This window comes from Petromyzon marinus, chromosome 37, assembly GCF_048934315.1.
Source record: "Petromyzon marinus isolate PM22_M1 ecotype Great Lakes invasive population chromosome 37, UKy_Petmar_22M1.pri1.0, whole genome shotgun sequence".
NCBI lineage: Eukaryota > Metazoa > Chordata > Hyperoartia > Petromyzontiformes > Petromyzontidae > Petromyzon > Petromyzon marinus.
The window spans coordinates 11,515,825-11,587,913 of record NC_133703.1 but is presented as its reverse complement, the minus strand read 5'-3'; the positions used below and the strand labels follow the sequence as shown (position 1 = coordinate 11,587,913).

The 72,089-nt window shown below is 45.3% G+C and overlaps 1 protein-coding gene and 1 long non-coding RNA gene across 2 annotated transcripts; both read left to right on the top strand.

Moving 5' to 3' along the window:
• The first annotated feature begins 24,228 nt into the window (after window positions 1-24,228).
• LOC142930141 (uncharacterized) lies at window positions 24,229-28,187 on the top strand. Its single transcript, XR_012946103.1, has 3 exons — window positions 24,229-25,394; window positions 26,918-26,973; window positions 27,386-28,187. It is a non-coding gene; the product is annotated as an uncharacterized LOC142930141 (long non-coding RNA).
• A 12,636-nt stretch (window positions 28,188-40,823) lies between these two features.
• Window positions 40,824-68,893, top strand: LOC142930114 (uncharacterized). Its single transcript, XM_076072178.1, has 10 exons — window positions 40,824-40,968; window positions 41,139-41,270; window positions 46,671-46,773; window positions 47,480-47,637; window positions 59,494-59,612; window positions 62,267-62,343; window positions 63,321-63,394; window positions 64,796-64,868; window positions 67,027-67,090; window positions 67,754-68,893. The coding sequence occupies exons 1-10, from the start codon at window positions 40,824-40,826 to the stop codon at window positions 67,799-67,801; spliced, it is 993 nt and encodes a 330-aa protein (XP_075928293.1). The 3' UTR covers window positions 67,802-68,893.
• The last annotated feature ends 3,196 nt before the right edge of the window (window positions 68,894-72,089 follow it).

Sequence of the window (72,089 nt, the reverse complement as noted above, 5' to 3'; positions counted from 1 at the left end):
TGCAGTACTGTACAATGTCACGCATCTGACTCGCTTTGGGACCGGTGGATGTGCGAAAAAGTCGGATAAGTGAACGTCTGTAGAAAATAACAAGTGCACCACCGTGCACGAATACTGCACTGCGTGTGGGCTGTTACTCGGTCAGGGAGGATATTCGACATTCAGATATGTGATGGTCTGATATGGAACATTGTGCTGTAGAACCCATGGAAGGGATTTTTAAGACCATCAAAACGATCGTCATAGAAACAGGAATCACAGCTGCGTGTAGGCGACTCGCGTCATTCAGTCTTTTTGTTTCTTATTGTGTTGTGGCTCATGATCGTTTTCAGCTGACGGCACTCCATCAGAATAAAAGTATGTTACCTATTTGTCACCCCAGATTGTGGAAAATAGCTCGTGTCGACAACGGTCCTGTCCTATTCATGGGCAAGAAGTATGCTGGATATAAAATACCAGATTAGAAAAAGATGCGGGCCCACTCTTACAGAACATACGTTCATGTTCAGTGAGCTCTAAAGCCACATGTTCACACACACGCTCATGCTGTTATTTATTATCCATGCTAGAAATTCAAGATGCTTTGCGACCGATTAGAGCTGGCTGGATGATCTTAAACAAAGTTTTTGGGTTGTGGCCGGGTTGCTCAGAGGTCAGAGTGCTGAGCTGGCACTGTTCAAAACTTGGGTTCTAATCCAAGTTTCAGCCACCTGTGATTAAACCAAAACTCAAAGCATTTGCAAATGATAACAGCCCTTCTTCACACGTTTAAACCAGGTACTTAAGCGCAGCAAGTTAATGGTCTTAGCCTGGTCACCAATGACTACACAAAAACAAATCCCATCAAATTTGTTCTGTAATTTAATTTAGCTGAATTCCAGCTCTAAAAAAATGAAAACGTCGGTGTGATTGTCATGCGGTCGTTACACTCATGTGCAGAGTGTGTGGGGAAGCAATTCCCTCTGTTGTCTGTAGACCAAAGGTCACTTGAATGGAATTTTAGAGGTAGCTCTGTGAAAAATGCTACTGCGGGCCGTTCCCAAACGCGAGGGTTACACTGCTCTGCGAGCGATGAAAATTGATGATTTGTAACATGCCGCCAATACAAGAAATTATGGAGAAATTACAATAAAAAATTGCCTTTTGAATTCGCTTGTCATTTTCCAGCTCTGATAAATGAAATTAGTTGGCTTGATTGATGTGCAAAGAACACTAATCTGGGGGATATCTAAACATTGTGCACCTTAAATTTTGATTTAAAGCTTTCGTGACTGCAGTAATTCATATTCTTAGCTCTTTCGGTAAAGTCTCCCTTCAACGTGACTTTACCGAAAGAGCTAAGGATATTGTGCACCTTGTTCATATACAGAGGCTCGTGGATAAACCAGAAGCCCTCTTAACGGCGGTAATTGGTTCCACGAAACCGGTCGTTAAATTATTTGGTCATTAAGCGAGTATAGGAAATACACTTTAAAGGCTTAAATCGTTCCCATTAAACAGTGGATATTAATACATAAAGATACTAGCAACAATATAAACACATACTATTAAAAGCATGGTTAAACAATGAATTGATTAATATTTACTTTACCTACAACAGCCCGTCGTTAACAGGGGAATGATTTTGATTTAAAGCTTTCGTGACTGCAGGGATTCATATTCTTGGTTCTTTCGGTAAAGTCACGTTGAAGGGAAACAATAAAATAATAAAAATATTAAACAATGAAATTCTCAATAAAATTCACACGACGTTTCGAATGCAACACAAGCAATCATCATCAGGTGTGAAAATCACAGCAAGAAATTTTGAAAAAAGTGGCTTTTCTTTTTTAACGTTAGCACCACGGCAGTCCATCTATGTTCGGAAAAGAGGAGGGGGGAGACGAAAATAATTAATGCGGTCTGAAAGTCACCGTAAGCGTGAACAATCAATCATTGGAAGGATTTGATAAACCATTTCGGGTCTTAATTGATGGTTCACGTTTACGGTGGCTTTCAGACCGCATCCATTATTTTCGTCTCCCCCCTCCTCTTTTCCGAAGATAGATGGATTCGTCCATCTGAATAACCTGCCAAATCGCTCTCCGTGGTGCTAACGTTAAAAACAAAGGCCACTTTTTTCAAACTTTCTTGCTGTGGTTTTCACACCTGATGATGATTGCTTGTGTTGCAGCCGAAACGTCGTGAGAATTTCATTGTTTAATATTTTTATTATTTTATTGTTTCCCTTCTACGTGACTTTACCGAAAGAACCAAGAATAGGGGAATGATTGGTAAGCGAACACATTGGGCTCTATTGAGGCCCGTCGTTAAGGGATTAGTCGCAAACAGGGGGGGTCATTAAGATGGGTTTTACTCTACACTACTATACACTACACTACTATATACACTACACTATGCACTACGCACTGGGCTCTATGGAGGCCAGTCGTTAAGCGATTAGTCACTAACAAGGGGTTATCGTTAAGAGGGGCTCAATTCAGAGGCAGTCACGTGATATCATTTTACACGGCCGTTCTTGAACATGCGGTGTTGCACTGCTGCGAGGATTCTGAATGGAAGATGTTTCGTCTCACGACGCACCACGTGTAGCACAAATGGAATATAATTAGGGGGGGGTGGAATTGGAAATAAGAAAACTACCTTCGAGAACCATTACACATACATGGATCCCATAGCTGTCAACCCATACGATTTACCCGTATTCTTGTAAAGGGAAATTGAGTGTTCAGGTACGTACGGCGTACAGCCATTTTAATAATGGTATAATTTTTTTGTATATTTGTCTGTGTTTCTCCCTTGTGATGGGACTTTGTAGGATGAACGTTGACATTTATAAGAGCGCAGAGTGACCAATAAGGTCTGAATTGGTTTGTAATAAGGTTGGCAATGATAAGGGGTTGACAGCCATGGGATCCAAGTACGTTGGTTGATGCCTGCGATGGCGTGGACTCACAATTCGGATCGCATGAGTAAGAGAATGACGTGCTTCCAACATCCACCTATAGAGAAAGGAGATCATCCTTCAGGACGCAGTACAGCAAATAGATTTCTGTTGACAGCCTGTTCCCTAATACTCGATGGGTTCTCTCTCGGCATTGTGAAAAAGCAACTGGGCCAAAAATGCCAAGTGGAACCCTCCATAAAACTCTCAAGAATAATACATGCATGTTAAAATAGGGTAAATTGTTTACTCACACCACTGTACTTTATCACACAGGACCCGCCAACTAATTAATTGTAGTGTGCCCATTTAGACTGCTGGGTGAACAGAGGCGGGAGGGAGAGTTTTAATTATCATGGCGGGAGATCAAACTGGTGGCCTTTGGATTGCAAGGCCATTATTCTAACCCTTTGGTCTTTCTGGACCCACGGACTCTCACTGTCAACCCTCACACAATTTTCGTGGACGACCATGAACCAAGAACATATTTTTCAAAATTAAAAACGACCCTCAATCGTAATGTCTGCAACAGTTTCCTGGACCACTTTCCCACAGTCTAGCGGACCACCAGCAATGTGCTCCCATAAAAAAAAAACGTAACATTTTAGCTCGGTACAATGTAAGCATCGATGCTATTTACTGACTTTAAAGTCCCACGCAAAAAAAAAGCGTGCGTGACTGCCGCGTGTTCCCTTCCGTAATCATTTCACGAGGCCGTTGTCCGTCTCAATGTGTCAGTATCTCTCTATCACGCTCGGAAGGATCTGCCCATTGATCGACTGCAAGGCTCCGTGACCTGCATTGGTATCTCCGGCTATCGGGCTGGGCGTGCGAGCAAGGCGTGTGGTCTACAAGGACGCAGCTGTCACAACACTCGAGCTTCTTTGGGACAAAATAAAAATTTTAACGGCACAAAAAATAACAACACCACCAACACCAACAACAGCCAGAATTGTCTCCTGTGTTCAATTTTTAGATGATCTCGATGGAAAAATCAGATTTTAATGAGGGGTTGGCGTTTTAATGTGTCCGAGGTCTTTTAGGAGGCGTCTTCGGATATTTGGTTTGGAGAAGCAAGGAAAAAAATGTTTATCAAGGCAACATTCACCGTGTCAAGAGGTTTTTTTTATTTATTTCTGACAACAGTCATGATCGCATCCGATGGGGGCACTGATCTACAATAAATATTACTTAATGAAGATGGCTGCAACGTGACGTTCAAGATAAAAGTTGTGCAAAAGTTTGATAATCGACTGGAAATATCCTCTACGCAGAGGGACACAACTGTAAAACACAATAGACAATGTTGTTCCTTGGGATAGTTATTGCAGATTGAATGGGATTAAAATAAAAACAAGATAAAGAGACGGACGAGAAGTGGATTTGTGGAAGATGCAATTGAAAAGCAACAGGGCACAACGTTTAATCCGTGCCGTACTTTGCCTGCTATATGACACGTGGATCAGAAACGTGGGCAATGACAAATAAAATGTGACAAAAGTTGAGCATATTCTTAGTTTTTTCGGTAAAGTCACGTTGAAGAGAAACAACAAAATAACAAAATATATATAAAACAATAAAAAATTCTCACGACGTTTCGACCATAACTCAAACGGTCATCATCAGGTGTGTTGGTTTGCATACATTTATTTTTAAACGGCACATTTATTTATTTATAAAAAACGTTGGCGTCACGCGCAGCGATTTGGCAGTTTGCCCAGGACTAGTCCATCTATTTTTTTGAAAAGAGGAGGGGGGAGACGAAATTTTTTATAATGTATGCTGTCTGAAAGCCACTGTAAGCGTGAACAATCAATTAAGAACTGAAATGGTTTATCAAATCTTTCCAATGATTGCTAAGATAGAATCCATCTTCTCGGTTGAAATTGTCTCTGTGCTTGTATATGTGGATAGCCTCATGAACGAATCTCTCATGGAAGCCAGATGGCTTACAAAGAACCTCCGTCTTGGAAAAGTCAATGGCATGTGAGCCTACTGAATTAGAACAATGATCTGCTACGGCCGAGGTGTTGGTCCTACCGTGTTTAAGGTCTGCTTTATGTTCACGAATGCGGTCCGAGACATGGCGTTTGGTTTCTCCAATGTAACTACTACCACAGAGGCAACTTAGTTTGTAGACACCAGGGTATTGTATGTCCGGAATCACATCTTTTACAGACGGAACCAGATCACGGATTTTATGTAATGTGTTGAAACGGACCTGGATCTTGTGTTTATTCAAGATTTTGGAGATCTTTTTTGTGATCCCAGCAATGTAGGGTAAAGTGATGGTTTTGAAAGGCTCCTCAAGAGGGTTCTTCTTCATGGTTTGAGTGATAGCTTTGCGGATTGTATAGTCGGAGTAACCATTAGCCCTAAGAGCTTGGTGTGCGTGCTTTAGTTCACTGCTTATGTGTTCCTGGTCGGATATGCATTGGGCTCTATGATACAGAGTCTTGATGAGATAATTCTTCTGTGATGGATGGTGGTGGGAATCCGGTTTCAGATAAGCATCCGTATGGGTAGCTTTCCTGTAGACAGAGTGGCTCATTGAACCATCAGGTCTCTTTTTAATTAGGACATCCAAAAAAGGTATCTTGCCATCTATTTCGACTTCCATGGTAAATCTGATGGCTGGGTGTATGGAATTGATGTGGTCGAAGAATTGGTCTAGAGCAGGCCGGCCATGTGGCCAGATGACAAAAGTGTCATCCACGTACCTCTTCCATAAGGTTGGGCGCAGAGTGGCAGTCTGGATGGCGTCAGTCTCAAATTTCTCCATGAAAATGTTAGCTATAACTGGAGAGAGGGGGGAGCCCATTGGGGTGCCCTCAGTTTGTTTGTAGAAAGTTCCATTCCAAGTGAAGCATGTATTGGTTAAACAGTGTCTCACCAGGGGGGGTACCTCAGTGTTTAGTCCTTGATGAACCAAGTCTTCAATGATTGCAATGGTGTCAGGTACAGGAACCTTGGTGAATAAGGAAACTACATCAAAATTGACAAGCAGGTCGTCTGGGGACAGGGAAATACCCTTGATTGTCGATACCAGGTGAGTAGAATTTTGTACCGCAGAGGTGGTCTTTCCAGTGAAAGGACGCAGGATTTCAGACAAAAAACGAGCTAGTTTGTAGGTGGGGGAGCTGATAGTAGAGACTATGGGACGAAGAGGTGTATCAACTTTATGTATTTTTGGTAAGCCGTATAATCTTGGTGGCCTGGCAGCAGAAGGTTTCAACGAAAACTGTTTAGATTGATCAATTAATGCGGTTGAATCAGAAATTATTTTGTTGGTTTGTGTGACGAGGCTGTTGGTGGGATCTCTTTTTATTTTTGTATAACTACCATCGTCGAGTAATTCTTTAATTTTGTTGTTGTATTCTATTTTATCCATGATGACAGTAGCATTGCCTTTGTCAGCTGAGAGGACTACAATATCATTCCTCTTTTTTAATTTATATAATTCAAAACGCTCATCTTTGCTGAGGTTGCTAGCTGGCATCTTAGCGTTTTTGAGGGTTGCAGCGATTTCAGATCTTGCTACGTCTGCAGCGATGTGACCCAGGCCCCTGAGAGCAACGTCTACTTGGGCAATTATATCATTAACTGGTATGTGTTTAGGTGTGACTGCAAAGTTTAGACCTTTAGCTAAAACGGATTTCAGACCATCGGAAATAGAACTGTTACTGCGATTAATTACGACTTTATTAACGTCTAACTTTTTGGTGTGTGGGTCCGGTCTTTTGTTGAAGAGGAGGTTAAATTTGGAAATCAGGTTTTCCTTACATTTGGTCGACATAGTAGCAGCTGAAGAGGCAGTCATATTGTCTACATGTTCCCAATCCGATGTGGACATTATTGCCGTCAATGATAAGTGTGATTTGTAGAGTGTCTTGTCTAACTGATCTAGTTCTGTGCGTAGACAAGACAAAGCTATCACTCAAACCATGAAGAAGAACCCTCTTGAGGAGCCTTTCAAAACCATCACTTTACCCTACATTGCTGGGATCACAAAAAAGATCTCCAAAATCTTGAATAAACACAAGATCCAGGTCCGTTTCAACACATTACATAAAATCCGTGATCTGGTTCCGTCTGTAAAAGATGTGATTCCGGACATACAATACCCTGGTGTCTACAAACTAAGTTGCCTCTGTGGTAGTAGTTACATTGGAGAAACCAAACGCCATGTCTCGGACCGCATTCGTGAACATAAAGCAGACCTTAAACACGGTAGGACCAACACCTCAGCCGTAGCAGATCATTGTTCTAATTCAGTAGGCTCACATGCCATTGACTTTTCCAAGACGGAGGTTCTTTGTAAGCCATCTGGCTTCCATGAGAGATTCGTTCATGAGGCTATCCACATATACAAGCCCAGAGACAATTTCAACCGAGAAGATGGATTCTATCTTAGCAATCATTGGAAAGATTTGATAAACCATTTCAGTTCTTAATTGATTGTTCACGCTTACAGTGGCTTTCAGACAGCATACATTATAAAAAAAATTCGTCTCCCCCCTCCTCTTTTAAAAAAAAATAGATGGACTAGTCCTGGGCAAACTGCCAAATCGCTGCGCGTGACGCCAACGTTTTTTTATAAATAAATAAATGTGCCGTTTAAAAATAAATGTATGCAAACCAACACACCTGATGATGACCGTTTGAGTTATGGTCGAAACGTCGTGAGAATTTTTTTTATTGTTTTATATATATTTTGTTATTTTGTTGTTTCTCTTCAACGTGACTTTACCGAAAAAACTAAGAATATGAATTACTGCAGTCACGAAAGCTTTAAATCAAAATTTAAAAGTTGAGCAGTGTACAAAGCAGTATTGGAAGACTGCACACTTGGAATCATACCGAGACACGAGGATAAACACATGGATTTCAGAACATGCTGCCAATGAAAGCAGTGAAGCTTGGACGGGACACGGCGTAGCTGGAATATTTGATTGTCAATTCATCGAGACCAGGGGTCGGCAACCTGCGGTTCCGGAGCCGCATGCGGCTAATTAAGAACTGCTTCGTGGTTTCATTTATGAAAGACCGCCATCTCGTATTCACCACAGTGCATTGCGGTTCTTTAAACACAGAGGGGGTGTTTTTTACCGAATTCGAAAAAAATTCCTCTTCTTGTTGTTTCTGTTGCCGACCCATTGATCGAGAATAACGCATGAGTGGTGAGATGTTAACTACCTTGCCTGGTATACAGGGGGTCGTGGATTCTATCCCAACCTTGATGCCTGTATAATTGGAGTTTACATATCCTCCCCGTGGTCGCGTGGATTATTCTCCAGGTCCTCCGGTATTTTTCCCTCCACGTTTAGAATCAACAACATCACGCTTTTAGAGCGGGGTTCGGCAACCAAAATCAGAAGAGCCATTTTTTTCGAATTCTGTAAAAAAAAAGCTAAACATTTCAAGTGCCGCAATGCACGTAAATACAAGACGGTTCTGAATAAATGACGTCACGAAGCAGTCCTTATAGCACAGCACGCGGCTCCGGAGCCGCTGATTACCAACCCCCCTTTGGTTTAGAGGATTTGGCTGCAATACATGTCCAGATTATAGGCCACTTTCGTTCAGCTATAATTTGTGGCCAGGTCGCTTCTGAAAAATAGCTATATAGCAGATCAGTGGGTCTTACCTGGTCAAGCAGAAATAGTTTGTTAGTTTTACATAAACTGGGCCAATACTCACCCAGTTATTTAGTAGATGCTTTGTGGAAAAGGCTGAACAACCCTCATAAATATATATTATATACCTATAATATATATTTATACGAATTGGCATTTTTGGAAAGTGTTACGCGTGCGGTGAACAAATGCTGCGGACCAGCGGGGGCGGCCGTTATCTGGGAGGTGCGAGGGCGGGCCGGCGGGAAGCACGCACGGGCGGCACGGATTCCGCCTGTTAACGGCGTGACGCCTGGGCCCCCCTCCCCAAGGGACGGCCGCGAGGAGACGGAGGCGTCTGCCCGGAACCGAGGGCTCCGTCTCCTGATCCCTATCGCGGCCGTCGATGGGCGACCGTCGCCGCTGCACGAAAAAGCGACATCCTGCGGAGTCGCCACGTGTGCTGAGCGGAACGGGCAGGTGCTCGCGCTGAATAATACTTCACAACAACAAGCCTCCGCTGTCTTTCTTGACAAAACTAAAAACCGATGAAAACAAGATTACGGTCTTCTGTGGAACTTTTTTTTTTACACGTGATATTATGTTAAATGTTTGCAATGTTGCTGAAAGAATGACAATTGCAGGGCCGTGAGAAATGGTGATGTCGTGGGGGAGCCCTTCATCAAGCAGTTTGAACAAACGGGCTGTAAATGGTAATTTACAGCTATTACTGCTGTGTCTCGTGCAATTCAACACGGATCCTCAAGCCCAAGGTGACTAACAGGAGACCGTACTGCCGCAAATCCGCTTGAACTGGATCCGCAATATCGACCACAACAATTAAACTGTTAAAGATTTCAGGATTTACCCGTGGTGGAGCTCAGACTTTGGCCCAGGCAAAGCATCCACCCTGTATTTTTTTTCTTTTGGGCAATTCCCCCCCTTTTAAATTGCGCAATTAATAACATAACAGGACGGTGCAGTAATGAGGAACTGGCGAGCAGATCTGTGGGCTGCGTCGCGCGTGAGAACAGCGCCATAGAGGCCACCGCACGTTGACAAAGTTGGTAGGCAGTGCCCTCTCCGGCTGCTGGTTTAGCGCACCCACTCATGTACCCTGGGCCCCCTCGCAAACCAGGTGGTCCATCTCAATGGGCCCCAACATTCTCTACGCTCTCTCCTTATTTATCTCTCCGTCTCTCTCTCAACATCTGCGTCCCTCTGTACAGTTCTCTCTCATTCTGCTTTCTGTCTCACCAAATGTCTCTCTCTCCCCGTCTTTCTGTGCAGGTCTCTTCACGTATCTATCTGTCTCGCTCGATGTCTCTCTCTGCGTGTCTCAGGCAATTGTCACCGAGTTGGTGTTGAGGGCCATGCTGGCGCGGGGTGGCCAACAGGTCAAGCTGGGGCCCTCGTCCGTCTCTTCCTTGGGCGCTTCGACCGCCTCGATGGGTTGAGGCTCCAGGCACTTGGGCGCTGCGGTGAGAAATCAAACCCCAGAGAAAGCGTGGTCACAATCAGCAGGGTCCTGGACGAGAGGAGGGGAGATCAAGAGATCACGCAGCTGAGGGACAGAATTATTGAGCCTTTGGAAAGCGGTTATAAAAGTGGATTGTCAAGCGCTTGAATTGTTACTATTTGCTAAGAATCGGATTAAATTGCTGACGGGCAACTGAACACCTCTTGTAGATGTCTTAGCTCGGCGTATTTAGGGGTTGAAATGCACTCTTGTTGTCACCGTCTGCTGGCCCAGGTCTCCCTCGTCAGGGAGACTTCGTCTCAATTGAGTTCTCACCTGGCGAAATAGAGTCGACCAATCGTAAGCAGCCTCGGAAGGAATTTCACGGAGCTGGCTCGGGACCACCAATGGATACGGTCGCATCTCGAACCTCGCTCGGTCGCGTTGGCGAGATGTTAACTCCCTCGCCTGGTATGCAGGAGGTTGTGGGTTTGATTCCAGCCATGACTCCTGTAGTTTTCGAGTTTGGATTTTTTCTGCGAGGTTGTGTGGATTTTTCTCCGGGTCGTCCGGTATTTCCCTCCACATGTATAAATATGCGTTGAGTATTTGGCTACTATAAATTTCCACGTGATAAACCACTTTGTTAAGCTATCATTTGTGTCCAGGTCGCTTCTGAAAATCAGAATATTTTTTTGAAACTGAAAGAATCCGATGAGCTATAAAGCTCGTTTTCACAGATGTCCAGTAGGCGCAGGTCAGAACGTTACAACAACAAACAATAAAACACTACGATAGAAGTGCAAAGTATGGGTAAGGTGAGGAAATCACTAAAAAACGATACGATTTAAACTAAACTATATTATTTTCCCAGCTGAAGCTCATTTAACTTATTTTTAGAAGCGACCCGAATACAAATTATAGCTCAACGAAGTGGCTTATTACGTGGAATTTTATAGGTAGGCAAATAATCGAAATGCATGCTTCTAAATGTGAAGGGAGAGGCTGGAGAAGCTGGAGCAAAAATTCACGCGACCACGGGGAGAACACGCAAATTATAAATATATACAGGCGTTCAGGATCGGTATCGATCCTGGGCCTCCTGGAAACCAGGGGAGGAAGATATTAGCCCAAGGGGCCTTAACTGTTAAAATAAATAAGATAGCCGTCAACACATGCGGTTTACCCGTTATCCTTGCACAGGGAAATTGAGTTTTCCGGTCCATACGGCGTAAAGCCATTTCAATACGGGTAAAAGAAAATCAACACGAGTGTGAGCATCTACTTATCAAGCAAGCAGCAGCATCAGCATGCAAGATCAGAGACAGTAGCAGAGGTCCCATCATTGACACCAATTATCCAAATTAATACATAAACAGTTTTTCTTTAGTAACATAATTTGTGTCTATTTGTTTGTGTTTCTCCCCTTGTGATGGCACTTTGTATGACGAACGTTGAGATTTATAAGGGCACGGGATGATCAATAAAGTCTGAATTGGTCTGTAATAAGCTCGGCCCTGATAAGGGGTTGACAGATATGAAATAATCGAGCAGACAGACACGGGCCTGACTTCATCCACAGATGCCTTGTTGAGTCTCTAATTTTTAGGATTCTGCTTGGGACGTCTTGCCAATTCCTCACCAAATAATGTGTACTTGTGAGTAACCAGACCTACTTGAGATCTCACGCCTCGTAGAGAGCCAAAATAAATATCGTACGTTTATAGATTGCTCGGTAACCTCCGTTCCATGCTGCCATTGACTGGCCAAGAATGTGGCCTGTAGATGCTGCCATCTGCTGGCCACTGATGTAGATGGCAGCATGGAAGGTGGTGAATTGCGGTCGTTGAGATGAGTTTTGATTGGTGAGATGAGTGAGGTTGGTGCAGTGGATGAGATGGGTGCAGTCAGTATGGTGACTGAGTGGTTGGTGTGGTGAATGTAGTGGTTGGTGTGGTGAATGTAGTGGTTGGTGTGGTGAACACCAGATCTTATTTATTCACGATGTACTTACAAAAAAATCCGCAGACTACCTGCTGGATCTCCTCTCTGTTTCAAAGAACAAATTTGACCTCAGGTCTTCGCTCATTTACCAGCTTCACATTCCATATTGCCGTTGCAAAAAACGGAGGAAGGGCCTTTGCTATTGATGCCCCCAGGGTCTGGAATGTTATTGCTAATAAACTGCAACTTGAATCACTACCTATGAGATCTGCACTCAAAACTGCTCTAGAGGAGTTGTACACCCCTAGCTGCCCCCTAGCTGCCACTGCTATTTAGTGGCCTAAAATCAAATAAAATATTTCGCTCCGGATGACCGCTGCAAAGTATTAACTGTATTTTGATTTAGTGTGCTATCTTAAAGGTGCATTGAAAAATTTGATACTCCGACTGATGCTCCTGTTTGTGGAGTGACTCATGCAGCCAGCTGTGGCTCTAGGGTTTGGTGTTACATGCTATTTATGAAGTTTATTGTTAAAAATTCGGTTACAGTTCCTATGATCACTGTTACATTGCGTTTATGGCTTTATTTTGGTTATTTCTAAAAGTTTTTTGGTTTGGCCATGTTTTTGTTTATTGTAGTACGGAGTTAGACTGATGGCCTTAATCTAAGTTTTCTTGTTGTTGTTGACTTGCATCCCACTGGGATTTTTGCACACAGCGTTGGTGTACGGTGCTATTTCAGGAATATTTTGATGTTTTTTCCGGGATTTTCTGTTTGCACAGTCACAAAGTCACTTTAAGATCTTTTCTTGTTCGTGTTTTAGTTTTTTTGTTTGTTGTGGTTGCACCCGATTCAAGAGCCGAATGGCTCACAGGGCTATACCACATAAATGAAATGAAAACTAAATGAATGTAGTGGTTGGTGTGGTGAATGTAGTGGTTGGTGTGGTGAATGTGGTTGTTGGTGTGGTGACTGTGTGGTTGGTGTGGTGAATGTAGTGGTTGGTGTGGTGAATGTAGTGGTTGGTGTGGTGAATGTAGTGGTTGGTGTGGTGAATGTGGTGGTTGGTGTGGTGAATGTAGTGGTTGGTGTGGTGAATGTGGTGGTTGGTGTGGTGAATGTAGTGATTGGTGTGGTGAATGTAGTGGTTGGTGTAGTGAATGTAGTGGTTGGTGTGGTGAATGTAGTGGGTGAGATGAGTGTAGTAGGTGTGATGAATGCCATTTGTGCGGTGAGTTGAGTTGGTGTTTGGTGAGTGAGGTGAGTGTGGTGGGGTAGTGATTATATAACGATTTAAAGCTTTCGTGACTGGAGGGATTCATATTATTGGTTCGTTCGGTAAAGTCACGTAGAAGGGAAATAATAAAATAATAAAATACCTTTTAAAATTATTTCCCTTCTACGTGACTTTACCGAAAGAACCAAGACTATAGTAGTGATTATAGTTAGTGCGGTAAGTGCGGTTGGTGCAGTGAGTGCGATTGGTGAGGTGTCATTAGGGTGGTGAGGTTGGTGAGGTGTGATTGGTGAGGTGAGGTTGATGAGGTGTGGTTGGTGAGGTGAGATTGTTGAAGTGAGGTTGGTGAGGTGTAATTGGTGAGGTAAGGTTGGTGAGGTGTGATTGGTGAGGTGGGTGAGGTGAGGTTGGTGAGGTGTAATTGGTGAGGTGAGGTTGGTGAGGTGTAATTGGTGAGGTGAGGTTGGTGAGGTGTGATTGGTGAGGTAAGGTTGGTGAGGTGTTATTGGTGAGGTGTAATTGGTGAGGTGTAATTGGTGAGGTGAGGTTGGTGAGGTGTAATTGGGGTGGTGAGGTTGGTGAGGTGTGATTGGTGAGGTGAGGTTGGTGAGGTGTAATTGGTGAGGTGAGGTTGGTGAGGTGAGGTTGGTGAGGTGTAATTGGTGAGGTAAAGTTGGTGAGTGTATCATTGAGCACCTGGAGGATTCTCCTCCACGGTCGCCTTTGTCTCTCCCAGTAGCGATGTTCACTCCACACCGCACCAGGAACTCATCTGAGGCTGAGTCGACCCAACACAAGGCTTGGGCATGTGCTCAGAAAAGTAATTTCGTAAATGACTGGCTAGAGTACAGGATTTTAAGGAATAGATGCCTCAAAAAAATACGGCATGCAAAAAATGCCTACTTTTCCTCCACTCTCCTGGAATCACATGGAAATGCCAGGATTTTTTGGAAAACAATCAAATCTATCGAAAAGGCATCCAAAACAGACAATCTGCCCGTTGAGCTAAACCGAAATGGGGAATATTTTTCAGATCCCAAAAAAATAGTTGACAATTTTAACCTTCATTTTTCTGAAGCTGGTAATCTTTTTGATAATGTATTGGGAGTCACCCGTGCTCATGCAAATTCCTACACCTCTGTCCAAACATTAAACGAATTTAGTTTCCAGCCAATCCACGAAAGTAATGTTCTGAAACAACTGTCCTACCTCAAAGGGTCCTCCTCTACCGGAGCAGATAGTTTTCCCATCTTTGCTCTACTAACTGTTGGTCACCTAATATACAAACCTATAGCCCACATTTTCAACCTGTCCATCAAAGAAGCATCAGTTCCTCTAGAATGGAAACATTCCTATGTCCGTCCACTTCACAAAGGTGGCCCTAAAGATGATCCCAATAACTACCGACCTATCTCGATTTTGTCCCCATTGATGAAAATTTTTGAAAAATGATTGAACTACTAAATTAGCAGTTTCCTGTCCACCAACAATCTACTACATCAAAAACAATCTGGGTTCCGAAAAAAATACAGCACCACATCTGCTGCATTAGACTCTCTGAATCAAATTTACACTAGCCTTGATAATAAGCAGTACTGTGCCTGTCTTTTTCTTGACCTGTCCAAAGCTTTTGATACAGTAGACCACAACACCCTGCTTGGTAAACTAAGTTGCCTCGGTTTTTCAAAAAACACAGTAAAATGGTTAAAAATTAACTCTTTTCTCGCACCCAAACTGTATTCACAGATGGTTGGAGGTCAAACAGTGTTAAGATAACAAAAGGTGTTCCACAGGGTTCCATCCTCGGCCCCTCTCTTGTTCTCTCTTTATGTCAATGACTTGGGCACTGACCTGGATCATTCCAGGGTAAATCTTTTTGCAGATGACACGATACTGATTACTGCTGGCCGCTCTCTGGATGACGTGATTGCTAAGCTCCAGGGTGATTTTAACAAACTACAACATCAGCTAGTTGCTCTTAAACTAGTCCTAAATACCTACAAAACCAAGGTGCTATGCTTCTCACCGAGACCAAAGCAGGAAGTTATTTTTCCCAAATTACTATCCTTAAATAATGATCAAATATAGCAAGTCAAATTCTATAAGTATATTTGGGTCATCCTGAATTCAAAACTGAATTTTGAAGATCACATTGATTTTATTGGTAAAAAGACAAAAAATAAAAATTGGTTTTCTGAATCGACACAAGCACTGCTTCCCCCCTATGTTCCGTTTGGAATTGATAAAAGCTACCATACTGCCTCTACTTGATTACTGTGATATCGTGTATAAATCAGCCCCAAGTACTGTACTGAAGAAGCTTGATTCCATCTATCACTCGGCCTTAAGATTTGCATTGAACTGCCCATATAGGACTCACCACTGTGATCGCTACATTGGGTCAAACTTAACATCTCTTAATGTTCGACGGCTTGTACACCAGATCTTATTTATTCACGATGTACTTACAAAAAAATCCGCAGACTACCTGCTGGATCTCCTCTGTGTTTCAAAGAACAAATTTGACCTCAGGTCTTCGCTCATCTTCCAGCTTTGCATTCCCTATTGCCATACAAAAACCGGAGGAAGGGCCTTTGGTATTGATGCCCCCAGGGTCTGGAATGCTATTGCCAATAAACTGCAACTTGTTAAAAATTCTGTCACAGTTCCTATGATCACTGTTACATTGCATTTATGGCTTTATTTTGGTGATTTCTAAAAGTGTTTTGGTTTGGCCATGTTGTTTAATGTAGTACGGAGTTAGACTGATGGCCTTAATCTTAGTTGTCTTGTGGTTGTTGTTGTTGTTGTTTGACTTGCATCCCACTGGGATTTTTGCACACAGCGTTGGTGTACGGTGCTATTTCAGGAATATTTTGATGTTTTTTCCTGGATTTTCTGTTTGCACATGCACAAAGTCACTTTAAGATGTTTTCTTGTTCATGTTTTTGTTTTGTTGCGATTGCACCCGATTCAAGAGCCGAATGGCTCACAGGGCTATACCAAATAAATGAAACTATGAAACACACTCTCTCACTGTCTCACAACAACAACAACCGCCATTCGCCACTAAGTGTCGGTGACGTCACCACGACGCTTGTGCCAGGCCATGTGCACCGTGAGGCCACGTGAAGTGTCGAACGCCCGCTGGCAGGAGGTCACGGGGCAGACCCAGTTGCCACGGGTCGACTGACTGAGATGACTGGCTGATGTACCACCTGTGCCCCCTCCTCACACTCACGCACACGCACTCACTCACAAGCGCGAGTTCGCGTTTTCAGGCGATATAAAATAATTTATATTTCATGCCAGTTGGTTCTGAAGGGCGGCTGTTTGTAATTTGGGCGTTCGTAAGTCGAGGACTGTCTGTAAATAAAGATTCCGATTGTGGATGTGGGGCTTTAACCGTGGGGTGAGCTTGGCCCGAGCCGCGGGGGCGTGGCTTGATCGACAGTGGGCGGGGCACAGCCGCGGCGGGCGTGGCTTATCCAGGAAGTGGGAGGAGTCTAGCGCTCACGTGGGGGTGTGCAATAACAAAGGTGGCGTGGCGTGTCACCCTGGGTAAGGCCTGCGCTGACCAATCGTAGAGGAGACCGCGATCGCCGGACTGCAAGCCAGAGAGAAGCGCGCTCCTTTTAAAGTAAACAACAACAACATTGTTAAATGTAAGTAGCGCCTCTCTACTTTATTATTATTTTATTTGTTAAATACATTACTTGTGGTGCCGTGAGTCGAGTGAAATGAGTCAATAACCTTGCTAGACATGGCTAAGCTTTTAATAAGGGGCGCCGCGGTGTCGAGATGTTAACTACCTCGCCAGGCCTACAGCAGCGTGGAGGTTCCATCCAGACCCTGACGCCTGCTCTGTATTTGTTTATTTTTTTCCCTGTGGTCGTGTAGATTCTTCTCCTGGTCCTTCGGTTTTCCCCTCCACATTTAGAAACGTGAGTTCAGAGTACTTGACTGCTATAAATGTCCACATGATAAGCCACTTTCGTTGAGCTATCATTTGTGTCCAGGTCGCTTCTGATAAGCGTTATATAGCTCAGTGGGCCTTACCTGGTAAAATAGAAATAGTTTATAGTTTAGTTTATAGTTCATAAGAGCTCGTGACAAGGGTCAGTGTCTCCTTCAAATATTGTTCAGGCTCTGGAGACCTCCAAAGTTATTCGTGATGTTATACATTTGGTTCGTTTTGAGCATAATCGCGACCTTATATAATTATTACGTGATACACACGCTGAATATACGCACACAAACATCGTGTACACGTGTGTCGTGCCCTCTATTGTCCACATAGACGGCTTGTGCTGACTAGAGAACGGTCTTAACGTACAATGTCGTGACATGTATCAGCCCTTTGTCGATCCAGCGTTTTGATAGAGGCCTCCCCCACACCATGTCGTTCGTGGGAGTTGTTTAACCATACTTCACCATGCCGGTCAATGCGGGTTTGGTGAAGTGAGGAGGCCCAGAAACTTGTATATGCAGATACGAGTTTGCCTGTGCTTGCATCTGCAGAATTACATTCTCACACATCTTCAAGTATAGTTTAATACTTCTAAAAATGCATTAATTCTTGTGGATTCCATAAAGTACTGTGGTAAAAAGAAAATAACTTGATTTGAACACTTTGTTGAACAGGGAATGCTTTGAGTTTGTGGGTTGAATCCATCTGTGTGGAGTTGTGTCATTTCCCCATATGCAAGGTGGGGTCTCTCTGGGTTCCACTCACACAAACATCTCAATGCAATGGGACCTTTCTGAAAATGCAGTATTTAGACTCAATGAAGCTTTCCTGGGTAACTAGTTAACATTGTAATAATTAGCATGAGAGATAATGACGTTCCCTTATAAGTGTCATTAGTAGTACTATACTGTACTTTTAATGAAGACTATTTTACGTAGTTTTTTGTAAAAAAGTGTCCATTCTCAAAACTTTTTGACGGGCACTCGTACATAAATTATATTACAATCTTACATGGAGATTGCGAGTCAGAGTGTTGTGAATAGTGGAGTGAACGTGTGGTGCAATCATTATATTGTTGGTGTGTATATACAGAAAGGCCTATTTGGTGGGTAACATTAGGAAAATGGAGGTAGTAAGTCATTGCTGTTAAACAAAATATGATTTGGGTGGATAAGAGGACTAAAATGGTACATGATAGGAACTGAAATATTGTGGAGTTCTGGTATAATGAGTTGTAGTATATATGAATCTTACGTCACCTTAAGTATGCCTTTGTGAGTACACTCGTGACACGGGTGTCATGCGCGTGACCTTTGTCTTTTGTTTCAGATGTGCGAGAGCAACTCCGCTGCGAGTCATGGTGGTGCTGGGAGAATTGCCTTCACCATTGATGGCACTTCACCAGCACCCGTCTCGACCCAACCTCAATCCGGTAGAGTTACAAGAGCGAAAAAACTCATCTCTTGTGACGTCTGTGGGAAAAAAATTCCAACTGGCATGGTGCCTAGAATCCCACGTAAGAACGCACAAGGAGACCCGTGATCAATGGTGCGGCATATGTGGACGAAGCTTTGATCAGCTAGGAAAATTAAAAAGGCATTTGAAGACCCATGAAAAGGATTACATGATAAAGGGTGCACCAGGCTTGGTGAATAACGGCAGTTTTGCCAATGCGGTGTTGAATCCACCGTCGCCCTATGAGATGTGCTCAGTCTGCGGATTTTTAAGTCCTATTGAAATCCTGAAAACTCATGAAAGTCTTCACGCACAGTTCTTGTACAGACCGAAGCCTGAACATGATTACGCTTCGACAAAAGATAGCGGCGTTAAGATAAATGACATGAAATCCAATTTTCTTGAATGCTTTGGTCTAGTTCCACACTGTTGTATATGTGGGTGTGTGAAAATTGATGAAAAATAATTAAAATTAAATGAAATTCTAAATTTGCATAATTAATCCGAAATTATGCTAATTCGTGTAATTATGCGTGTAACTATGCTAATTAGAGAGGTAATCGTATTAATTTATACGAGTGGGTGTGGTTGTGTTAATGATAGCCTTTATGATAATCAGGCCCCGCCTCGTTGACGAGGTGGGGTTATCAATCAGGATAAAGCAATCAATCGTGCGCAGTTACGCTAGTGTCAATTCGGCCTCGTTGTCTAACTTCGTATTATTGATCAGCATAATACAATTATTCTCGCTTTAACACTCCCCGAGTGTTAATATTTTAGGTCCCAAGTTCATATCATTCGCTTTAGTTTAATGAGTGTGGATTGGTGTGTTTATATTTTAGGTTCCCGAGTTCATATCTCATCGCAGGATACAGGTCTTATGGAAAAATTTCAGGAAAGAATCACACGACCACTTCTGTATTAATTTATTTTCTAATTAAACCTTAACTATAATATGTATGTGAACTCTCAATCTCGGAACTTCAACACAGTATCCACACGGTATCAAGACAGTATCATCAACGACTGTACGTTTTCACTTTGATAACACATGGACCCCGCATAAAGCGATTGCTGTTAGTGAGAGAGTCAGAACATGCCAATGCTATGCTACACAAAAGCTTATACATTATAATATGAACGATCATTATGCTTGAAATGGTCAGCACATTATCACAGGCGATTGATTAACATGCAACAGTATTCATATAAAAAGACAATCAAACAGTTATTATTTCCAAAGGCATAAATGTAACAACAGATCCACCGGACAGACTATAAGACTACCGAAATGGCTTATGTGTGAGGGTGTGCGGCGGAACGTGTTATCTCACGGGAGATTAATTAATTCGTGAATAAGATTGTATGATCAGAAAATCGGTTTAGCACGATTCCTCCCCGGGAGCATAGCTCCGTGGCGAAGGTGCCAAGGGTTAATTCGTACTGATGGATCGGTTGGTAACTTATGCGATTAGAAGTACAGTTCAAAACAAAATATCAAAGAGGAAAATTACGAATATACTTATAAACGACGGATTGTTATCACACGATCGATGCTTCCACGGCCAGATGGTTCACGGACTTGAGTGTTCGTCTGTAGGTAGCGACGGGGCCACTTTGGCCTCTGCTCGCCGCCCCCTGCTCTGCAGCTTGCCGGCTGGCGACCTGTTGCTCTCGTTCCCAGTTTGAACTGCTGATGAGACGAGCCGACTGGCCGAACTCCCCCGAGTTCCAACCCCCTGGTCGAACTCCCCGAGTTCCGACCCCCCTGGTCGAACTCCCCGAGTTCCGACCTCCTCCGAGTCGAACTGTCTCCCGAGAGTCGACCCCCCGGTCGAACTCTGGTGAGCCGACCCCCCCCCCGGTCGAACTCTGGTGAGCCGACCCCCTCCTGTCGAACTGAGGTTTCAATGCTCAGGATCCTCTTTTTATGCCCAAAAATCCCTTCACTCGGATCCTGCCCACAAGGCGGGGTTTCTATCGATTTTTGCTGTGTCAGGATTTGTCCGTATGTATCTGCGTCCGTGTGTGTGTCCGTACATGTGTCAGTGTGTGTCCTTGTGTGGATCACCCACGGTATATTCCGTTGTCATACTCCTACCATAAAACCCACAAGTAAAACAATCAAATGTTATAAATTGTCTTGAAGGCGCCTCTCTGTCTGGGAGCACAACCTGGAGGGAGGGGTGATATTCCCTCCGACTTTCACCGACACACAAAGAAATGGTTAAAAAGTTTTAAGTTACCATTTCATTTAATCAGAGTTCCACAGTTATGATTCTGTATTAATACAAGGTCTGGGTCAGCTTCCCGTTGTGGTCTTTGACTCGTGTTTCCCCAAGCGTATACACACTCCTACCCCGCGCTGCGGGGATACAAAGACGGCCGGGATCTCCCTTTTTCTCCGACCCTGGGTTTAACATCGCCCTTTGCTTACGTTGCAGTTTTGCTGTGCGCTTGCATTTCTTTTCCTCTCTACTCTTACTTTAACCCGGCTTATTATTTGCGTATGGGTGGATTAGAGCATTCATGTTGACTTAGGAAAACCTGATTGTTAGGCTTCGGGTCAAGTCGTATAGAAATTATTAAAATATGTAAATACGTTTCATATTAAATTAATAGACGGGTGATGGTTACATTGACGTAGCTTGTGGCAGGGTTCAATTGAAGTGGGTGTGAAGATCAATAACTTTAGCCTACCCTGTCATTAAATTCCGACTTTAAGTTACTTTAATAGTAATGCAGAACCAATTAGCTTTTTTGACTTAACTAGATCTAGGCTAACGCAAACTCCCAGTGACCCTGGCTTTGTGTTTACGTCAGCCCCTTGCAATCCGCTGCGCTCTGCTCTCTATCTGCTCCCTCTGACCCTGGGAGGGCTCTGAACGTCAAAATTGTGTTAGTGGGTCAAGGTAAATATGACCTCCACATGCCATGCTAAGGCCTGGTTTGGTGTTTTTATTCATTATTAAAATTAAAAGAAACAATAGAAATATGTATCTATATGTATTGAAAAATTACTTGTTAATATTAAGATGGAAAGGGGGGCATATACAACAGTTAGTAGAATAATACATAGTGTAAATGGACTCGTCCGTCTGAACAAAGCTCGTCGCTCTCCGTGGTACTAATCCTTCACACCAACATCATGGTAATCCCCAGTTACATGCTAATGTTTATGTAAACTCCTCTCCCCCCTCCTCCGGTCCGAGCTCGTCGCTCTCCGTGGTGCTAATCCCTCACACCAACATCATGCTAATCCCCCAGTTACATGCTAATGTATATGTAAAACTCCTTTGTCAAGGCGCTCTGTTCCTCCGACACAGCTTAAAAGACGCTTCCAAGCTTGGCAGGGTTCACTCAAGCGCTGTCTTCCGGAGAGTCCTGTTTCTTCACCTGAGGAAGGCTACTTGTGTTGTGGCCGAAACGTCGTGAGAATTTTATTCTGTTATTATTATTTTTATTATTATTTTATCTCCATTCTACGTGACTTTACCGAAAGAACCCAGCAGATGAATCCCTGCAGTCACGAAAGCTTTAAATAGAAATTTAAACTCTAGCACTGGCTAGCGGGATGAGGGAAGACTGGTGAAACTTGCTGATGACTGGTCCAAGTGAGGCAGACTTGCACAGCTCTTCACTGGCTGCTGACACGGAATCAGAATATTAATTTATCCTGGAGGAATCCAATGATCTATAAAGCTCTTCACAGATGTCCAAAAGTGATGTGCACGCACAGCATTCAACCTTTTACTCTTAAATCACTGTGCATTATTTCTGAAGATATTTTTTTCATTTTCTTTGCAAAAATAGGAGGGCAGAAGGGGCCCTGCACGGTTGACTTCATTATAAAGGAATTAGTTTCCCAGATGATTTATTGACAGAAGTATCACTGTGTATCAATTGTAGTGTTGTATTTTAAAACTGTTTAAACCGATTACATTGTTGTATGTCTCAAGGTGGCTGCTTTTTTTGTTTCCACAGATATCCAGACTACTCCTTCTACCCCTCGGTCTGCTGTTGTTCCTTGTCAGGGCACTCAATGCCTTTTATTTGATGTTGGCATTGACATTGGAATCCTTATTGGAGTTGTTGGCATTTTCATGACTCGGTGCATAAAACGTCTTCTGAGATGGTATAATAACCGATGCAAGTAAGTAAATATATTTAGCCTATTTGCAATTGTTCACTTTTGATTTTGTATTTAAATGGAAAAACACAACTGTTATACTGAGATATGTATTTTTATGTTCAGGTCATCTCCTGCTGTGGAATCTACTCCCCCAGGTTCCCAGGATGTGAATGCTAGTTATCACCAGGTACAAATGTCAAAATGTTAACTCCTAGGTCAAATCAAAATACCTTTTTATCCATGCCCATCAGTTAATCCTGACCCTCTCATGATACTAGTGGCTATCTGATCCCTTTTTTCGATGGGTGATCGAGGAAATGCAATAACCCCATGTTGGCCACAATACATTGGCTGCATTCCGATTATGACAAGTAGCAAACCTACAGTGTAAGCTAATTATAGATGAGCGACCTCACCCTTGATCGGGCTCATCAGCATGACCTTTCCTGCATAGCTATACAGGAGAGATGGGTGCTTATTTATCAATGTGTATGCTGGCTCTTTTGGGCTTATTAGTTACTGTGAACTTTCCCGTAAAGTTTTATGGTCTCAACATTTGTAGCATTGGTATGTTTATCTTGTTAGTGTGTGTGACTTAAAAATAAGCAAGAAATCAATTTACATTGCAATGTACCAATCGGTATTTTGTAGGCTGTCATTTTAGCTTAAAGGCAATTTTTGAACTTGCTGATGTGGCCACAAGTGGCAACTGGTACTAACATTCACTTTCTACTTTGTTTCTGAGAATATTTTTTGTTTTATGGGGATGCATGACCCCGGCAGTACCTGTGTGTAATACCTGTTATGACTTCTATCTTTTACCCATAATATGACACATTTCTATTTACGCGCTCTAACCCAAAAAACCTCTTATGGATAATATTGGTCGTGTAAAGCCTATGTGTTAATTTTTTTTATTTTTACGTCTGCAATCACAACCGCTAAATCTTTAGAACACTTTAACACTGAGGATGTGATTTTAACTTGTTGCTTATTAGTTGGCTGCAACGGACCAAAATAACATCAACATGGGGAAAATGTACGTACTTTGCATTTATTGTAGTTTACAATATTTCCATTGCCATTATAAACAAGGTGAATATTTTTCTCCATGTTTCATTTTTGTAACTATTTGACCAGATGGTGTCAGTAAATACAAGTGATAGCAAGGAACTCGCATAAAAAGGCAGATTTAGCCACTTCACAGAGCTTCATATAGGGAAACAATACACCGCATTCCCATATTTATTTAATAGTGGACTGACCTATGTTTGGGAACTGGAAAAGTGGGTCAAGTCGGGGTTCCCACGGCAGTGGGGCACGAGGTCAAGAAAGCTGTGATCGGGCCACTCGACCTGCTTTAGCTAGGATGGAAACAGTGGTGACTTCATAGTAAACATTTTCAAAACATTGAGACAACCCAAACATAAGTTCTTTATATATTTTTTTATGGATTGTTGCCTTCCAGCCATGCAGGGGATGGCAGGGAAGGGGTTTAATCCAAGTCAATGTTGGGATAAGAACCAAGCCAATCAATTCCAGGACCAGCGCAGCTTGCAACTCGTTTGTAATCGCAGAGACGTAGCATCAGTTTGCTTTTAGGACAGCGGTGAGGAACTTACGGCCTGTGGGCAACATATTGACCACAAATTAATTTTATATGGCTAGCAGCCACATGACGCTGACCACTTCAAAACTACCCACAAATCATACTTATCCATAACGGCAAGCATCTTAGCCTCACTTATCCCGTGCTACAGGGGAATATTTTTGACTGGGAAACACTTTCTAATTCTAGCACACTCAATCAGTGCAGTCTTTGTTATGCTTGGTCAGCGTGCACTTTGTTTTCCCTGTTATTTTATATAGCTAAGGTGTGTGCTGATGTGTAGCCAGCCAAAGTTATTTGAGAGCTCTTAATTGGTGTTTCATAAAGAAAAGGTTCAATATGAAATCCAAATGTAGACCTTCAGGGTCGATATCAAGGCTTTTAATCTGTTTCTGGTCTATAACCAATTGCCTTGGATGCATCTGATCTCAGAAGCGAAGTAGTGTTGAGCCTGATGGATGGTGCTTGAAAGAGCACCCACCACAGCAGGTTCTTTAGAAGAAGCTGGAGTGCTGCGTGATTTGCAGCAGAGGGCAGTGCAGCAACATCCATTTCCACGCTCCCACATCTATATACTGGAAGCCTTCACTAACCTGCACCGACTAGCCTGGTGAAGTATGGTCAATTAACTCACACGACCCCCACTTTGTGTGGAGATCCTCATCCAGCAGAAAATGTTGGAAAGGGTTACAAATCTATATTCATATTTTGTTGTATCCATGTTTATTACATGATAGTGCGTGCCCCATTCATGTTTAAACTCTGCATACTTTGGTAAACATGCAAATAAATGTGTTTCATCGCACATTTAATTCCATTGAGCAATGGCCATTTCACATCGGCAATTAAAAACTGTCCCGAATGTACCTTATTTAATACATACAGTACCTCATGGCTTTCAGTGTGAACCGTTACAGGAAGAGCGCTTATGAAATGGATGAGAATTGTGATGAAATTCAGTCTTCAGCTACGTGCCAGAGCAACGATCTAAATTAGACCAATTTAATGAATGGCTGCAACTCTTTAAGGTAAGTTAATATCACTCCACGGGTCTCTTCTGACATAACTGTGGTGTTTATGAGCAGGGTGGTGTGTAAAGTTTTCGCATTTGGCTCATCCATTTCTCTGCATACGCAACCACCCTGCTGTGGAAGGAGTCATATTTCATTCCCAATTGTGATGTTCACCTTTTATCCATACTTACATGTATTAAGCCAATCCACAGTTTCTGAATGAATGTATTACTGTGGTTAATGACCAGCAAGGGTGCTTTCTGTGGTGCATTGTGCTTTTCTAGGCTGCTTGTCATCCTATTACACTGCCTTGTGTTGGCTGTAGGGAATGTCTCGGATGTGACAACTACAACAGTATTTATTGTATTTGATGTCTCATCCTAGAGCCGCAAACATGTTTACCGATACTATGTTATTCTGTATATTTTCGGTTTGGTTAATTATCAGAATTCATTAAAAAAAAATGCATTGGAAGTGTTTTGTATTAAAATATATATGATTTAACTTTAATGTCTATTAACCTATGTATTCACTTTGGATGTTTAAGTATGTCTTACTGATCTAATACAAACGGGACACGCTTTGACACATCTCAGATAATAAAGTTCAATGTCAAAGTAGTTTCCCACTCAAAAATGGGGTGGAGTTTCTATGCTACAATACGATTTTGCGTCTGAATGCATCTCAAGATGTTGTTTTATTTCGTGCTAAACACTCCGCATTTATAGCGGGCCCATGCGATTCCAACGGAGGTTGACTTGTCTCTTCCCACAAGGTCGTAAAAAATTGTTCTCAAACCCCGAGGGATAAATTGCTGAGTCAGCTTTCAGTTTAATTCTGAACACATAGAATTATAACAGACAGCCATGCGCTCTAACCACTGGACCACCCTGCCAAATTAATATATTATTAGTTAAATTGATACACTCACTGAAATAATATTTTAACTTTATTGAATTATCCACTATTTAAGGTTAAACAAAATAAAATAATAGTTGCATCACTAATTTCATCTTTGGCAAACCACACACTTGCTGCACACTGATATTTTTGTGCGGTTGATGTTTATTAATGGTCATTCTTACGACTTAGTTGTTTATTTTACTTTCACCTTAACAATGGGCAGGAGTAACTCGAATCCATGCACGGAAAATGCTGATACCTAAATCACCGACTCTTTTCTGTGTGCAACTATGGCTATTGAACTCCAAACCATGGACCGGGTAACTTCGCACTCCCCCAAATATGAATTCGCCATTTCTCAAACAAAGCAATTAAATGACAAAATCACATAACTTCAGATTCTCTGCATTGTTGCTGTTTGTAAACCATAGGAAATAATATGGATAAACTTGATTATACTACACTATTCTGGTCAATACAGGTTGGGGGAGCATACACTTTGGAGTATAAGTATTTAATTTAGTTAGTTGGCTTAATTAATCAATTCCATCATTGTGGGTATTTTCTTTTGGGAGGAAATTAAAAAGTTGGAATTGCAAACTATTCTTAAAGTAATCATGATTGTTTTTTTACAGTTCATCTTATCACTGTGAACGGTTGAATCGGGTTTCTAATTCTCCTATAAACTGAGGTGAGTAAATCCTCCATAAATGATTGCAATAAAATGCTTATTTATGTAAATACATGTTTTTAAATGAATGTGTAATAAAAAGAAAACAAATCGGTGGCAGAATAGCTTCGTGGTTGGCAAGTTTACCACTCCACAAGTTTTAAGTGAATTGTTAAATGCTGCCAGCCTGGGTTATTACCAAACCATGGATTGTGTAGTAACATAGACAAGAACCCTGATATCGCTTGCAAGCAAGAGCATACTTTCAACATAGTTTTATACAATCATAATGTATTGTATTTCGAAATAGCTATTATATAATGCTGTAAAATATACGTTTTTTGTGACTGAATACTAGTCAATAATTAAATTAACTGTCAGCATTTGTGTTCACAATATAATTCAATAACCATTATTTTTTACTTTTGTGCAGGAAGATTTGGCTACACCTGCTTCTTACATAGTGCGGGTCATCACCAAGAATTGGAACCCTAAACAAATGCAGCACTTACTGATTCATTCCAGTCCGTGTCTCTTTCTGCTTCTTCCATAGCACTGCTCGACTTTGGAATTATCCCATCTCTTTTCGAAAGTTCTTATAATCTTTGGTTCTATTGGGTAAAGTCACGTAGGTGAAAATAAAATAACAATTTTTATTTTCACCTACGTCACTTTACCCAATAGAACCAAAGAGTATGGATCCTAGCAGTCACGAAAGCTTTAAATCTAGAATTCATATAATCTTACTCAAATAAAAAAAATGTACTACCTTTCATTAATGCTAACATTTACTTGAACTTATTTTTGCATTGAAAAAAGAGGCCAGTACAGAGCACAAGCAATGAAAAAGGGAGTAGAGAATCTACCGAGTAAACTAACATACACACCGAGTTAACGTGTCATCATCAATATAAATCTCGTAGGGCAACCAACTACCTTATGTCATGTCCATGGAGTGGTGCATCAAGAGTCTGTCCCCTCCACCGGTCTCCTCGACCATGCACACCTTCACGGCAGGTTCAATAGGGACGGGGACCATTTAGCCTTAAGTTCCCGTTCCCTGCCCCTAAGCTTATGGCTAAGTTGCTCTGTTCCTGTAAGGGCTAGGAAGGCGTTGGGCCACATTTTCCAGGAGGGAGGTTCATGATTCGTCCGATTTGCCAGGATAGTCTTCCTTACAGTGAGATGAACGATTTTTAGTCATGCATGCTGGTGTGTTTTGATGCACCGTTTGGTTTGAGGCCCCATCGCGTTGATTTGATTGAGGGGCTAAAGTTAGTGCCACAGATGTTATTTAAAATATTTCGTAATGTCGGAGTAGAATTTCAGTATATCTGGGCATGACCAAAAGGCATTAAGGTCTGTCTGAGCCATGCCTGGAGGGAATAAAGGGCAGTCTAGGAAAGCTTCTGTGAATTTGCTTTTTCATTGGTCAAATAGGTTGCCCACCCTCAACAATCACCAGACATCATGGGACCTCCCTTGCCAGTATCAAAATATAAGAATAGGTTTTACCCTTTCTGGAAATAAAACAGGTGTTAAGATTTTGATTTAAAGCTTTCGTGACTGCAGGAATTCATATAATAAAAAGTGTTAAGATGTTAAAACACCAAACTGAAACATTTTGCAAGCATCCATGTCTGCATCAAGCACATATACTTCTGGTGAGCATGCAAACAAACACGTGCTCTGATAGTATATGCATTGTCTTTGAAACGGATTGATCCACACCAGAGATCGCTTTCTTTAAAGCCAAGTCTCAAACAGTGTTAGACCCGAAGAAGCCAAAGGGCGAACAGCACAGAGACAATCAAAATATAAGAATTTGTTTTATTGCCAGAAAGGGTCAAACCTATTCTTATATTTTGATACTGGCAAGGGAGGTCCCATGATGTAGCTGCTCACCCCGAGCTCTCACTGTCCTCATAGTGGCATTGTCTTTGTGCTGTTCGCCTTTTTGCGTCCTCTGGTCTATCACTGAGATTTTGGTCTCCACTTCCATGCTGGGGCAGACATGTTGGAAGAGGTGGGAGTACCTCTCAGAAGCCAAATGGCACGGGGGCTTCCACAAACTCCTAACATTTCTGTCAGGCTGCGCCTATACAGCTGTGCAGTAAACTATAATAAAATTTCACATAATACCACCAGATTTGGGCATACATCACAATGCCTGACCACTTCCTACACAGTATACACTTTTATTATATGATACACTAGCTTTACTACCCGGCTTCGCTCGGGACTTGGATTCACCACGCCTGGCCGCCGTTGTCTCCCTACACCAGTAACTCGTTTGAGGCTGAGTCGACCTAGGGGAGGCCTAGGATCGGTTCAAATAATCGTCACCGGTGGTGGCCATGAACGGGAATCGAACTCAGGTCGCCGGGTTCGTAGCGCAGCGCGCTAACCATAGGTACACATAGACGCGCTTGTTGCAGACACACAACTTTCAGGGTGCATTCGGCAGTAAACGACTGAAATAATAAAGCAATGCTGCGCGAAGAACGCCTTAGACCTGCAACACATTTGTATTTCACTTCAGCCGCGATCAGCAGGCACACTCCGTTTCGCTTCCGCACACGGGTCACATGACAGATGTGACATCACAGCTCACTTGCCGTGCAAAAAATATATGCATTATTGAGCCCCCCCCCCCCCCCAAAATACAAAAGTCTGTTTTATACTTTTTGCATGGTGTACAGTCTGGAAAGTACCCACATGGCAAATTTAAAGTTTGTTGCATGTCGGGAAGTACACTAAACATTTTGAACAATCACAAATTTCCCTTTTATATATATGGAGATTACAGCACTTAGGGTGAAGCAATACACAATCACAGTGCAAACTGGAGAAAAATACCAAGCTGGAACTAATGCCAAAGTTTCCAATTAAATAAACGGCAGCGACAGCAAGGCCATTTTCAATCCAGAAAAACGCATGTCAAAAATGGTATAAATTGATTTGCATTTTAATGAGGGAAATAAGTATTTGACTCCTCTGCAAAAGATGACTTAAAACATGAGTAATTGGTGACAAAACCCTTGTTGGCAATCACAGAGGTCAGACGTTTCTTGTAGATGGCCACCAGGTTTGCACAGATCTCAGGAGGGATTTTGTCCCACTCCTCTTTGCAGATCTTCTCCAAGTCATTAAGGTTTCGAGGCTGACGTTTGGCAACTCGAACCTTCAACTCCCTCCACAGATTTTCTATGGGATTAAGGTCTGGAGACTGGCTAGGCCTCTCCAGGACCTTAATGTGCTTCTTGAGCCACTCTTTTGTTGCCTTGGCCGTGTGTTTTGGGTCATTGTCATGCTGGAATACCCATCCACGACCCATTTTCAATGCCCTGGCTGAGAGAAGGAGGTTTTCACCCAAGATTTGACGGTACATGGCCCCGTCCACGGTCCCATTGATGCGGTGAAGTTGTCCTGTCCCCTTAGCAGAAAAACACCCCCAAAGTATAATGTTTCCACCTCCATGTTTGACGGTGGGGATGGTGTTCTTGGGGTCATAGGCAGCATTCCTCCTCCTCCAAACACGGCGAGTTGACTTTATGCCAAAGAGCTCCATTTTGGTCTCATCTGACCACAACACTTTCACCCAGTTGTCCTCTGAATCATTCAGATGTTCACTGGCAAACTTCAGACGGGCATGTATATGTGCTTTCTTGAGCATGGGGACCTTGCGGGCGCTGCAGGAGTTCAGTCCTTCACGGCGTAGTGTGTTACCAATTGTTTTCTTGGTGACTATGGTCCCAGCTGCCTTGAGATCATTGACAAGATACTCCCGTGTAGTTCTGGGCTGACTCCTCACCGTTCTCATGATCATTGCAACTCCACGAGGTGAGATCTTGCATGGAGCCCCAGGCCGAGGGAGATTGACAGTTCTTTTGTGTTTCTTCCATTTGCGAATAATCGCACCAACTGTTGTCACCTTCTCACCAAGCTGCTTGGCAATGGTCTTGTAGCCTATTCCAGCCTTGTGTAGGTCTACAATCTTGTCCCTGACATCTTTCTGATTGAGAAGGGGTCAAATACTTATTTCCCTCATTAAAATGCAAATCAATTTATAACATTTTTGACATGCGTTTTTCTGGATTTTGTTGTTATTCTGTCTCTCACTGTTCAATTAAACCTACCATTAAAATTATAGACTGATAATTTCTTTGTCAGTGGGCAAACGTACAAAATCAGCAGGGGATCAAATACTTTTTTCCCTCACTTTTTTCCCTTACTCGTTCAGCACACCGGTTGTGTGTTGGAGAGTAAACCCACACCATTAAAAAGTCGAGTACGACGTTTCGACAGTAATTACAACCATCCTTATCAGGTGACAGCCAGAATTGGCTGTGTTTTGTAAATAACATCGCATCAGTTCATCTTATATGATGAGTCATCTCGCCAGGTAGCAGAGCACCCATCCCACAACAGGCAGATAGATCATATGCTAGTCGGAAGTTGACTCAACCCATCGTCCATTCTGGGGTAAGACAAGTAAGGAGCACTTGGATAAGAATGAGTATCAGTGGCCCTTTGGAGAGACTATGTGGTGCCACAACAGTGAAGCCGCTCCGTCGGAGCCGTTCCTGCAACGCCACCACGGGAGAGCGTCCGGGCTGACACTGCTTCTCCCTCACCACCCCCCAAATGAGCACACACAACACACACACCCCCACGTAGGACCTTGTGGGGAAGTCACCTGGCCTCCAGGTTTTCACCCAGGGGCCCTCTTTGTAGGGACATCCCCCACGGTTTCCTGGGGCCAGGGAATTGGACGACTTCCCCCAGGTTGAATTACACCGCGGAGCCATGAATTGACGTGCAATTGCATGGTCACGACGAGGCTACTCAGTTACCGCGGTTAGGTCCACACGAGCACCAGGGGAAGCATCCGATTGGCCGGAAAAGTATGTTTGCACGCCGTGGCCAATGGCAACGACCCAACGGCGGCCCCTGTTGATGGGTAGAGAGGGAAGCGGATGTCTGTGAAGGCACCGAGGCGGGCGCACCAATGGCGGTGGGGTATCGTGGGTTAGCCGGGCAGACCTTTGATGTAGAGAAGGATACGCCTCACCAAAGAGAAGCAGTTCCAGCCATCACATTAGGGGGCGAGTTAATTAAATGTTTGACCAAATATAACAGGCTAATTTTAAGTTGATAATTTTGTATGGCCTGTGAATGATGTTATAAATATACAAATGGCCCTTGGCAGATAAACGCAAATAGTGAGTGTGCAGTGAGTTGGAACCTTGCCTCATATAAATTAGCTCGAGTAGGATTTGCAGTTCCATTTATAAGGTGCTTGCCTCAGAAACGCGCATCTTCCATCTCATCTCAATCATTCCAATACTTAACTTTATTTTTAGCCCAGGGGAGCCCCTGATGGCAGCTGTCCCCATATGGCACAAGGTGAACACAGCCCCAGGCTGCAAGTAGGTAGTAGTTTGCCAGTTGCCCGAAATGTTTCTATGGGTTTTATCAATTGGGTAATCTGCAAATATTTGTATTTATTTGAACCATGACCCTAGTGCACGTGGCCTACTCTTTTTCCTAATCGCGTCACGGGATTTGTCACATCCACTGTGGAGCATACGGCATATATTTTCTGGTAATACACCCACGGCATTAACCAGGGTGGCCACGGGGATGAATCGTGAACCTTGCCAACGAGCGGCAATGCCACCGCCAACAACAACTTCTGTTGCTTCCACCGTTGCTGATCGGGGTGTGGATCATTCGTTGTCTTTGCTGTGCAGGTGTCCCAGTGCAGGAGCTGCAACAGGAAGTATCAGCCAGTGCCACGGGACAGGGAGTGGGGGAGTGGAGCGCTCTTCAACTGCACAACCTGCGATAACACCTTCAGGTTGACGGCGATAAAAGGGACAGCTTGTATGTGTGTATTGATGATTCGCAAAGCTTACGCGAGTTGTGCGCGTGTGCGCATGAGATACGGTGTTTTATAAATAAAAAATGTATATCGTAATACGAGAGGAGCAAACCATTTAAAAGGATGTCGCCACTCAAATACATTTGCATAGTGATGTAGAGTATAAAGTGGGGGGTGTGAAAGCGAACTGAGAGCAAATCCTCTGGAACCACAAAAGCCGTGTTGAGGACAGATAGTGGCAGCAGGCAAGGAATGAAACGCATCTCAGAGAGCGTCCACTGCGGAGATGGAGCGACGACATCGGCTCGCGCACAGGTGCTCGTGTTCGGTGGATTATTAAATTGTTTGGGGGAGGCCTTCATCCGGCAGTGGATTGAACATTGCTGCTGATGATGAGAACGAAAATAATTGAAAATAATTAGCGCAATGTATTTTGTATACGATTACGAAAGTAGTAAATATAGAGCATTATCAAAATAAACAACAGATTAATAATGAAGACGTATCAAATAAACCTTCTGAAGTGATCACGAGCATGGAACAAATCGATGGGGTCGTCAAGACCTTTCCCAAGCATGGCACGTCTTCTGATGCCCTGGGCGCTCATGGTTCAGAAGGCCTTACCAACTATATATTGTTTGAAACTGCCCCTAATTTGTCCTGCTGTTGTGTTTTTGTATTGTGGTTGTAACGTTCTGATCCGCCCCTAACTGGACATCTGTGAAAAAGAGCTTCACAGCTCATGGGATTCCTCCAGTATAAATCAATATTCTGCTTGTTTGTGAGCAGCGGCTGGGGACAGATGGGCGTGCCCACATCGCTGTGCTACCGGTGCCAGGCGGCGTGTGGCCCACGCGCGTGCAGCGCCCCGACACGCACAGCGCTGCGCGCCCTTCTGGGCAGCAGCTCAGCTGCATTGCCGAGGACTGCTACAACCCCCAGGCTGAGCGCAGCTGGAGGGCCACAGCGCCACTCCGCCGACTCTCGCGATCGCCAGCCACGAGCATTAATAAGCGACGATCCAATTATCTCTGTCTCGCAGACCCGCATGAGTTTTGCGGAGGGGAGTGGGAGGGGGGGTGATGTTGCTGTGCATTTCTCCCAATGAGTGGCTTTTGCAGACAATTTGCACAATTTGGACCGTGACGCCGACATTCCCTCCCATCGTTTCTTTCCCAAGATCTTGTAACCTCGCTCAATGCAAGAAATATATTTCGGTTTTTTTTTCAACTTCAGGAGTGCTGTTTGTTGATGGCCGATGGGCATTTTGGGCCTGTGCTAAGCAACTGTGATAGAAAAAAATACTTTGGCAAGGCAGCATATTGTTCCGGGGGTAGTTACCGACAGCATCCCGATGAAGAAATTAACACTGCAGTAAAGCGCGTGAGTGAATCGACATAATTCTCTGATCCGTTCTCTATACCGCTATCGTTTTATCAGCATAATATAAACACAAACCTCACTTTAAGACATCATGACATGCATAAATAACCAACCCAATAAGTTGTGTTGCTGTAATTGTTTGGGTGGAGCAGTACAGCATTTAACACGTACCACTGATGAAAACCCTGACCCTAAGTTTGATTCTCAGCCAAGGCTAACGTGAGCGACACTTGAACCAATCCTATTTAGTTTGTTGTCCTACCCCCGCACCCCCGATTAGCACGTTCTCTACGTACGGCGTGAAAGAAGTTCAACATACATATTCATTGGGTAACAATGATTACGATGACAAGTCTCGGCAGATGGTTGACGTTGGATGACGATCACGAGAGACGGAGATTGGCTGCCTCATCATGGGGGTGGTGAGGACGTATACGAATTGGCTGACGACGATGGTGGTGAGCATCTTTGTAACGATGGCAGTGGTGAGGATAGTAGTAGAGACGTACGTACGTTGAACTTCTTTAGCACCGTACGTGGCCAACCGTAGACGACTGCGATACGCTGGTGGTAGTGTGGTGAGAGTCTCAGGTCGGTGTGCTTTGTGCACCGTGAGCACGCGTGGCAGGGCCCCCGGGTCCCCGGGACGCACTGTGTGCACGCGCGCACCCTGCACGTGACGAGGCGCGTCACGTGCTGTGTGCACGCGCGCACCCTGCACGTGACGAGGCGCGTCACGTGCTGTGTGCACGCGAGCGAGCCGCACGTCAGCAGCGCCTCCACGGTGGCCACGTGCATCAGCCAGGGCAGCCTCGTGGAGCACGAGGACGTCCTCATCGAGCAGGACCTCTTGGAGGAGGACGAGAATCGGCGCCACTGAGCGTGCCGCGAGCGAGGTTCCAACGCGAGTAACGCGCGAGCCTTTGCGGTGGGTCGTGTTTTTAAATCGAGCTGTGAAAGTGCCTTGTTTTCTTCAGCTTTTAAAAAATAGCACTTGCCTACAGTTGGTTTGCGTTTAACCGAAGCACAATATTTACACTGCGTTTCTAAAGCCAACGATGACCCCTTGTTTATCGAAGATGGGGGTGGATGAACGGCACGGTGGTTTTCGTGCATTGCGCTGTGAACCCAGCGAAGCAAGTTCGATCCCCGGCCACCGCTAAAAAGCAATGCGGAGTGGTATCTGAACTGGTCCTGGATGCCCCCTTTGTTAAACAGCACTGACAAGCTGAGTGAAGTATGGTCAAACATACCTCGTGAACAGCACTGCTTGAGGATATTTGACCATTTCTTTTTTGGCCCAAATTTTTATTCATGAAAAATATTTTATTCCACATCCTCCCTCGCATCATACATTGCAATATTTTGACACTCCGGGCAGCAGTTCCAAGGGGCATCTAAGGTATCGGGCATACCGGACTTATCAGGGCAGGCGGGAGGTTTTTTACTCCTTTTTAAAGTGCTCTTGCAATTCATATTCTTAGCTCTTTCGGTAAAGTCACGTTGAAGGGAAACAATAAAATAATAAAATATATATAAAACAATAAAAAAATTATCACGACGTTTCGACCATAACACAAACGGTCGTCATCAGGTGTGTCGGTTTGCATAATTTTTTTTATTTTTAAACGGCGCATTTATTTATTTAAAAAACGTCAGCGCCACGCGCAGCGATTTGGCAGTTTATTTAGAAGGACTAGTCCATCTATGTTCTGAAAAGAGGAGGGGGGAGACGATAAACCATAAACCATTTCAGGTCTTAATTGATTGTTCACGCTTACAGTGGCTTTCAGACAGCATACATTAATTTTTCGTCTCCCCCCTCCTTTTCAGAACATAGATGGACTAGTCCTTCTAAATAAACTGCCAAATCGCTGCGCGTGGCGCTGACGTTTTTTATAAATAAATAAGTACACCGTTTAAAAATATATAAATGTATGCAAACCGACACACCTGATGACCGTTTGTGTTATGGTCGAAACGTCGTGAGAATTTTTTTGATTGTTTTATATATATTTTATTATTTTATTGTTTCCCTTCAAAGTGACTTTACCGAAAGAGCTAAGAATATGAATTACTGCAGTCACGAAAGCTTTAAATCAAAATTTGCTCTTGTAATTGTTTTGATTTTAACCGTGTTTATGATTTTTTTGTGTTTATTCACATAAACAGTGACGCGCACGAGGTGAAAAATGTTACGAAAAAAAAAGTATTTACAGTCAGCATGTGAGACGTGATAACAATGGCTCTTTCATGCATCATGCTATCGTGCTGTGTAGTCAGAGGGAAATTCAGTAGGTACCTTGAAACACGCCGTAATTGTTGCTGAGGTGGGGTTGGTTTATTTGAAATGTATCGGTTAGTGGAGGTCCACTGGCCAACTGGAGGGCATCTACTCTATAAGTGGCTAATCTGTATGCTTGGCTTTACGTTTGTTTCTATAATCTCCACGAAATTCAATTAACAAGGAGTCATTTTAAAACTAAAGTAGTTTATATTATATTAAAACAATACAAATACTTTTTACCTGATCAATCTTCTAATTTGGCGTTTCGGGCCCCTCGGACTGCTTAGCTGCTCTATCATTTACAATAGCTTGGCATGTGATGGCAAGCTCTTGTAAATTCGTACAATAGATAGGGTTATAGAGGGCGGGGTGGCACAGAGAGCTGTTGAAACTCAATGGCTTCTCTTTAGTCTCCAATAAAACCACCTCCATAACAAGGATCAACAACTTATATACAGCACGGCATATCTCAATGTAAAATCAAATACACTTGTATGTACGTGTAGCGCAGGGACGTGCGGTCAGGGGAGGCACAGCCTCACCTGTCATACTCCAATGAGAATAGCTGTTACTAAAAAAAAGAATAATCAAATAAAAATTTAAATTTTCCCACTGATCTGTGTTATAAATGTCATTTCTGTACGATTCCAAACATTTTTATAGTCAAAGTCGCCAAATTTGCGGAGCTCCGCTGCAAATACAGGAAGAGACGAGAGGTGAGGCAGCGACGCGCTCAGCCTCCCCTCTGATTGTGCAACCCCTGTTCTGTAATGCTGCGTGTTTTCATAAGGCGAATTGGATATAATTCTATGAATGTATTAGGGAACACATTTTTATAACGCGCATACGAATTGGTTATAAAGCAATCGAGTGAACAGAACTACGTTGCGCGAGTAGGAACAAGCAGTTGTAGGGCGACCTCGGTGTAGCATCACACAAGGTGGGATGCTGCTGGATGCTCTTGATGCTACCCACACGCCTCAGTCTTTGTTCAGGCTGCGTACGCACATCACGTGTTATCGCAGACATTGCTTTATCCTATATTATGCAGGGTGCTTCAACATGTTTTTAACACTTATATGGGAATATCGTTTTTAATGGAAAAAGAACGGATAATACACTGTAACATGATAAAGAAATGTATGTTAATAGCTGCAAAAAGTCAAAGAGTCTCCACTTGCTCGCCATCATTGTCAACACATGCCTGGAATCTTCTCTAGGTGGTCTCCAGAGCCCGGAGGCACATTTCTAGTGGTATTGTTGCACATTCTCACAAGTATTAAAACAATTTAAGCACCCGTACATTATCTATTGTAACGCGATTTTCCATAACGCGGTGTTCTTCAGGAACGCAACTACCGCGTTATAGGAGAATAGAACTGTATAATCATGCAGGGTCTCGAACTCAGGACACTAGAGGTCGACTAAATTTAAGCTCGATTAAAATTTCTAGGGAATATTTAAAAAAGCGATTCAATATAAAACTGCTACATCTTCCGTGTCGCCTCACAATGAGTTTATGGATAGGAAAGGGGTAGGGGCAAAACAATTTCTGCTCGGGGTCACCAAATAGGCCAGCACCACCACTCGAGGGTGGGAAAAACCCCGATTTCTTTTTTGCCCGACAAATCGGGTTATTGGTTTTAATGGAATTAAACCCGATTTTGCCGATTAAAACCTGGTTTTATTATCGGCGTCTCGTGCACACTTCAATCCTGCTCCTCCTCGTCGTCGTCGTCCGCCGCCGCGTCGTCTTCGTCGTCGCTCTCGCCGCTGGACTCGGTGTTGTCGTGGCCGTCGCCGGGCGTGGAGTAGTCGTAGAACGCGTTGAGGTTCGACTTAATGAAGACGAGCTTCTCGACTGTGCTGGGCGCCAGGCTGTTCCTCAACTTAGAATGGATAAATCCCATCGTCGAGAAGTTTCGCTCAGACGCAGCAGCAGCAGCGGCGGTCGACGTGGCCATGCCGCCGTGCGCGTGACTCACGCGCACGGCGGCTGAGCCCGGGCCCCGGCCCGAACGCCGCTAATGGGTGCGTGCGACTGAAATCCCGACTTAACTTTAATAAAACCGGATTTGGGCAGGATCCAGGTGCTCAGGTTTTATATAAAAACCGATTAAAGCCCGAATGAATAAAACCGGGCCGTGCCAGCCTTGCAAACCACTGCGTGCATGTACCACGAGGAGACGTTTCAATGTCTTGCGCTCGCAGTCTCAGTCTCGCATACTAGACATGCCCCTCACCCATCGCCCACAAACACCGCCTTGTTGTGAAAGAGCCAACGCAAGAAGATCCCTGGGTTTGATCTTCCACGAAGCTCATGGTCCACCCTAAACTGTATCCACTGCACAAACCACGGCAGTAGATGCGGATACCTGATGCACAAGTGGAAAATTAAAAACTCCCCAGTAGTGTGTGACTGTGGTCATCCAGAACAGACCGTACAGCATATAACGACGCAACGCCCGATCCACAAATACGAAAGAGACATCACAGTGATGATACACTCCACTGCTCTTGGCGCGGTTGTCTGGCTTGACCACCTGAATGTGAGATTGCAGTTGTTGCTCTGCGTCTACATTAGCCATGCGAAAGAAGATGAAGACCCATCGCCCAGCTTGAGGGCGGGGTGGGGTCTAAATCAGGAATTCACCATGAAAACACATGATTTCAGTAAAACAAATCCATATGATCTCGCAAGTGCGTGTCACATAACGGCATATCAAACACAATGTGACAACGAACTCACCTGCGATATAGCAAACTCAAGTTATCCGTGTGCTACCGATTTTGTCTTTATAGTACTGTATTCGCTATTCATGGTTTCCTGCTGCAACAAAAAAATGTTACAGCAATTGTTTTTACCTTTTGCTTGATCCAAGATAATGGATGGAGTGATGATGCATTGGTTCATGCACTGCGCCATCTGAGTTTGATTCCTGGCCATGGCTGACATCGGTGACATCTGAACAGATCCTGTACCCCCCCCCCAACCCATACCGAGCAGCATGGTAAAGTATGGTCGAACAACAAAAATGACCGACACGGTGTGTGGAGGCCCTTGTACAGCAGTGGACTCGCAAATGAGCTGTAAGGTTTGCTTTTGTAAATGAAAGTGTATTTTGGCATAAACTGAAAAATCTGAGTCTTGCTGCTCCAAACGATCATGGGGTGCAATGCCATTCTGTATGCAGCTCTCAGCAAGGTGGTCAATATTCCACATTCCTTTGGGAGAGGGAAACTCGATGTAACCACCACTTCTGCCCCGCCCACTCTCGTCCTAGGCTCTGTGTTCGATGTGTTCAATACTCACGTGGGTCTCATTCCTTTGACATTTGATGGTGCTGTTTGTTGCTGGACGCTTGGCGTCTTTGGGACTCTGCACAGATCAACTTGAATATTTTGATTGTGTGGAATAACCTCCAATATTTGCAATTAATCAATTACACTAATATTCGATTCTGAAGATTGCAATTTAACCGCACTGTATAGCAGCACTTTCAAAACAATTTTGCAATATGACCCTATTTGAATACAAAATTCCTATTAAACTGACAATAACCATAATTTAAAAACATTTCAAGTGACAGGATATTCTGTACGTTCATTTTGTGTCGGTATTATAGAACAACAAATATGAATTTTTTTTAATGAAGAAATGAAGCAATAATTTGGACTCACCAGGTCGAGTGTCGAGACGCGTGTTGCTTGAGGCATGCGACACAGCTTCTCAAAATCTTGCGGTGTGGCTGACATTGCACATCCCACCTTCAGCGGTCACATCCAAAGTCAGTGCGCTCACTCACGTGTACACTACATGCTTGCAAAGGGCACCATCGGTTTCGAGGCACGCGTTAAGATGTCGGGGTTTGCGGATTCTCTCTTTTCCGTGAGAAAAAAACAACTAATCACGTGACATTTCAATGAGTTGTTTCGTTTCAGCCGCGGTCACATCCATTGTTTTAGGCTGGGCATTGAAATGGGTTTCGTGCCTAGTGACACCTTTTCACGTCGAAATCAGGGAAATTGGTTGCGAAGTGTGCGTCCAGGCAGCTGAGGTGGTGAGTCTTCGCCCAAGTGGAAAGACACTTTGGAAATTGAGTGGAGCCGGCAGTTCAACTTCAACAAACTCATCTTGCACACACCATCTCTCACGGATGCTGTGATTTGATCGCTCATTTGTATATTTGTGGTTTCATTGCAACATTTGCATTCACGTCGTTTCGTTTCCCAACCACAGGCGCGTCTCGCTTAACGAGCGTTCTCCTTCACGAGAGTCTGCTATAACGCTCAATTTGTTCGCAACACGAGAACATGTTCCTGAAACAAGCGGAGGCCGATCAACCAAACGCGTGCCGTGTTGGCAAGGGCCGCTACGCTACAACGATGGGATCGTATTACCACGTGCCCTGCGCCCAGCCGTCAGATTCTCACTCTCCTGTGCTGCGCATGCGCCTGAGCACGTGACGCCTGAGCGCGTGACCCAGGTGGGGGCCACGTGGTGTTGGTGGCGGCACTGTCATGGCGGCGCGTGGGGAGCTACTCGCGACTCCCGCTCACGGCCAACACGGGTGACGATTGTACGAAGTGGTCCTGGGACACTCCGAGGTCGACTCGGCATCAAATGAGTACGGTGTGTAAACATCGCCACCGGGGAGACAAAGGCCGCCGGGCGTGGTGTGAGCCACCCCACCCACACCCGAGGATCGGCGGGCGGGGCCGCCATCGCAAATTGCCAGCCCTCGCAAACAACAGCGCTCGGTAAGTAAGCTCTTGACTATGCATACATTATTGTTGTGTTACATATAGATTTTATATATCAGGTATGTAGTCTTCTCTTTGTGCCCGGCGCTTAAGGGCTGCAGTTTTTGGTAGCGGCAAGTTTGAGTAAAACTCACGTGTACAGTATTTTGGCGGGACAAATGCTACTGTACTAACATTCGTGGACATATCACAGAATTGTTTTGCGCGTTACCCCCTCCCCCCACCTAGAGGTTCACTCAATGTTTATTTTACTTTCTATCGAAAACAAGTGTTAAGATAAGCGTTTAAAAGTCAAACTTAACCATGTCGTCAATTTAAGTGTCTTTTGTACATTTATGTTCGTAGGTTTGAATATATTCTGTCTAGATTCGTTTAAAAAGAATGCAACCTTCTCTGGCTACTATTAGCCCTCTTGTAGAATTGTGTTTCAACCGATTACCCTCGCTTGCCTGACCCATCACGGCTCTGAGAAATAATTGTATGACTAATGTACATCAATGTTAACCAGTTGCCCATTTTGTGAGGTATCCCTAACTAGCCAGTAACTTGTAAGCGAATAAAAAAAATCAACGGCGTAATTTGTTCGCGCTCGCTGGTTACTTTTGGAAACAACATTGTTGATAATTAATTTAGAAAGGTCTTTTATACCGATCTAGGTCACGATATGGACTTCGATGTTAGCGTCGTAATTTTCTATTGGCAGATTCATACGTGATTATTCACCAGTGACTCATGTTTGCTATAATTTCACACATTTATAAATCACCTCACGTACCCCCCCCCCCCCCGGTTGCGAACCACTGGCCTAGAGAAGCCATTAGTGACAGACATTACCATCACATCAACAGTGAGGATGGCTTAATGAGAAACAAGGCGACATGGAATGCACAAAAGACGTTTGAACTGCCAATGTGTTCTTTGCGCGGCATTGACCTGCAAGGCTGTGAGCCTGAAATCGGTGAAATAATGCAAAACGATCCCACCCAGTTGTGTCGCGTCATTGACAATGACCCTGAAGAAGAATGCAGTCGTGTATTTTGACGGTACACTATATGAAATGCACAATCGATGATTCATCTAGATGAAGGGTGAGCAGTCAGATTCATTCCCTCACCCATGTTAACAATTTTGGTCTCCCGCACCGACTGTTTGCTCTCATGTACACAGCGCACAGCGAATGACTTGGTGTTTCTACTTTGGCAGTGGTACACAAGCACAACAACAAATACATGGACGCATTCGTCAATAACACTGGCTTCTTCCAGGATAAAATATGGACAGTAAACCCTCTCAAACCACAAGGGTTATGTTCTTGAAAACGCGCGCGAATGTAGAAACCTTGTTGACCAGGAAAAATGGGGTTGCGTTCCTGGCACGAGTGAACATAGGGGGGAATAGTAAATGTTTAATACCACTGACTACAATAAATAATAAAATATGAATGACAATTCGTTTTTATTACCTTTCATGATTTGATGACAATCGAGATGGTGAGGAATTCAGGTGGACGACTCATCGGGAGATGCAGGTGTTTGATAACAACAACGCACAGTTATCATTTTAGCACTCGAGAGCACGTCTGTGATAGGCCGACATTTTGGCGTGGACTGTGAGATCCATCAAGAATGAGGCGAATGCAATCAGGGAAAGTGTTGCGGCTATCGCCCCCCAGTGCTGTGTTCTCTTATCAATAACTTATCACATTTTTACTGTGAACAAGATTTCTACATATTCTTGGTTCTTTCGGTAAAGTCACGTTGAAGGGAAACAATAAAATATATATAAAACAATAAAATTCTCGCGACGTTTCGACTGCAACACAAGGCTGTAACCCTCGTGAATAGAGAAGGTTTACTATATTGGCATAGTCACTCTGGTTTGTCAGTGCGTCGTCAACCGCGAGCCGGTGGGGAGTGTCAGGGAAAGCTGTCCCAGGTAGTCCAGGAAGCCGGTAACATGACTTTTATGATTTCATGGGTGCCACACATTTCTATTTACAGCGATGTTCAATGTACTGCTGGATCACGGCTTTCCTACTAGAGCTCATTCTACTGGAGGCCCCTTCCACCAACAGTGACGTGAGCAAGCAATTCCAGGGTTGCACCTTTACATTTTTTAAATTAATGTATTTATTTGGTAAGAGCGTGTGTGTGTGAGTGAGTATCAGAGAATGTGGATTCTGTATGTTCGCCCGCTATTCCGCATTGTGAGTATGCAAGAGGTTGAGTGAGTGAATATAAGAGTGAGTATAAAAGAGCGTGTGGAGTTTGTATGTTCTCCCCCATTAACATTGCATTTTACTGTATCAACATTGATAAATGGTAACATTTTACAATACAGTAGCCTCTTGATTATCCGTGCTAATGCCGAGGAGGACAGCTGTGGCTAATTAAAAATTGCGGACCATCCAAAAATATCCATTTTACGTGGATCTCTTTGCCAAAAACCACTAATATAGATATACATTATGTTTAAGTTAAGAAAATTGAGTTTGTTAATGAATAACATTTTTTATATTCTTAGCTCTTTCGGTAAAGTCACGTTGAAGGGAAACAATAAAATAATAAAATATATATAAACAATAAAAAATTCTCACGAGTGAACATAGGGGGGAATAGTGAGAATTTTTATTGTTTTATATATATTTTATTGTTTCCCTTCAACGTGACTTTACCGAAAGAGATAAGAATATGAATTACTGCAGTCACGAAAGCTTTAAATAAAAAAATTGACATTTTTTTAGTAAAGAATGTATTGATCTTGTTTTTTGTTACAAAAGTATTTGATTTAGAACAAATGCTAACGATCGACCGAACGATGCACATGCTCAGGGATAACTTTCCTGCTCCCGCGCAGAAGACTCGGCCCACTAAGTGGACAGAAGCAGAGCCACGCCAATCAACATCAAACTCCGCCCACTGTTGTAAAGATATGCAACTACTGTACCGTAGGGGCGATCACATGGATTTCAGATTAACCGGAGCACGTGACTTGTAATAAACACTTCCATGAATAAGTGTATCACTGTTTTTAGATTATTAATTTGGGATTAAGGGAAACATCCATGAGTTTTTAATTTGTGTCAATATCAAGTGCGTGGTTAATCCTCAAATCGGATAAATCGCAAGCGGATAATTGAGTCAACTGTATTATGAACTAAATCGACATTAACAACATTGCATTCTTCTATTTCAACATTGACAACCTTTATAACATTCTTAACATTGTTTAGAACAATAAACTATGATAAAATGAACAACATTGCATTCTACTTGATAAACAACGATAATATTTCGAAGATGGTAACATTATTCATGACTATAATAAACTGTTATAACAATTTCTGTGCTCCCCTCTGTCACGCGCGCTCCTTTATGGCGTGCCTTCCTCTACTACTGCTGCCACTAAACACTGAGGGGTTAGCATCTACATCATTAGACCTCCTTTGCCAGTACCAAAATATAATAATAGGGTTTTTCCCCTTTTTTCTGGCAACGAAACTGAAACCTTTTTACAAGGATTCATGTCTGCATTAACCACAATACTTGCAGTCAAAATGCAAACAGGAAAACATACTATGATAATATATGCATTGTCCTTGAAACTGATTGGTCCACACCAAGGGACGGCTTTGTTTCGAGCCTCGACCCAATTGGTGCTCGACCAGACATGAATCCTTGTAAAAAGGTTTCAGTTTCGTTGCCAGAAAAAAGGGGAAAAACCCTATTACACTGAGGGGTTGTTTTCATGGAGGTGGACACCACCTGCATCATGAACACGGCGAGTCCACCTCATCGGAAGCCAAGTTCGCATTTCTTCCTGAGAAGTGGAGCTGCTTTGGCTGCATCTGCTGCTGCTATAGCAGACGGACAGAGAATACTACATCCGTGCAGGCCGCCCCGTCTGAAACCACACTCGGGCACTGCAAGCCTTTCCTCGGTGTGTTTGGCGAGAGGGCGATGTTGAACATTTTTTTGCTAGGACCTTTCCCGGCACGCTGAGTAGGAAGATGCTCCGGTAGTACGGTCCCCCTTATAGAGGGGGACCACTAAGGTATCCTTCCAATCCTGCAGCACGCGTCCTCTGTGGTCCAGAAAGTTGTGATTATATCATATCAGGCAATCTGCAGACAAACGCTACCTGGGAAAAGTGCTGTTCGAGAGCACCTGTGAAGGTCGACACATCACACGAGAGGGTGGGTGGCCAACACCACACCTGGCTTAGTCTCCCCAGTGCTGATGTTTTACACACAGCACCAGGTACATGTCGTCCCCGGGTTACGAAAGGGTTAGGTTCCTGAGAACGATCCGTAACCCGAATTTTCCATATGTCAGTATCTGAACCATTTTTCCCTGAAATGAAGCTAAAATCCAATAGCCAGAAATAGTTGTGCCTCCCCTACCTGAATACTAGTTCGTTTTCCCTCAGGACTGTATTGCGCTGTTTTCTATTGCTACCTATATTCTATTGCTCTACATACTCTGCACTTCATATTCGTTTTTCATTTAATCGAATAACACTACCCATAATTAAACTAATGGAACATATTCTGGATCCAATTGTTTATGAATACCACGAAACATTTTAATAAAAATCGTTAACAGAAAGCAGTCACTTCCGAATGTTTGTTTACCGTGCATTAGGCTAGGCCTAGACTTTACATACACACGCACACACATGCACGCACATTAAATACAGTAAAAACCTAACAATAGAAACATGGGGGAAAAGATAATTCGAAGCATAGAAAACAATAATGTAATGGTATACACAAATTACATTGCCCATAATCGTGGTGGGGCTTGGTGAAGGAGGCGTTTTGGTGGAGTGAGGCGTAAGGCGGCGTGCCTTATGCGTCCCTCCGCGGTATTCATCCGCAACCTCACCGCGCTGCACTATTTGCGCTTGCTTAACTTATGCAAACATTTCTGCATCTTAATTTTTTAATGCATTTATCAGAGCATTTTCATAAAACAATAAAATTCTCACTAAAAGAACCAAGAATATGAATCCCTGCAGTCACGAAAGCTTTAAATCAAAATTCATTTTCATAAAGTCGGGTCTTCCGTTATCCAGGAACTGCCTGTACTCATTTAAGGCTGATTTAGGGGAGGCTCGGAACAGGTTTGTATATTTGTCACTGATAATGGTCGTGAGCAGGAATAGAACTCGGTTCGCTGGGTTCACGCCACTACGCTACTGCTCCCCACTCGCAAACACTTGTACATTATCACACACTCAGACACGCTCCCAAACACATATATACTCGCTCACACTCTACACTCTGCAAAAAAGGGAGACACCATACAGACTCAGCACGTGGTTTCAACTCGGCACTTGCCCCAACGTAGCATTGAGGCTATGGGGGAATCTTGGTGTTTGTTGTTGTTGTTTCAGGACCAGGACCCCCCGGTGGCGGAGAGTCGATCTGCACGATCGTCGCCGGCGCATGGAGCCACCGGCTCACCGGCTACTCCCAGAACGCGTGCGGGAAGGGCAGGTGGTGCACAGCGACACGTGATACGTGTGCAGTGGATTCCTAAATATCAGCCTCTTGTCTCCACTTACACATGGCAGGTTTTCTCCCGGGGTCTCCGGTTTCCTCCCACATGATGCTAATCTGTGACGAGTAATGGAATTTGTCGTCAAACATCCAAATGTGGCGGCACCCGCCTCACCGTGTCTTAGTTCAATCGCCGGCATTGCTGTTACGATGCGATGCAGCCATGGAGACAGGCGTCCTCATCATATGTTGTTGTCTCGCTACTCGTGAAGCCGTCGCACCCCGATTGTCCCCGCCCACCAACACCGCCTTCCCCACAGTTCCTGCACGAGCTCCCAACACGTGGAGCAAGACGTCGCTCATCGTGCTGAACCACGCCTCGCGGCACGACCCAGAAACACACCTGTGAACCAGACACGATTCTTAAGTGTCCCAGAGTTGATTTTATGTCACCAGGTGAGGACTCGAGAGAGGAGCTTGGAAGCATTTGCAAGGGTAAAATAGAGCAAGAACAACCGTATCCCGTGAGGAATCAAGAATATTCCATGAACTCCCTGTGGTGGCAGTCTGCTCGGGCAGATCCTGATCCTGTTCCTCCCTCCTGTGCTCCCCCTCTGCACGTCGATGCGCTGCCACGTCCACCCAGCAGCGAATCAATCGGCGAGCATCTGCTTCTCTCTGTGTCTGCCCCCCGCCCCTACAGCGCAGCTGGGGTCTGCACCCAGCTGTGGCGCGGCGAGTGTGGTGGGAACTCAACACCAGCGGCGCCACTCGCCTACCTGAAACTGCGCGCAGGTCCTGGCGCTCCCCGGGGCAACTGGCATGGCTACAATGCAACGCGAACTCGCAGGGAAGAAACAGGTGAGTTTGTGGAGGGGAGTAGAGTAAGATTGAAGGGGAGTGTGTGGAGGATAGTAGAGTGGGATGAGAGGGGACAGAGGAAGCAGAGTGTGTGGAGGGGCGTAGAGTGGGATTCCAGAGGAGCGACAGTGAGTGTGTGGAGGGGAGTACATTGAGATGAGGGGAGAGACTGGTGAGTGTAGAGCTGAGTAGAGTGAGATGAGCGGGGAGAGACGGGTGAGTTTGTGGAGGGGAGTAGAGTGGGATGAGAGTTTAGAGGCGTTGAGTGTGTGGAGGAGAGTAGAGTGAGATGAGAGGAGACAGGTGATTTTTCTGAGGGGAGTAGAGGGGAATGAGAGGGGTGAGACAGGTGAGTGTGTGGAGCCGATTTGAGGGAGGTGAAAATGGAGAGGCAGAGGAGTGTGTGGAGGGGTGCAGTGAGATGAGAGGTAAGATACAATTGTGTGGATGGGAGTCTAGTGGGATTAGAGGGGAGCGACAGGTGAGTTTGTGGGGGCGAATCGAGTGGGATGAGAGGGGAGAGACAAGGGAGTGTGTGGAGAGGAGTCGAGTGGGACGAGAGTGGGTGTCAGGTGAGTGTTTGGAGAGGAGTAGCGTAAGATAGAAGGGGAGAGGCAGGGAAGTGTGTGGAGGTGGAGTACAGTGGATGAGAGGGGACAGAGGAAGCAGAGTGTATGGAGGGGCGTAGAGGGGGATGAGCGGGGAGAGAGGGATGAGTTTATTGAGGGGAGTAGAGTGGGATGAGAGGGGGAGACAGGGCAGTGTGTTCTGAGGAGTAGTGAGATGAGAGGGGAGAGATAGGTGAGTGTGTGGAGAGGAGTACAGTGGATGATAGGGGACATAGGAAGCAGAGTGTGTGGAGGGGCGTAGAGTGGGATTCAAGAGGAGCGACAGTGAGTGTGTGGAGGTGAGTACATTGAAATGAGGGGAGAGACTGGTGAGTGTGGAGCAGAGTGGAGTGAGAAGAGAGGGTAGAGACAGGTGAGTTTGTGGAGGGGAGTAGAGTTAGAAGAGAGGGGAGAGAGGCAGGATAGTGTGTGGAGAGGAGTAGAGAGAGATGAGCGGGGAGAGACAGGTGACTTTGTGGAGGGGAGTAGATTGGGATGAGAGGGGGAGACAGGTGAGTATGTGGAGTGGAGTAGAGTGAGGTCAAAGGGGAGTGGCAGAGGAGTGTGTGAGGGGAGTACAGTGGGATGAGAGGTTAGTGACTGTGAGTGTGTGGAGAGGAGTACATTGAGATGAGGGGAGAGACAGGTGAGTGTGGAGCAGATTTGAGTGAGATGAGAGGGGAGAGATGGGTGAGTTTGTGGAGGGGAGTAGAGTGGGATGAGAGGGGAGTGACAGTGAGTGTATGAAGAGGAGTAGTGGGATGAGATGGGAGATACAGATGAGTGTGGAATAGAGTGAGATGAGACGGGAGAGACAAGTGAGTTCGTGGAGTGGAGTAGAGTGGGATGAGAGGGGGAGACAGGTTAGTGTATAGTAGGGAGTAGAGTTAGATGAAAGGGGCGAGACAGGTGAGTGTGTGGAGTGGAGTCGAGTGAGGTGAAAGGGTAGAGGCAGGGGAGTGTGGAGGGGACTGCAGTGGTATGAGAGGGGAGTGACAGTGAGTGTGGGGAGAGGAGTAGAATGAGATGAGGGGAGAGAGACAGCTGAGTGTGGCCTCGAGTGAGATGAGAGGAGAGAGAGACAGCTGAGTGTGGCCTAGAGTAAGATGAGAGGGGAGAGAGACAGCTGAGTGTGGCCTAGAGTGAGATGAGGGGAGAGAGATGGATTAGTGTGTGAGGGGAGTAGAGTGTGATGAAAGGGGAGAGACTAGTGAGTGTGGGGAGGGGAGCACAGTGGATGAGAGAGTACAGAGGAAGCGGAGTTTGTGGAGCGGCGTAGAGGGGGATTCAAGAGGAGCGACAGTGAGTGTGTGGAGGGGAGTACATGGAAATGAGGGGAGAGACTGGTGAGTGTGGAGTGTGGTATAGTTAGACGATAAGGGAGACACAGGTGAGTTTGTGGAGGGGAGTAGAGTTCAAAGAGAGGCAGGGGAGTGTGTGGAGAGTAGTACAGTTGGATAAGAGGGCAGTGACGGTGAATGTGGGGAGGGGAGTACAGTGGGATGAGGGGAAAAACAGGCGAGTGTGGCCTAGAGTGAGATGAGAGGGTAGAGACAGGTTCTTGCATGTGATAGTGAGTAGAGTGAATGGGTTGATTGGGGAGAGACAAGTTAATTTATGGAAAGGAATAGAGTGAGATGAGAGGTAGGAGGCAGAGGAGTGTGTGGAGGGGCATGGACTGGGATGAGGTGGGTGAGAAAGGTGAGTGTGTGGAGCAGAGTCGAGTGGGTTGAGAGGGGGAGACAGGTGAGTCTGGAGGGGAGAAGTAAGGTGAAAGGGGAGAGGCAGGGAAGTGTGTGGAGGTGGAGTACAGTGGATGAGAGGGGACAGAGGAAGCAGAGTGTGTGGAGGGGCGTAGAGGGGGATGAGCGGGGAGAGAGGGATGAGTTTATTGAGGGGAGTAGAGTGGGATGAGAGGGGGAGACAGGGCAGTGTGTTGTGAGGAGTAGTGAGATGAGAGGGGGGAGATAGGTGAGTGTGTGGAGAGGAGTACAGTGGATGATAGGGGACATAGGAAGCAGAGTGTGTGGAGGGGCGTAGAGTGGGATTCGAGAGGAGCGACAGTGAGTGTGTGGAGGTGAGTACATTGAAATGAGGGGAGATACTGGTGAGTGTGGAGCAGAGTGGAGTGAGAAGAGAGGGTAGAGACAGGTGAGTTTGTGGAGGGGAGTAGAGTTAGAAGAGAGGGGAGAGAGGCAGGATAGTGTGTGGAGAGGAGTAGAGAGAGATGAGCGGGGAGAGACGGGTGACTTTGTGGAGGGGAGTAGATTGGGATGAGAGGGGGAGACAGGTGAGTATGTGGAGTGGAGTAGAGTGAGGTCAAAGGGGAGAGGCAGGGGAGTGTGTTAGGGGGGAGTACAGTGGGATGAGAGGTTAGTGACTGAGTGTGTGGAGAGGAGTACATTGAGATGAGGGGAGAGACAGGTGAGTGTGGAGCGGATTTGAGTGAGATGAGAGGGGAGAGATGGGTGAGTTTGTGGAGGGGAGTACAGTGGGATGAGAGGGGGGTGACAGTGAGTGTATGAAGAGGAGTAGTGAGATGAGATGGGAGATACAGATGAGTGTGGACTAGAGTGAGATGAGATGGGAGGGACAAGTGAGTTCGTGGAGAGGAGTAGAGTGAGATGAGAGGGGGAGACAGGTTAGTTTATGGTAGGGATTAGAGTTAGATGAAAGGGGCGAGACAGGTGAGTGTGTGGAGTGGAGTTGAGTGAGGTGAAAGGGTAGAGGCAGGGGAGTGTGTGGAGGGGACTGCAGTGGTATGAGAGGGGAGTGACAGTGAGTGTGGGGAGAGGAGTAGAATGAGATGAAGGAGAGAGAGACAGCTGAGTGTGGCCTAGAGTGAGATGAGAGGGGAGAGAGACAGCTGAGTGTGGCCTAGAGTGAGATGAGAGGGGAGAGAGACAGCTGAGTGTGGCCTAGAGTGAGATGAGAGGGGAGAGAGACAGCTGAGTGTGGCCTTGAGTGAGATGAGAGGAGACAGCTGAGTGTGGCCTAGAGTGAGATGAGAGGGGAGAGAGACAGCTGAGTGTGGCCTCGAGTGAGATGAAAGGAGAGAGACAGGTGATTGTGGCCTAGAGTGAGATGAGAGGGGAGAAACAGGTTAGTGTATGGTAGGGAGTAGAGTTAGATAAAAGGGGCGAGACATGTGAGTGTGTGGAGAGGAGTAGAGTAAGTTGGAAGTGGAGAGGCAGGTGAGTGTGTGGAGGAGAGTACAGTGGGATGAGAGAGGAGTGACTGGGTGTGTGGAGGGGAGAACATTAGGATGAGGCGAGAGACTGGTGAGTGTGGAGGGGAGTAGAGTGAGATGAGAGGGGAGAGGCAGTTAAGTGTGTGAAGGTGAGTAGAGTGAGATAAGAGGGTCAGGTGAGTTTGTTGAGGGAGTAGAGTGGGATGAGAGGGGTTAGGTGAGTGTGGAGCGGAGTCGAGTGGTATGAGAGGAGGAGACAGGTGAGTGTCGAGGGTAGTAGCGCTAGATGAAAGGGGAGAGGCAGGGGAGTAGAGTGGGATGAGAGGGGAGTGACAGTAAGTGTATGAAGAGTAGTGAGATGAGATGGGAGATACAGATGAGTGTGGACTAGAGTGAGATGAGACGGGAGAGACAAGTGAGTTCGTGGAGTGGAGTAGAGTGGGATGAGAGGGGGAGACAGGTTAGTGTATAGTAGGGAGTAGAGTTAGATGAAAGGGGCGAGACAGATGAGTGTGTGGAGTGGAGTCGAGTGAGGTGAAAGGGTAGAGGCAGGGGAGTGTGGAGGGGACTGCAGTGGTATGAGAGGGGAGTGACAGTGAGTGTGGGGAGAGGAGTAGAATGAGATGAGGGGAGAGAGACAGCTGAGTGTGGCCTCGAGTGAGATGAGAGGAGAGAGAGACAGCTGAGTGTGGCCTAGAGTAAGATGAGAGGGGAGAGAGACAGCTGAGTGTGGCCTAGAGTGAGATGAGGGGAGAGAGATGAATTAGTGTGAGGGGAGTAGAGTGTGATGAAAGGGGAGAGACTAGTGAGTGTGGGGAGGGGAGCACAGTGGATGAGAGTACAGAGGAAGCGGAGTTTGTGGAGCGGCGTAGAGGGGGATTCAAGAGGAGCGACAGAGAGTGTGTGGAGGGGAGTACATGGAAATGAGGGGAGAGACTGGTGAGTGTGGAGTGTGGTATAGTTAAGACGATAAGGGAGACACAGGTGAGTTTGTGGAGGGGAGTAGAGTTCAAAGAGAGGCAGGGGAGTGTGTGGAGAGTAGTACAGTTGGATAAGAGGGGAGTGATGGTGAGTGTGGGGAGGGGAGTACAGTGGGATGAGGGGAAAAACAGGCGAGTGTGGCCTAGAGTGAGATGAGAGGGTAGAGACAGGTTCTTGCATGTGATGGGGAGTAGAGTGAATGGGTTGATTGGGGAGAGACAAGTGAATGTATGGAGAGGAGTAGAGTGAGATGAGAGGTAGGAGGCAGAGGAGTGTGTGGAGGGGCATGGACTGGGATGAGGTGGGTGAGAAAGGTTGGTGTGTGGAGCGGAGTCGAGTGGGTTGAGAGGGGGAGACAGGTGAGTCTGGAGGGGAGAAGTGAGGTGAAAGGGGAGAGGCAGGGAAGTGTGTGGAGATGGAGTCAGTGGATGAGAGGGGACAGAGGAAGCAGAGTGTGTGGAGGGGCGTAGAGGGGGATGAGCGGGGAGAGAGGGATGAGTTTATTGAGGGGAGTAGAGTGGGATGAGAGGGGGAGACAGGGCAGTGTGTTGTGAGGAGTAGTGAGATGAGAGGGGGGAGATAGGTGAGTGCGGAGAGGAGTACAGTGGATGATAGGGGACATAGGAAGCAGAGTGTGTGGAGGGGCGTAGAGTGGGATTCGAGAGGAGCGACAGTGAGTGTGTGGAGGTGAGTACATTGAAATGAGGGGAGAGACTGGTGAGTGTGGAGCAGAGTGGAGTGGGTTGAGAGGGGGAGACAGGTCAGTCTGGAGGGGAGAAGAGTGAGGTGAAAGGGGAGAGTCAGGGGAGTGTGTGGAGGGGAGTACAGTGGGATTTGATGAAAAATAGGTGAGTGTGGCCTAGAGTGAGGTGAGAGGAGAGAGACAGGTGATTGTGTATGAAGGGGACTAGATCTCTAAACCTTTGTAAACAGCTCTTTGATTGGTGCAGACCTACTGCTGGGTACGGGGACCTTTCCTACATTAACATTAGCTGCCCCGCCCATCTCTAAACCTTTGTAAACAGCTCTTTGATTGGTCTAGACCAGGGGTCTCAAACTCAACTTACCTGGGGGCCGCTGGAGGTAGAGTCTGGGTGAGGCTTGTCCGCATCAAGTATTCAAAAAAAAGTACAACTGATCCAATCTTCTCAATCTTTATTAATAACAGTTCAGAACATGAACGGTTCTTCAGAACATAGGATTCTCTTACTTACTCCTTGCTGCCAGAAACCTGGCAGCGCTTCCTCTTCTTACACAGCTGAGCCACATTTGGCTTGAGGGAGGAAGCAATTGAGACCCTCAGTATGGCTTGAAGATGCTCATCAGTAAGTTTGGACCTGTACTTTGACTTATTAAAGTTCATGGTGCAGAAGAGCTTTTCACACAGATATGTGCTCCCAAAAAGGCACATGGTCCGCTTGAACATCCTGGAAAGCTCAGGGAAGGTGGGGGGCAAGTCTCTCAAAAATTGTCCAAGCTTGTCTGCTTTTGCACTCACCTCCCTGAACTTGGCTTTGAGTTCAGAATTGCACTGCAGGTCAATTAGCTCCATTTGAAGCACAGGAGGGGCATCTTGCACATAGAAGGAGCAGGGGTCAGCAAAAATTTGAAAAGTGGCTCTATGTGTCTTGAAGTCTGCAAACCTGTGATCAAATTCCTCCTGTAGCTTTGCAATGGCATCAGCATACTTCTCACCACTGAATGGTGTGCCCGCGTCCATGAGTGCCTTGCATGCTGGGAAATGGCAGAGGTTTGTCTGAGAGAGTTGGGCTTTCCATAACACAAGTTTTGTGGAGAATGCTCTGACTTTGTCATAGGCAGCACTGACAAGCTGCACCTGACCTTGTAACTTCTTGTTCAGTACATTCAGCTCCTGTGTGATGTCAACAAGAAAAGCTAAGTCCATGAGCCATTTGGGATCACTTAGCACAGGAACAGCCATCCCATCCTTCTCCATGAAGCCTTTCACTTCTGCTCTCAACTCAAAAAAACTCTTCAAGACGTTTCCCCTGCTGAGCCAACGTACCTCGGTGAGGTAGAGCACATCCTCATATGCTGAATCTATTTCCTCTAAAAAGGCGCGGAACTGCCGGTGCTTTAAGCCCCTGGATCTGATATGGTTGATGCATTTCACAACGACAGACATCACATTGTCAAACTTCAGGCATTTTCTGCAAAGGGCCTGCTGATGGATAATGCAGTGCAGAACAATGGCCTCCTCCACACCCTCTTCCAGTTTTCTTTGAACAAGTGCCACCAGTCCATTTCTTCTCCCTGTCATTGATGGCGCTCCGTCGGTTGTTATTCCAGCAAACCTCTTCCATGGTAAACCGGCATCCACAATGGCATCACACAGCTAGCGGAATATCTCCTGAGCGGTGGTCTGGCCAATTACGGTACTATCAATGCTTTGGCTTCTGCCTACCATACACTTTTACAGCGCTTTGGTCACCCTTAAGGCGGGCTTTCCATTGTGATATGTTTACATGTTTTTATCCCAATACCTGAGTATTTAGGATCTTATTTAGTATGCCCTTTCTATATATTCTGAGAGGTATTTGAAAACTTTATCATTGTTCATAGCTTTATTTGAGCACTTCGTTTTTTTATAATTATTAAATTTATCAATCGTGTTCTCTCTCAGGTGTTTATACCTTTCACATTCATGAATAAAGTGATCTAGATTGTCTTTTTGTTTACATCCTACATATCCTTCTGCTCTACCAACTCTCTGGATGCCATTGAGCTAACTCTGGTGTCCATGTTACTCCACCTGTCTTAATTCTTAACACCAAGTGCATTGTCTCATGTTTTATATATTTTAATTTCTTGCTCTTTTTGATTAAATTGTTCTTGGTAAATTCGTTTTCTTTTGTGATTGCACATATCTGTCCTTTGTCTTTGTTTCTCTTGTAATAATAATCTATAACTTCTTTATAATATTCAGGTTCTAACCACCATTTGGCTTTTGTTCTTGCCACCCATCTCATGCTATTTGCTATCCATGTAATTATTTTCCCTTTCCTATTGCAACACTCTGTTGTCTTTATTAGGTCACTGATTAATCTTGTTGAGTCCGCCCACTTCCTAAGTCCTCTGTACCTTCCACTGGGTGACAGGATATATTTTCCTTCCACTTGGTGTCACTCCGGAATCACGTTTCCACCAAGTGACTAACGTTGCTAATTTGCGTTGGCTAACCTGTCAACAAACACCGGAAGCTGTCACGAGCCTGAGCTATGGTAAAAAAAAACAATAATTAATAAATAAATATGTTAAGTAGGGGGCCACAAAATATCGTTCCGCGGGCCGCAATTGGCCCGCGTGCCGCGAGTTTGAGACCCCTGGTGTAGACCTACTGCCGGTGTTGGAGCCCTCTCCTACATTAACATTAGCTGCCCCGCCCATCTGTAAACCTTTATAAACAGCCTGCTTTAGCAGCTTTTCCCCTCTTTTTTCACCTGATGACGATTGCTTGTGTTGTGATCAAAACGTCATGATAGTGTTATTTTTTTCTATCTCCGTGGTTTTACTGAAAGACCCAAAGAATAAGGTGAATGTGTGTTTATCACATACACTTTCGCGACCAGTATTATTCATCATAATGTTATTTAGGTGAGATCGCGTTATTATAAATGTGTCGCAACCCTCCACCACCCGACACGGCCAATCAGTAAAAAAATGTCTCGTTAACAAAACGCCAATTAGTTACTTCAGCCCAGCGGTGTGTTTGAAGAGTGAATCCACAATATTTAGAATTTGAGTACGACGTTTCACTGGTCATTACATCCAGCATCTTCAGGCGATTTTCCAGAATAGTGAAGCCATCCCCACCTGCTTCCGGTCTTAAATAGTGCAGGATGACGTCATCATTGTTGAATCCCATCAGGTTTCGAGATAAGAGGCAGAGGTGGGGGGTGGGTATTGCAATTATGTAATGGATCAGTAATCAGCCACTTAGCATGTGACTCCTCTATAAGGAATATTACTTATTAATACGCTTCCAGGCTGTGGTGAGTCTGTAGCTATCACAGCGGTTGAAATTATTTGTATTCTCAATTTCGATTGATTCTCTAATTAGTCTTGGCCAGTAATAATTAGTTTTGCATAACACTTCAACGTTATCAAAATCAATTGAATGTCTTTGTTGGCAAGCATGCTCTGCCACTGCTGACAGCTGTGTTTGAGAGAATTTAATCTTCCTTTGGTGTTCTTTTAGTTTTACGCTAATGTTACGTCCCAGCTGTCCAATACAGCATTTACTGCATAAGCAATTGATCCAATATACACCTTCTGTTGATAACTTCGGTAATTCATCTTTAGTACAAGACACAAGTTTTTGAGTTTTGTGTACCGTACCAAATCTCACTTTAATGTTTGCTCCTTCCTTTTGTCTAAAGAAGTCGGCTCTCTATAAGATATAAGTGTTATTTAGACAATGGTCAGCTAGTTTTGGAATATCTTCTGGTAAACCTGTATTCTTTACTAGTGTATCAAGTAATATAAGTGACTTGTTAACTGTAACATTAGTGAATAGAGAAATTACATCAAAACTCATCAGAATATCATTAGGTGAATGTGTGTGAAGGGGAGCAGAGGGAATGAGAGTTGACAGGCAGGATGGTGTGTGGAGGAGAGTAGAGTTGGATGAGAGGGGAGAAAGGCAGGTGAGTGTCTGGAAGGTAGTAGAGTGAGATTAGAGGGAGAAACAGTTGAGTGTGTGGATTAGAGTGAAATGAGAGGGAAGAGACAGGTGAGTTTGTTAAGGGGAGTAGAGTGAGAAGAGGGGAGAAACAGGTGAGTGTGTGGAGCAGAGTCGAGTCGGATGAGAGGTAAGATACAGTTTTGTGGAGGGGAGTCAAGTGGGATAAGAGGGGGAGACAGGTGATAATGTGGAGGGGAGGAGTGAGATGAAAGTGGAGAGGTAGGTGAATGTGTATTAGAGTGGGATTCGACAGGAGAGACACGGGTGAGTTTGTGGAGGGGAGTAGAAGGGGATGAGAGGGGAGAGACAGGTGAGTGTGTGGAGTCGATTAGGATGAGAGGGAGAGACAGGAAAGTGTGTTGTGAGGAGTAGAGTGAGATGAAAGAGGAAAAGCAGGGGAGTACAGTGGGACGAGGGGGGAGTGATTGTGTGTGGGGGGAGGGGAGTACAATGAGATGAGAGGGGACGATAGTTGTGTATGTGGAGTTGAGTAGAGTGAGATGAGAGGGGACAGGCAGCAGAGTATGTGGAGGGAGTAGAGTCGGATTAGAGGGGAGTGACAGTGAGTGTGTGGAGGGGCGTAGAGAGATGAAAGGGGAGAGACAGGTTAGTGTGGAGGGGAGTCGAGTAGGGTGAGTGGGGAGAGACGGATGAGTTTGTGGAGGGAAGTAGATTGAAGGGAGAAACAGGTGAGTGTGTGGACTAGAGTGATATGAGAGGGGAGAGGTAGGTGAGTGGACGAGAGTGTTGAGCAATTGAGCAATCATTGGTAGGATGTTATTAACCGAGTTAAACTTTAGATGCCTTATAGTTTATATTCATATCTCCGGTCTTTTACTCCCAGCCTTACACACTACCATCACTATGAAATTTGACGTGCAATGTTTCAGTCGTGCAAATTTGTCCCCCATCCCCCGCCCCCCCCCATCCGTGGTACATGAGTACCATGCCCAGGAGCTTCTCTAATCTCCATCCCCCAACACCCCCCCCCCACCCTGCATCCATCCTCCCTGGCTCCTCCCCCCTTCTTACCCGATACAATCTCTTGTCACAAACAGCTCTCTCGACTCACCACAGTAATTTTGCTGTGACTGTTGATTTAGTGATTTGATTTAGTTTTCATTTTTTGTTTTATTTTATTTTTTACCTACGTGACTTTACCGAAAGAACCAAAGAGTATGAATCCTTGCAGTCACGAAAGCTTCAAATCTAGAATGAGAGACAAGTCACTTTGTGGAGGGGAGTAAAGTGAGATGAGAGAAGAGAGACAGGTGAGTGTGTGGAGGGGGGTAGAGTGAGATGAGAGGGTACAGGCAGGAGAGTGGTGCTGAAGGTCACATGTCAGACTTTTGTGCCATGGGGTTGACTGGTGGTGCCAGGCTATGTGCAGGATATCACGGGACACACCCAGGTGTCAAGGGGTTGACTTATGGTGCCAGACCAGGTGCAGGATGTAACTGGTAGATCCTTGTGCCATGGGGTTTATAGATTGTGCGAGGCTATGTGCAGGAGGTCACGCTACAGACCTAGGTGTCAAGGTGTTAACTGGTTGTGCCAGGCTAAGTACCGGATGTCACAGGACAACTCCAGGTGCCAAGGGGTTGTTGAAAATGCCAGGCTATGTGCTGCAGAAGATCACAGGATAGACCCAGGTACTTTGGGTTGTCTGATTGTGACATGCTTGGTGTAGGAGGTCATTGGACAGACACAGGTGCCAAGGGGTTTACTGATGATGCCAGGCAAGGTGCAGAAGGTCATTCTGCAGGCCCAGGTGCCAAGGGTTTGAGTGATGGTGCCAGTCTGGGTGCAGGATGTTTCGTGACAGACCTAGGTGTTATGGGTTAACTGATGTTACCAGGCAATGTGCAGCAGGTCATATGACAGACCCAGGTGCCAAGGGGTTTAATGATTGTGCCAGGCTAGGTGCAGGAGGTCACGGGGGAAACCCAGGTGCCATGAGGTTTACTGATGGTGCCAGGCTAGGTGCAGAAGGTCACGGGGGAAGCCTAGGTGCCATGAGGTTTACTGATGGTGCCAGGCTAGGTGAAGAAGGTCACGGGGGAAACCCAGGTGCCATGAGGTTTACTGATGGTGCCAGGCTAAGTAGAGGAGTCATTGTATCTCCAGAATAGTCTATTGTTCTCTACGTAAGTCATTGGTGATTGAGCTGAGACCATCAACTCACTGAAATGGAGGATCAGGTTTAATCACAACTCATTGGGAGGCTGTGTCTCTATGTGCACCTATGGGTGTCTTGTGCGACACACTGGGTCTCGATGTAAATCATTGGTGGCTGTGCTGAAACCATAAAATCAATACAACTCGAGGATCTATTTTAATGACAACTCGGTCTATGTATGTGTAGGGTGTAGGTGGATTCCCGCTCACGGCCACCATCGGTGACAACTATCTTTGCCAGCCACACGATGGAGCTACGCGTGGGGGTGCACGACCTGCAGTGGCAGCCTCGTGCCCGACCCCCCACGCAACGGTGAGAGGGACGCTGCCTCGCTCGCGACTCACGCGCTTGCTCACTCACCTTGGTCTGTCTCACTGTCACACTCACCTCTCTAGAGTTCCCTCTAGTTGAGGCCCTGCAGCCAGCAGTGGTTTCAGTCATACAGTTCAGGATTGTATCTCATCCTCCCTTAAACAATGTGTCTAATGCACTCTGCTTCCTGGTGTAGTGTTTAGTGAGTGCTGTGCGAGGATTAATTGAGTTTTGTTTTTTGTGCCTGCTATGCCATTATATTTGATGAAGCACATGAGTGGACACTGTACACCAATATTCATTACTCTTGGGCTGCTGAGAAAGTTAGAACAATTTACCTTATTTATATAGGAACGTTTTAACCTCGGTGTAATGAGCTAAGATTGACAGTAATCGTAATGGAACAGCTGTACTCCCTGTACAGAATTAATCGTCAATGTACTGTATATGTAAATGTACATTGTCAACATCAGCCCTGGTATCTGCACTGCTGAATGAACAGATCCCCATGCCATCGGCATCCCTCATTGCCCTGTGCGGTGCCACAATCCATCGCGCTCTTGAACTAATCTCATCGCTGTCTTGCCCTTGTTTTCTTCTTTGGCTGCAATTCCGGCACCGGTTTTGTCCATCGGCTATCATCCCATCGAGTGGTGTCCAGCCTAAGCCCCTCCTTGCTTTTCTTAACAGTTTGATTAGCGTGGTTTGCTTTATACTGTACGAAAGAAGTTGTACATACATATGTAGTGTTTATAATGATGAATATACTTCTTATGAGGCACACTCTTTATTGTCTTTCTTCTCTTACACAGTCCTTAACACACAAAGGGGTATACGGTCCACTCACCTAAGAAGGTACAGCCTCTAGACTTAGCGGGACCTACACACAGGTCTCTTGCTAACCTAAGAAGGCACAGCCTCTGGACTTAGCGTGACCTACACACAGGTCTCTTGCTAACCTAAGGAGGCACAGCCTCCAGACTTAGCGGGACCTACCCACAGGTCTCTTCCTAACCTAAGGAGGTACAGCCTCCAGATTTAGCGTGACCTACACACAGGTCTCTTCCTAACATAAGGAGGTACAGCCTCTAGACTTAGCGGGACCTACACAGGTCTCTTGCTAACCTAAGGAAGTACAGGTTCCTGTCTTGGCGGGACTTACTCTCGAGTCTATCGCTATCCTAGAGTCCTCCGGCTGGGACCTAGGGGAGGCTATCTGACCCACCACTGGCCCGGTGGGTCTTGACCACTGGATACGCCGAGCCTTAGCCCTCAGAAGGGCTGGAAGGCTGGGTCCAGGGTCCTGGCTATCTTCAGCCCGGGCTTCGGTCTTCGTGTAGGGAGAGAACTCCCCGCGCTTCGCGCGCTCACCCTTCTTATACCCGTTTGTGGCCAGGTGTAATCAATCCCACATTCCCACGTGGAACTGTCTGATTGGTTGTTACCAAACTGTGGCTACGATCCAGTTCACCTCGTCTGACCCCAACCGTTATTCACACAGAGGTAGCGCTGCACTGCCCCTTTGATACCTAGTGGCAATGCAGGTTACCGAACAGTGAGTAGTTAGCACCTCTACATCTACAATAAGATTTCTCTGATTGTGTTTGTTCCCTGAATCACATGTTCCCCTATCTGTCTTTCACTGCAATCCCAAGAATGCAACTCTGTTCTTTGCATACGTTTCAGCTTGGTGTCATTGTTTTCTGATCATTTTCACAGTAGGTAATGTGTACCGATTGGAAACCACCTTTATTATTCAGGCACTTTGTCATGCTGCTTTTGATGATCAAATCGATATTCCAAAAGCACTATCTCCTGCCCTAATTGTCTTTATTTCATACTTTTATTCACAATTCACCTTAAATTTCCACACCTCCGATTAGCACAGTTGACTTTGAATGGTGCAAAAGAAGTTTCAACATACATACTTACACATGGTATTCTTTTTCTTGGCAAATCAAGAAGAAGAGAGAAGAGCTGAGGATTATTACATCTGCTACTTTTGATATAGAGGTTTGAGTTGATTGTGTGGTTGATGCTAGCGTGGCTTTAAAATGCAAGTATCGATGCCGTGCTATTGCATGTGATGAGCAGGCGGTGTTGGTTCTCAGTGCTACGGTTATACTGACCCATGCTGCTTTGTTCCCATTATTGTAGGTCAACTGAGTAAAAGTAGTCGGTGGCTTCTGATGTATCAACAGGAGCGTTAATTTTGTTAGTTATCAAATACCTGTGGAATTTACGTAACGTCTTATTCTGTGGATTTAATTTAGTTGGCATGTTTATTTGAATGTCTAAATATAACAGATGATGGGTTGACTAAAATGTTGCAGGTTATTGTAGACGAATACTAAACGAGTGAAATGCTGACGAAATCAACACTGATGATCACCAACCTCAGGAACACAAAGGCCTCGCCACTGCTTGGTGCACCAGCCACTGCACGGTCTCTCGAGTGGAGGCCCTTCTGCCAGCAGAGACACGAGCAAATAATTGTAGAACTGCACCATGACTTTCTACTTTTAATCCAGAAATTCCAAAGCTCTTCAACCACAAGTACAGGAGCACTGTCCTAACCGTGGAGGGATGCAACCATCTCTCAGAGATGTTCTACAAGTACAGATGACTTCCCGACGATGTCTGCTTCTGCCCAGGCTAGGGGCACTTTGAGACCATGTGGAGTGACAGACTCACGGGCTGAACTCGTGCGAGTCCGATCCAAGTGTCACAGGTAAACATACCGGGTTGACCGGTAGTTGCGGTTACCTGGGTTCCCAACTATGTCAATGCAGTGGTTTGTAAGCGTTCATCGTAATTTTATTCGCAATTCACCTTCAAGTAGCACACTTTCCTTTAGTATGGTTGCCTAGATCAGTCTCTGAGTGCGGAGGAGTGCAACATTCCTTCCCATACAGATGGAACAGGTGGCGTCAAGATTTGTGCTGTGCTGCATTCTAACAAACATTTGTGTGATGCCAACTCTTGCCTCCACAGTACTGGATCACAGGCTTGCGCCACCTCTGCCTGGCTGAAGTGCAAAACCAAATGTAATGTTACATGTTGCATGACAACTCTTATCTCATTGCTCCTGTCCATCTCTTGTCGTCGTCATAACCGAGGGTTGATGCCCAAGAACGATGCTCTTCATCTTTCGTGATCTTCAGGCTCTTCTCAGGGAGAGTCCCGTCTAACTGTTCACATTCTTCCACCAACTGATCAGTTCCTCCCTCTTCCCCTTCTCCTTTCCATTTTTATTTGCAGCGTTATCTTCATCAAATCCCCAGCTGACCCAGGATATTTCCCACATTGCCAACTTTCTCATTATCTGCTCTTACCCTTGGACAAATACAGATAAGGAGAAAATTTAATCACAGATAATTGGATTTTAATTTTGATTTGAGTCTTTCGTGACTGCAGGAATCCATACTCTTTGGTTATTTCGGTGAAGTCACGTAGGTAGAAAATTAAAAAATATATATCACGACGTTTCGATCGCAACACAAGCGGTCGTCCTCAGGCGGAAAAAATAATCCAGCAGTGGAACTGCTGAAGCAGCGCTTGTGTTGCGATCCTAACGTCGTGATATATTACTTTTTGTTTTATTTTTCTGTCTACGTGACTTTACTGAAAGAACCAAAGAATTGGATTTGAGTCACTTTTCCCAATGTGTGTGTTGTGTCTTGTTTTCCGCTCCATCTGCATGAGTAGGAGATGCCAACCCCGTGCATTGTGTCCGGTTTCTTCACCAATGCTGCCAAACTCCACCACAGTGAATCTTACAGGTGCAGTTTCTCCATCCTGCCTCATGTTTTAATGTGACGAAGTGGTCATGTGCCTTAGGGGTTTTTGAGATTATCGCGAAGGTTAGAGAGGTTAGACTTTGATGGTATGTGTTGAGAAGAGACAAAGGAGGTGTAAGGGAAAGTTGCTATGGAGATGCTACCGATGCAGCACCAAAGGAGTAGAGCGCGACCGAGGGGGAGATGGGAGGCTGCCGTGGCACGAGACACGAGGACGGTGGATATGACGAGAAAAGAGGCACGGAATGGAAGCTCACGGAGAAAGGAAATAGAAGCAGCTGACTACATGCAATAATGGAACGTTTGGCTTAGAATAAGAAAAGTTGGTTGTGTGGTTCAGGGCAATCAGAATGGCTATGTCCTACATGAAGTGAGCACTGCTGAGCTCCTGGATTAAGAGGGGTATCTACCTGCAGCTCTGAAAGAGTTCACAATGGCCAGGGTCAGATACACTACACTGGCACTGTTGACACCTGAGGTTGGATCCCTGGTAATTTATGTTTGTTTTTTCAGGGGTCTGAGTGTACGTGTGTAGAAATTGGCGTATGTGTTGCAGGAGGCTAGTGGCTACAAATCCAGCGACCTAAGTTTGATTCCGTGCCATGGCTCACATCAGTGGTGAGTGATATCTGAACCAATTCGAGTCTCCTGTATGTAGACTCAGCTCCAAATAAGTGCATGTTTCAGCGTGTATTAACATCAGCAAAGGGAGCTAGGCTTGGAACTGGCCCCACCACCCCCTTGTGCACATTGCCAGTCTTAATAGGCACATACCAGCAGCACTTGCCTGGCAGCCTGTATAAACGATGTGACTCTTTGTGTTTTTGTTTTGTGTGTGAGTGTACGTATGTGTGCAGTGGTGGGGAGTGGTATTGTAGCGCTTAGCGAGCTGCACTACGAACCTGGTGACCCAAGTTCGGTCCCGCTCATGGCCAACACCAGTGACGATTTTCCGAACCGGTCTTCGGCCTCCTCTATGTCGACTCAACCTGAAATCAGTACCTGGTGCGGTGTGTAAACATACCCACTTGGGAGACGAAGGCGGCCGGGCGTGGTGCTGGCCACCCAGCTCCAAGTATGCCAGCCGGACTTCATGGGTTCTTGCAAACACCACTTGTTCCAAAAGTTTGGTAAAGGCTATATGGGGTGTCTTTGTATGTGTACATGCTTCTGGGTCAGTGTCTTTGCCAGAGAAACTGATCTAACAGTGCTGAGATTCTTCATGCTGTCCCCAGCTTTGACTGTCTCACTGGGTTCATCACGGCCATGTTGTAGACGTGGACAATTTCATGCAAATGTGCGCGTTATATATTTTTTGTTGATATTAATGGCAGCAGACGTCTGTTGACTAGTACTCTGATTTTACACTTTTTATTGGAACAGGAAGGTATGAGATGACTTTCAGCTCCACATCCACACCCACCTCCGTGCTCAATGCCAAGAAGCCACTGTATTGGTAATAAACCCGCAATGTTTTTTATTCGTAAACCTGCATTTTTTTCCATATTTTCCCAATTTACCGCGACTGTGCTCTCGCCATCATGTCATGGGTCCCCAAGTAGTCATTCGTGTCTTACAGAGCAATACAAGCCTTGTGTTAGATCATAGCCCACTAAATCTGATATCACAGAGCTACTTTGTACCCTTTAAATTGACCTTTCGTCCACATAGTAAAGGGCAGGACTTTCCCACCCGTTCCTCATATGGGAGTAATGTTAGTCGTAATAATGTTGTGACTTCTCATAGCTGGAAATATATCCCAATAAAGTGCAGAGTGACAGTAATGTGATGCATTATTTTGTGCAGTCAATGACGACCGGACTGAGACCATTAACTCACTCGATTTGAGAACCCGCTTTAATCACAGGCAGCTGCCTGGATTCAAACTCAGGTACTCGGTGGTGCCAGTTCAGTGCTCTGGCCTCTAAACACCCACGTGTTAAATACATAAGCAACCTTTTTAATTAGCAACATTCTTTGACCACTTTGCCAAAACAATTGGGATTGTGGAGCTGTGGCACAGTCATGATATTGCTTTTTCTCATGCCTCTGCTGGCAGAAAGAATTTCCACGAGGATGCTCGTGTGAGAGCCCCTTTACAAAATATTTGGTCTACTCTTCCACACTGGTCATATGTTTTACCGCTTGGTAGATAGGCAGGGGAATTTAAGATTACTTGACCATTTGTTTCAACTGCTGTGCCAGAGGGTCTAACGAGCAACCTCTCTGTTGCCAGGCCAGCGTGCTAGGCATTGCACCACAGCAGCCCCCTCCAGTATTTAATTCTAAACGAAGGTCACTCTCTGCGTGCTTGTGTGCACGCGCGTTTGGGTGGTGTTGAACGAGATGGTGCAGACGTCTCGCTTCTTCGTGAGGAAAGTGATGGCACTGGAGCCGGCCTGGCTCACGGGACTCGCTCCGCGCTTCTCCTGGCAGAGCGCCGTCTGGAGGCCCCATTGTCGCCACTGCGCTCCGGTGACATTCACTGGGCCACGGTTCATTTGGTTCGTGAAATTAGTGGCGAAAACAAACGTCAACAAAGTGATTTGTTTTCATGCAAAGATAATGGGAGGTCGAAAATCATCAAATGGGCGGTGACCGCCTAGCAGTCGTGCGTTTGCCGCTTATTACGAAGGTGCGCGGTTAGAATCCAGCAGCTGCTCGGATTTGATACTGCGGGTTTTTTAACTGTAAACATACACTCAGTCTGCTTCAGAGTGGACATTAAAGATCTTGTGACGTCATTCGCAAGGTTAGGCCATTGTGTGGCGGCATCATGAGTCATGTTATTCTCATGAACAATTGTGCCCGAATGATTCAATTGGGAATATACATAGCAATCGTAACCCCCTCCTGTGAGAACCTGGCAAGACTCTTCTGAAAAATAGTCACTGTGCTCAGTGACGCTTTGCTGGGTAAATCAGCATGATAACCACTATGACATGAGCCTGTGAACCAGTGGTTTGTAGTTGGGGTTTGGTGGGATTTGTGGAGATGGAGCCATCGTGTTTGCTGGGGGCACGCGCCTGCAGGGTGATGGGATGGTACCTGTAGGATTTGGTACAGCAAGTATGCTTGACATAGAGTACGTTGCATGTTCGTCCTGATCAATTCACCGGCCACACCCAGTGCAGCATCTTTGCATGTATTGACTGTCATTGTATATAGATGTTCAGTCACATATACAAACGTTTCACCGATCTGCCTATACCACACTCCCCAGCAAGTCGGATATGCGACGTAGTACTGAATGACTTAGCTTGAGTGTTATCCCGTGGTTTCTGTGGGCTTTCTCTGGTTAATTTCCATACGTATAATATTCAAAGGGACAGATTGCAAACAAACATATTGAAATGAAATGTTTTCCTTTTTAAACACAAAAAGTTTGTACAAAATTAGTGAAAGTCATGTTCAAATACTGCTTGCAATGTATATATTGTAGGAAGATTACTTTTACGGAATGTTTTGTTGCACTATACCCATAAGAAAACTCTACTATTAAGAAAAAATGTTGTGGTAATCCGTCGTGAAACATTACTGTATGCTCTCAATCAGCAGCCATGATGGTCACTGATCAAGGCCACTTACCACCCTGCACTGTCCTGTGATGCCAGGACCCGTCCCCTGCACACAGCCCATCTCATCGTTCCATTTCCACCATGGGCAACTTCCTGCGTGGCGAGTTTTCTCCCCACTGAGTGTACATGACAACGTTGCAAGACCCATGCTGCAAATTTACATCTAAAATACAAGCACATACACTTTCATATGAAGTGTAACCTTCCGGCTACAGACAGGAGCAAATGTTCGGAATAGATTTAGGGGTAGGGTGGATAGTATGGTTATGAGTATTAGTTGTAATAATTGTGCCTTGTATGTATCCAAAGTAAACCATAAGGGAGGGCCAATATAGGTTTGTATTAACTTAAGGCTGATTTGACCTAGGGGAGACCTAGTATAGGTTCAGACTAATTTAAGGCTGGGTTGACCTAAAGGTGAAAGCATGTTTCCTAAATTCACAGTGCCTGTCCACCCAGCAGTAAAATAGGCGCACTGCAACGAGTTTATCGGCAATACGCATGTGGGTACTTCCTTTCCAAGACGCCTGTCCATCTTGAAAGATAATTGATAATCCTCGAGGAGCTCTCCAGAGCTCCCCCAGTTGAGTTCCTTCCGCCGGCAGTGGTGTGAGCAATCAGCTGCATGTGGATATTTCTGAGATGAGCACTTACACTAAAACAATGTGAAGTTAAATGTACTTATTTTCACATTTCAAAAGAAAATTTGTGACCAAAGATGGAATTTTACTCATCGCCAATATTTGTTTTGTGATGCTGGCAGATTCGTATGTGGACATCTCCGATTCCAAACAGTATTCCTCTTCTGTGAAGATGTGGACGACGGACTTGTCCCAGACCCCCATTCTCCACCGAGGACCACACGCGCTGCACACTTCGAGTGAACCCCAGCAGCGACGTCTCGATGTTCCTGCCTGCCCACTGAATGACACCTAGCAGCGCAACAACACTGGATTAGAGTTGCAGTGCACAGTAGTGCAGAGGCGGGTCTATAAACTTCGTAACGGGAGAGACGGTAGCGCCGACATTTTAAGCTGCTTAAAACACGTCTTACTGGTAAATATCAATAAAAGATTATTTGGGTATTTTGGGAAAGCCACGTAGATAGAAGAAATAACACTAGAAAAGCTATTTTGGCGTCTCAAGGGGGATGCGATCACCCCCATCGCCTCACCCTTGGATGGAACCCGCACTAATGGCGTGATCACAAAGGTGTACAGCAAGCGCCGGGCATCTTAAAAGTGTTGAGCAGCCAGTCTATGCAGACGAGGGCTCTCCCATGTTCTCTGCAGCAGGGCTCGGTGCAGCCGGACGTGACCCTTGCGTCATTCCGGTTCCTTCAGAGGCTTGTCCATCTGAACCACTTGACAGTGGAGAGATTGAGATGGGGAAGCAGGGAGCATCTGTTTTAGTAAAGGAGACGGTATCCAACACAGTCCCTACACGTTTGTACTGTGATTGCTACTTTAAAGAAAGTCTCATGGTTTAAAAATGGAAGATGTTGCTCACGCACTATTCTCTCTTTTGTGTGGAAGAGGATGATGACGGCCCAAGATATCTGTTTTTGAAAGATGTTACATCCAGGTGCTCCAGCATTGACTAACATTATTTAGAACTGATTTAAGTACTTATTAGCATGGTTGGATATGTATGGTACGAAAGACGTTCCACATACGTCCAGCAACCTGCTGTCAGAATATTTCTTCAAATTCAGCCTAAAAAGTCAATAGTGCACACTTTCAATTGAGTATTAATTTTTTGAGAATTATGAATGTGGATTATGTGATATCCTATGGTTTTCATGTTGAAAGTTTTGTGCAACCCCGTAGTGAATTTGACTGATTTTGAATAAGGCTAGTCCTTAAAGGCAACACAGTTTTGTATAAAATTGTATTTCATCCAAGATGCTGTTTAGTGCAGTCCTAGTGGTACAGTACATGAGTTGGGGGAATCTTTGCATGTCTACATGTCTGTGTCACCCATACTACGTATGCGGATTATCTGGCGATTGCTTCCCACTGAGAAAGAGTTGCAGATCCTACTGCTGAACCTGGAGCATGCTACTTCAGAAATAGCGCCTTGCCATTGGCCCCACAAAAACAAAGTACCTGCCTGGGTATTTTATGTCATCACATGCTCCCCTCCATTAACTCCTCATAAGTGATGGGAGAGTTGTGGGGAGAGTAGAGAAGTCTCTGTACTTGGGCAGTGCGCTTATGACCAGCTCTGGTTTGGCAGCCGAGGTCTCTGAATCAGTCGAGCGACATCTTATCATCAGCTGTGTAACGCTATGTAGAAGCTACCTGGCTTGTTATGCCCTCTATGCTTGTGAAACGTGTAGCCCTCTTAATGGAACATCTGCGTAACTTTTAAACCTTCAGGCTAGCCATACGATCCATTCTGGATTTAACCAGACTGGATTGTGCGAGGAACCCACAGAACCTTGAAAGATCTGGACACTTCCATCGGTGACATGTAGCCTGCATACCTAGCCACTGCATGCCAGCTTCTGTTTGGCCGGATAGATAGGGCTAAATGGGTGTGGCACATACTAGGCCTAGGGAGATGGAATACAGTGGTGCAGAAGGATGCGGAGCTGATTGGACTGCCGATTACTGGTACCAGCGGTGTCAAGATCGGCCACTGGAGGAGGTTCGTGAAGGACGCCGCTGGGGAGTTTGAGGCAGTCGCCCTCCAGTGACAACGAGCAGAGCGCTATACGGTTAAAACCCAGAAGGTTAGCAGTTGGGACCATGGTGCGTCTTCCAGTCAGTCATCTCAGCCCACGGCACCTGGGTATGTTCTGCACTTCGCCGTGGTTATCGGCGCCGCCACCTAGTGGTGAACGGCGGTAGTGCGTGCATCGTTTACTGGCGATGTTCATAAGCGGGCACGTGACCATTGCTCGAGTCGATGGGCGTGGCCTTGTTCACCACGCCCCCTTCCCTACGTCGCCTAGCAACAGAATGCACAACGGCGGAAGTTGCAGCTGCACGAAGTCGTCTCGCCCCACGGACGCGGTTTTAAGCTCTGTCGACATTCGAAACGACAGACATCCAAGTGGCGGAGCAGATACGGGTGAGTACGTGTGAATCAGGTCACGTTGAAGGATACATCATCAATTACAAGTAGCTACAATTGCGCTACCACTGCGACTTATTACGTTGTACGAATACACTACATTCTACACCGCTTAACCACGCCGTTTGCTATACCCGGCCGTTGCTAGGGACGCCGTCGCTAAGGCTGGACCAACGGTCAAGCGACCGCCGGGCTCCGTACGTTACAGTCGTGTTTGTGTCACGTCTGCTCGTGTGGTTGTTGCGCTGCAACCTTTCGTACAGCGCCCTTTGCGTCTATGGGCGTGAAGGAAGGGGGCGACGTCTACCACGCCCTCTTATTACGTCGCGGCGGAGAGCGCCAAGTCTCTGGGCGTCTCCGCACGCACGCGGTTTGAGCCTCGAGTGGAGTCGACGGACATCGAGGGGCGGGTGAAAGTGCGGTGCGGGTCAAACTTAAGGCGACATCAATTTCAAGTTGGCTCAACTGCGCTCCGCCTCACGACTGCACTGTACCACAACACTATCACACGACTATTAACACGCTGTACACTTCCACCACGACCGCACAACTAGACACCGCTTTACCACAACATTTGCTATGGCCAGCCGATACTAGGAATGCCGGCGCTAAGGCTGTACACTCGTGTGAGTGTTTCACTCGTGTGAGTGTTTCACTCGTGTGAGTGTTTCACTCGTGTGAGTGTAACACTCGTGTGAGTGTAACACTCGTGTGAGTGTAACACTCGTGTGAGTGCTACACTCGTGTGAGTGTAACACTCGTGTGAGTGTAACACTCGTGTGAGTGCTACACTCGTGTGAGTGCAACACTCGTGTGAGTGCAACACTCGTGTGAGTGCAACACTCGTGTGTGTTTCATTCGTGTGAGTGCTACACTCGTGTGAGTGTAACACTCGTGTGAGTGCTACACTCGTGTGAGTGCTACACTCGTGTGAGTGTAACACTCGTGTGAGTGTAACACTCGTGTTAGTGCTACACTCGTGTGAGTAACACTCGTGTGAGTGTAACACTAGTGTGAGTGTAACACTAGTGTGAGTGTAACACTAGTGTGAGTGTAACACTGGTGTGAGTGTTACAGTGGTGTGAGTGTTTCACTAGTGAGTGTTACACTCGTGTGAGTGTAACACTCGTGTGAGTGTAACACTCGTGTGAGTGTAACACTCGTGTGAGTGCTACACTCGTGTGAGTGTTACACTATTGTGAGTGTTACACTCGTGTGAGTGCTACACTCGTGTGAGTGTAACACTCGTGTGAGTGCTACACTAGTGTGAGTGTTTCACTCGTGTGAGTGCTACACTCGTGTGAGTAACACTAGGGTGAGTGTAACACTAGGGTGAGTGTAACACTAGTGTGAGTGTTTCACTCGTGTGAGTGTTTCACTCGTGTGAGTGCTACACTCGTGTGAGTGTAACACTCGTGTAAGTGTTTCACTTGCGCGAGTGTAACACTCGTGTGAGTGTAACACTCGTGTGAGTGCTACACTCGTGTGAGTGTTTCACTTGTGTGAGTGTTTCACTTATGTGAGTGTTAGAGCGACTCGTGTGAGTGTTTCACTCGTGTGAGTGTTACACTCGTGTGAGTGTTTCAATCGAGTGAGTGTTTCACTCGTGTGAGTGTTTCAGTCGAGTGAGTGTTACACTTGTGTGAGTGTTTCACTATTGTGAGTGTTTCACTAGTGAGTGTTACACTCGTGAGTGCTACACTCGTGTGAGTGTAACACTCGTGTGAGTGTTACACTAGTGTGAGTGTTACACTCGTGTGAGTGTAACACTCGTGTGAGTGTAACACTCGTGTGAGTGTAACACTCGTGTGAGTGTAACACTCGTGTGAGTGTAACACTCGTGTGAGTGCTACACTCGTGTGAGTGTAACACTAGTGTGAGTGTTTCATTCGTGTGAGTGTTTCATTCGTGTGAGTGTTTCATTCGTGTGAGTGCTACACTCGTGTGAGTGTAACACTCGTGTGAGTGTAACACTCGTGTGAGTAACACTCGTGTGAGTAACACTCGTGTGAGTGCTA

What these genes read in the sequence shown, in the direction of transcription:
- LOC142930114 (XM_076072178.1), top strand. Translation starts at nt 40,824, where the DNA reads ATGTTCCTGAAACAAGCGGAGGCCGATCAACCAAACGCGTGCCGTGTT. An exon ending in TGTGCTGCGCATGCGCCTGA is followed by an intron (nt 40,969 to 41,138) that starts GCACGTGACGCC and finishes GCATCAAATGAG; the next exon opens with TACGGTGTGTAAACATCGCC. An exon ending in CATGGGCAACTTCCTGCGTG is followed by an intron (nt 67,091 to 67,753) that starts GCGAGTTTTCTC and finishes TGATGCTGGCAG; the next exon opens with ATTCGTATGTGGACATCTCC.